At 45.8% G+C, this 72,089-nt stretch overlaps 1 protein-coding gene and 1 long non-coding RNA gene across 7 annotated transcripts; one reads left to right on the plus strand and one right to left on the minus strand.

Annotated features, from left to right (window-relative positions):
• Positions 1-33,028: 33,028 nt before the first annotated feature.
• Positions 33,029-34,610, minus strand: LOC141089012 (uncharacterized). Of its 2 annotated transcripts, none has more exons than XR_012232133.1 (7): positions 34,426-34,610; positions 34,242-34,344; positions 34,087-34,151; positions 33,903-34,001; positions 33,754-33,824; positions 33,469-33,631; positions 33,029-33,378 (listed from the first exon to the last, which is right to left on the minus strand). It is a non-coding gene; the product is annotated as an uncharacterized lncRNA (long non-coding RNA). The 2 variants fall into 2 exon arrangements; XR_012232132.1 differs by having other exon boundaries at positions 33,469-33,566; positions 34,426-34,607.
• Positions 34,611-34,690: 80 nt separating this feature from the next.
• Positions 34,691-36,254, plus strand: LOC141088956 (uncharacterized). 5 transcript variants are annotated; one of them, XR_012232107.1, is made up of 7 exons: positions 34,691-34,857; positions 34,939-35,041; positions 35,132-35,196; positions 35,282-35,380; positions 35,459-35,529; positions 35,652-35,814; positions 35,905-36,254. XR_012232107.1 is itself a non-coding variant. In XM_073575218.1 (7 exons), the coding sequence occupies exons 1-6, from the start codon at positions 34,696-34,698 to the stop codon at positions 35,686-35,688; spliced, it is 537 nt and encodes a 178-aa protein (XP_073431319.1). In that variant the 5' UTR covers positions 34,691-34,695; the 3' UTR covers positions 35,689-35,726; positions 35,866-36,254. The 5 variants fall into 5 exon arrangements, 4 of the variants coding, with proteins under 4 accessions (XP_073431319.1, XP_073431317.1, XP_073431318.1 ...); XM_073575218.1 differs by having other exon boundaries at positions 35,652-35,726; positions 35,866-36,254; XM_073575216.1 differs by having other exon boundaries at positions 35,717-35,814.
• The last annotated feature ends 35,835 nt before the right edge of the window (positions 36,255-72,089 follow it).

Here is a 72,089-nt window from a genome sequence, read left to right on the forward strand (position 1 = left end):
TCTTTTGCTCTGATTTTTAGTCTTATGCTTAATGTTCTTCTGCTTTTTGTTCTTCTGCTTCTTGGTCTTCTGCTTCTTGGTCTTCTGCTTCTTGGTGGTTGTCTTCATGTTCTTTGTCCTCTTGGTCATCTTCTTCAGGGTCATCTTTTTGGTCTTCTTCGGGGTGGTCTTCCAGGTCGTCGTCTTCAGGGTCATCGTTTTCATGGTCGTCGTCTTCTTTGGGGTGGTCTTCAGGGTCGTCGTCTTCAGGGTCGTCGTCAGGGAGATCCAGAGTGATAACCAAAAACCATTTCCAAAAGCTTGAACTTGGAAATGCAGCAGAAGGTACAAGAAGGCTGAGGAACTGCCGAGAACCAGCTGACAGTACTGGAACCCGGATGGGTAGCAGAAGGAACAAGAGCCAATGGCACTACTGAGGACCAGCTGACGGTGCTGGAACCCGGAGGGGCAGCAGAAGGAACAAGACCCAATGGCACTACTGAGGACCAGCTGATGGTGCTGGAACCTGGTTACCAAGCAAGAGGTACCTGTGCTAGAAAGCAATACTGTAATGATTGAATCACCGAAGGAGGAAAAAACAAAAATACAAGCTAAGTCCAGAAAACCGGAGAGGTTGGTAGCTATCGGATTGCAGACCCCTGATCCTATTCACAACAACTAACAGTAGCCATGGGGGGTTCCTACGATGCCCTAGACCCCTCGAACACAGCCGGAGAACTAAATAGGCCTAAAGAAAGAAAGGGGAAATCTAAACTGCCCCAGAGCAGACCCCAAAGCAATAGGCAGCCCCCAACATATAATGACGGTGAAGCAAGATGAAAACACTAACACAGATAGAAAGATAGGTTGAGCAAATGATGGGGCCCAAGCTAACTAAAAAGGACAGGATAGAAAAGCTGCTGTCTGCAATCCGTAAAAAACCCTACCAAAAAATGTCCCAACTGTCTGATAGGAAAAACAGGCCCTGAAGTCGCTAGGACTTCAAAAAGTAAGGTAAATTACTCAGGTAAATTCTGAAGACAGAGCAAAGAGACAAACTGATCAGAGACAAAAATGGAACTCAGCACACCCACAACCGGGGATGGCTGAACTCCAAAAGACAAGGTAAACAAAACTAATCTAATAAGTTCAATAGCAGAGCAAAAACTTATCTTTGGGAAGCAGGAATCAGACTGGTCTCCAAGAATCCAGCAGAGAAATCACCAGCGACTCAGAAGGGCATCGGCTGCCTTATATCCAGTCAGAATTTCCTGTTACCCAGTCATCATCTACCAGATCAGGTGTTTGGTAATCAGCCTCACTACCTTCCTTCACCAGAAGAGGGAGTTCATCAGACATCGACGGTGAAGGGGAAAATGAACTCACAACACACTACCAAGGACCAGCAGACGTTGCTGGAACTCGGATACCGAGAAGGAGACACCTAAGCCAAAGTCACTGCCGAGAACCAGCTGACGGTGCTGGAACCCGGATGGGTGGCAGAAGCTGCAAGAGCCAATGGAACTAGCGAGGACCAGCTGATGGTGCTGGAACCCGGAGGGGCAGCAGAAGGAACAAGAGCCAATGGCACTACCGAGGACCAGCTGACGATGCTGGAACCTGGTTACTAAGCAGGAGGTATCTGTGCTAGAAAGCACTACCAAGGACCAGCAGACGTTGCTGGAACTCGGATACCGAGAAGAAGGCACCTAAGCCAAAGGCACTGCCGAGAACCAGCTGACAGTACTGGAACCCGGATGGGTAGCAGAAGGTACCCATGAAAAATAAAGTTGCAAGGCAGAGAGCCGGCCGCAGTTACCAAAACCCACAGTCCTACAGGGGGTGCTTGTCTTATTGGCACTACGGAACCAGCCTTTATTGCCAGATCCCGCAGCCCACATAGGAAGCCCATAAACTGCAGGCACCATAGACTCGGCTAACCCGACCGCAACACGACAGGACATCGTATTGGTGGCAAAGTGAGATTGACACTATCCGGAAACAGCAGGCGTGCTGGAACCAGGCTGGGCAGGAGGGAGTACCTGTGCCAAAGACAATGCCGGGAAACAGCTGGCGGTGCTGGAACCCAGGGAAAATACTACAAACAGAGTGGAGACAGAGGCCTAATTGGAGCAAGTTTAAAATCTGTAGTTGTGTGAGTGTGGACAGAGCAGGAGAAATTGCCGGACACACAGCTGGGGATCAGATGACATTTTTGAACACCAATAACACTGGAGCTTATGTTGACTGTGCAGATGTCACTTCTGAGCAGCAACTGGCGATGTTGGCGCCCAGGGTCAATCAGGGTGTAGGCTGAGGTCTAATTTCATCAAGTTTAATATCTGTTGTAGACTACTACTGATTTTAAACGTGCTCCAATTAGGCCTCTGTCTCCACTCTGTCTCTAGTATTTACCCTGGCCTCCAACACCGCCAGTTGCTGCTCAGAAATGCCGTCTGCACAATCAACACTCGTTCCTGTGTTCCTGGGGTTCAGTAACGTCAGCTGATCCCCTGATGTGTGTCCGGCAATGTCTCCTGCTCTGTCCACATTCCCACTACTAGTTTGAAATCAGTAGTAGTGTGAATGTGGAGGCAGCAGTAGACATTGCCGGACACACAGCAGGGGAGCAGCTGGCGTTACTGAACCCCACTAACACTGGAGCATGTGTTTTTCTCTGTGCAGATGGCACGTCTGAGCAGCATCTGGTGGTGTTGGAGCCCAGGTTCAATCAGGGTTTAGGCTGAGGCCTAATTGAAGCAAGATTTATATCTGATGTAGTTTGAATGTGGAGGCAGTAGGAGACTTTGCCGGACACACAGCAGGGGAGCAGCTGGCGTTACTGAACCCCACTAACACTGGAGCATGTGTTTTTCTCTGTGCAGATGGCACGTCTGAGCAGCATCTGGCGGTGTTGGAGCCCAGGTTCAATCAGGGTTTAGGCTGAGGCCTAATTGGAGCAAGATTTATATCTGATGTAGTGTGAATGTGGAGGCAGCAGTAGACATTGCCGGACACACAGCAGGGGAGCAGTTGGCGTTATTGAACCCCACTAACACTGGAGCATGTGTTTTTCTCTGTGCAGACGGCACTTCTGAGCAGCAACTGGCAGTGTTGGAGCCCAGGGTCAATCATGGAGTAGGCTGAGGTCTACTTGGAGCAAGTGTAAAATCTGATGTAGTTTGAATGTGGAGGGAGCAGGAGATATTGCCGGACACACAGCAGGGGAGCAGCTGGCGCTACTGAACCCCACTAACACTGGAGCATGTGTTTTTCTCTGTGCAAACGGCACTTCTGAGCAGCAACTGGCAGTGTTGGAGCCCAGGGTCAATCATGGAGTAGGCTGAGGTCTACTTGGAGCAAGTGTAAAATCTGATGTAGTTTGAATGTGGAGGGAGCAGGAGATATTGCCGGACACACAGCAGGGGAGCAGCTGGCGTTAATGAACCCCACTAACACAGGAGCATGTGTTTTTCTCTGTGCAGACAGCACTTCTGAGCAACAACTGGCGGTGTTGGAGCCCAGGGATTACAGTTCAGGTGGTAGAAACATGACCACAACAGGAGACCTGGATACTGTTGCCAACCAATTATTTATTCTGGAAGAGGACTGGCAAATTCCAGCGAGATCCAGGCCTTGTTCATTTTCAGAAAAGTAAGCCAGTCAATGTTATCGGAGGATAGTCGTGTGCGACGGTCTGTTAGTACACCACCTGCGGCACTAAAGACGTGTTCCGATAATACACTAGCAGCAGGGCAAGCCAGCACCTCCAATCCATACTGGTTAAGCTCTGGCCATGTATCCAGCTTAGAGACCCAAAACTTGAAGGGGGAAGAGCCGTCTGGGAGTATACTGACAGGGCAAGACATGTAGTCTGTCCCCATCTGACGGAAACGTTGCCTCCTGCTGACTGGAGCCATCTGTGATGGTGTAGACATTTGTGGCCGGCACACAAAACTTTGCCACATTTGGGCCATAATGGTCTTGCCTTGTGCTGAGGCGCTGCCTCTGCTCCCTCTTAGTGCAGAGCTTCCTCCACTGCCTCGACGCACAGAGCTGCTTTGTAAAGCACTAGCAGCACTGCTCTCTGGTGGAATGGAGAACATGATGGAATGCACCAGTGTGTCTTCGTACTCCCGCATTTCACGCTCCTGGTTCAACGGTGTTATGAGGCTTTGTAAGTTGTCCCGGTAGCGAGTATCTAGGAGGGTGTACACCCAATAATCAGCCATGTTGAGAATGTGGGCGATGCGGCAGTCGTTTCTCAGGCACTGCAGCATGAAATCAACCATGTGCTGCAGACTCCCAACTGCCCAAGAAACGCTGTCCCCTGCTTGAGGCATCATCTCTGCCTGCTCTGCATCACCTCACCCTCGCTCTACATACTGACTACTAGAGCATTGTGTACCTCCCTCCTCTGGAGAGATGTATTCCTCCTCCATTGACTCCTCCTCATCCTCCTCACAAAGTATCCCCTGCCTATGCCTTTGTGAGGAACCACATTGCGCAGACTATCCAGAAGCAGATGGCATTTGTGACTCCTCATCCTCCACCTCTTCCAAAACCTCCTCCCTTAGTGCTTGCAGTGTTTTTTGAAGCAGGCAGATAAGGGGGACAGTCATGCTGCACTCGCCATCCACGAGGAATCATCAAAGGCACGCAAAACATGGCAGATGTCCTTCATAGAGGCCTACTCAGTGGTGCTGAAGTGTGACCGGCGAACAGTGCGACTTGTTTGTGCCTGATGCAGCTGGTACTACATTACTGCTGCCTGCTGCTCACACAACCGCTCCAACATATGTAACGTTGAATTCCACCTGGTGGGTAGGTCACATATGATGCGATGTTCCGGAAGGCGGAATCGGCGCTGCAGAGCTGCAATGCAGAGCTGCAACGCGCGATCTTGCCATGCTGGAACGCCGCAAGTCAGCGCACTCTATGCGGACCTTGTGCAGCAGTGCATCAAGATCCGGATAGTCCCTCAGAAAGCTCTGCACGACCAAGTTGAGCACATGTGCCAGACATGGGATGTGAGTGAGGTTGCCTAGGCCCAGAGCTGCCACCAGATTTCGGCCATTGTCACTCACTACCAAGCCTGGCTGGAGATTCGCTGGCACAAACCACATGTCGCTCTCCTGCTTGATGGCATTCCAGAGCTCCTGCGCTGTGTGGCTTCGATTCCCCAAAGAAATTAATTTCAGTTTGGCCTGTTGACGTTTGGCCACGGCTGTGCTCATATCGGTCGTAACAAGCTCCTGCAGCGCTGATTCAGAGGAACTGCAGTATGAGGAGGAGTCAATGTGTACAGACTGGATTCATGCAATCCTTGGAGTTGGCAGAACACGTACAGCGCCACTCTCAAGATCTGTACCCGGCTCCACAACATTGACCCAATGGGCAGTGAAGGAAAGTTATCGTCCTTGTCCATGGTTACTGGTCCACGCATCGGTGGTCAGGTGGACCTTGCTACTGACGGCGTTTAGTAGTGCATGTTTAATTTTTTCCTCCACATGCTTTTGCAGGGCAGGGACGGCTTGCCTGCTGAAATAAAAGCGGCTGGGCACGGTGTATTGTGGGACTGCCAATACCATGAAGTTACAGAAGGTGTCAGGCTCCACCAGCCTGAATGAGAGCATTTCAAGGGCCAGTAGTTTTGCAATGCCAGCATTCAGAGCCTGTGCTCGGGGATGGTTTGCCGAGTATGGCCACCTTTTATCCCATGCCTGTGCTACCGATGGCTGTAGAGTGGCCTGGGAGTGTGAGGATGACAGGGAACGTGGTGCTGTGGGTGGAATGTCACTGGGTCTCTGGACAACAGTGCCAGAGGTTCTTCCATGGCGATCCTGTGAGGAAGCCAAACCAGCTGTGTGTGAGCTGGAGGAAGAGGCTACAACACGAGCTGAAGAGGTGGTAGGTGGTGCTGTAGTTTGGCCTACGTCTTCAGTGTGTCTTTGTAACTCCACCACGTGCTTGGTCCGCACATGTTTCCACATATTTGTGGTATTGAGGTTGCTGACACTTTTCCCTCTTTTGACTTTATGATTACGCAGCTTGCATTTGACAAAGCAAATGTCCTCTGCAACTGTGTCAAAATAGGACCACGCACTGCAAGTCCTGGCAGCGCCCGTTTTGGGTTTTGGAAGAGGAATGCTCCTAATGGGTGCCGAAGTGGAGGCTACAGGCAACCAAGTCTGCCCCCTCCCTCTCCCTCCTGTTTTGGCCATTCGGGGAATCTCTTCCTCAGAGCTGCTCCCACCACCTTCCTGTTCCTCACGCCATGATGGGTCAAGGACCTCATTATCTACACTCCCCTCTTCAAACACCTGCTTCTCCTGGCTAGTCTCGCCAGCACAGTACGCACCAGAAAGTGGCACCTGAGTCTCATAATCTGATGCGTACTGAGGTGTGCTGACCATAGGCACTGGCCCACCCGCCTCTTCAGATTCAGAGTGACAAAGCAGTTGCACATCACTGCATACTCCCTCTTCTTCACATTCTAGAATGCTGCTTGGCTGGCCCCCTGTTTCCAAGCCAAGAGATTCAGAGAACAGAAGTAGAGATGGCTCCTGTCCAGGGCTCTCTGACTGCCTGGGCAATTTGGCAGGTGGTGAAGAGACAGATGGTTGCTCTTCAGTGCTCTGGCCCTGAGAGGATGTGGAAGTAATTGAAGTCGATGCGTTAGCTGCCATTCATCCGACAGCAGTGGGGTACGGCGAGATCCTACAAAGCTGCGCATAAAGGACTGTTGCCTGGTAAAACTGGGGGATGCTGAGTCACAAGTGCCCGCAGCAGGCACAGAATCCCCACATCCTCTCCCTGCTGAAACTCCACAACCACATGCCTTACTCCCTGCCTTCTTCATCTTGGTAGGCTGATAAAGATAGGCAGAAAAGTACAAAGGGGGGGCTTAGTGTGCTTATTCCTGAACAGCTGCTAACAGGTATAAGAAACACTAATTTTATAAAGTGTGTGGACTACACTTTAATATGAGCTAATGGTTTGTTTGGTGAACTTTATTTACGTGTTTTTTTTTCAAAGAAACAAAAAGGATGTGACCAAAGATGTGAAAGCGATAGTATCACAAACTTTTTGGAGCTATTACAATGCAGGAAGGTAACCTACAATGCAATAGATGAGGCTCCAAAAAATAGGCTAATACTAATCTGGCTGCGGCTGCAGGGCACAAGCCAGCACAAAGGCTCCTCTATCTACTCCTATATAGTGTTTGCAACCAAACAATGTAGATGGATATGGATGGAAGTACACTAATAGGAGAAAAAAAATCAGGAAAAATGAGCTGCAATAAAACAAAAAAAGGACTATGTATGAGGCAGTGACGCACGCTGAGCGGACTACAACCAGAAGTGGCTGCAGAACACACTATAACGTGAGCTGCACTCACACACAGAGACCTCACAGACAGCCGTGAACAATGCAGAGAACTGGGCACTAGCACTGAAAGGCTGCAGAAAGGCTCTGCTGTCTACTCCTATAGTGTTTGCAACCAATGTAGATGGATACGGATGGATGCACACTAACAGGAGAATTAATGAAAAATGAGCAGCAATAAAACAAAAATATGTACGAGGCAGTGACGCATGCTGAGTGGCCTACAACCAGACGTGGCTGCAGGACACACTACTCAGCATGAGCTGCACTCACACAGACCTTGCAGACAGCTGTGAACAGCGCTGCAAGGCAAAAGAAAGGTACAGTGATTGATAATGTAGCCTGGGTAAAGCACAATATTATATAGCAAATCGTTATCTCTAACTGTCCCTCAGAGACTTGAACAGCAGCCTGGCCCTAACTGAATTCACAGCAGAGTGAACCCTAAATGGCGGCGGTGGCTTTTATATTGCATCATGACATCATTTCAGCAGCCAATCACAGCCATGCCATTAGTTAACATGCCTACATGCCTAACAGGATGTGCCCACACTTCTGAGGATTCCTCATTGGCTGAATCAAATCAAACTGGCTCATAGCATTATGGGAACTTCCGATTCCGGTATTCGATATGCAAAAAGTAAAAATTAAAACAGGTATTAAAAAACTAAAATCTCACTTTTCCTAATAAAAAAGATTTAAAAAAAAGATTGCAAAAACAAATTACCACCACATGCTTTTTATAAAATATAATGGGACAATAAAAGCTAGGTAGCTTTACGTCCCAACAGCAAGCACCTGCAGCAGGCAGCTGTTTTCAGGTGGATATAATATACAACAATAAAGAATGCAAAAAAAGGAATTTTGTAAAACACTCACACTTTGTGTGATAGATCGTTGGGTCTACATTTCTGGATTATGGATAGCTTTATGATTTAAAAAAAATGACTTTCCCGTCTAACAGTGCAAGAACCCCTTTTTCTGTGACACAAGACTTGGAACCAGGGCTCTGTTTTAGTTGCAAATATAACACTGAGGGGTTTAACACTGCCCTCCTTGTTTGCAGTGTGTAAAGAATAAAAAAGGCTGTTATACAGGTGCCGCTACTGCAGAATATCTTAAATCAATCACTTCAGTCACTTTGAAAGATTATATACTTACATCAGTTTCTTCCTTTTTTTACTTTATTTTTTTTCATTTGTATTCGCAGACTGAGGGTAGCACCACTAGTTTCAATGTGCTTGAGTACTGAAAGTAGTACAACATAATTATATTGGTCCTTTTTTATATCAAGGTGGAATCAGCTGTACACTCTGACCTCCTGTCCCTACAATGTACAAGCATAAAATGGTGCCATCTTTTATACTGGCTGTGATACATTTCTAATTGGCTGCACTAGACCATGTGATGTGATAGCTGTAGGGCATTGTATGGAATCCTGCGCAGCTGTGCCTCACTGCATTATCCCGCTGCCTGAATCTTAAGCAGAATTTGGTGTCAGTTGTCGGTTTGGCATTGAATCTTAAGGCTCCTTTACATTTAGCGATGCACCAGCGATCCCGACCACGATACGACCCAGTCAGGATCGCTGGTGCATCGCTAAATGGTCGCTAGTGAGCTGCCAAACAGGCCGATCTCACCAGCGATGCAGCAGCGGTCAGCGGTCGTACTCACCTTTCAGACGCAGCCATGATGTCTTCTTCCGCCTGCGCCCATGGCTCGCTCGTCGGCGCCAGCAGGAAGCCGACGATGAGAAATGGACCAGGCCGATCTCGCGCTATCAGTGATAGCCAGCGGGGGAGCCGGTCGGAGGTAAGTATCACATGTAGCGATATCGCTAGCAATATCGCTGCTACGTCACAAAATCGGTGACGCTTTTGCGATATCGCTATGTGTAAAGCCCCCTTTAGTGTTTGAATCTTGTGAGGACCTGCAAATTTCAGGAAGTTTGACTGTAAAGTGATCCTCTACGGATCGGTATGCTCAGTTTAGTTAAGTTTAGTTTGGATGAACTGTTAATATTTTAACATGGAAACTGAAAGGGAAAAGATACAGATTAGATATTAGAAAAAAAACCTTTTTGCTTTTTGACAGTGAGGATGATCAATGAGAGGAACAGGCTGCCACGAGAGGTGGTGAGTTCTCCTTCAATGGAAGTCTTCAAACAGAGGCTGGAGAGACATCTGTCTGAGATGTTTTAGTGAATTCTGCATTGAGCAGGGGGTCTGACATGATGACCCCGGAGGTCCCTTCCAACTCTAACATTCATTCCACAATTCTATGAACTTCAGAACTTTGCTTTCACTTAGAGCAAGATAACAAAAATGGAAACATCCACAAGGAATATATCAATCTGTCACTTAATGGAAAAATGCCTCACTTGATGCTAATTGGTGAATTAATTACAGTTACATAATCAATTACATTCATTTGCTCTTAATATGCCTTTTTAGGCTATCATATATAAAAAATACATTGAATTATTAGTTTATTACTTCTTCTAATGGATTATATCCATCACAATTAAATTTCACAATGCTTTAAACATTCTGATTACACATGAAAAGTATGGTTCAAGCTATTGCACATTTCATTGTTCATTAATGTTATGTAGAGACTATAAAGGAAAATGGTGGTCACTGCAAATGAAATTTTATATTAATTATCTTTAAATGTTATCTGATATATAAAACATTGTATATTTCTTACTTGAAGTAAATGTCCACCTTTATTTATTAAAGACCATGTGTCTCAAGGACTCTTTTGAAACTACCATCATCTCTTTACTATCGTCTTTCCCTGCATTGCTACCACATTGGTGTTGCATTAATTAGTTAAAGCTTTGTGTCAAAAGTAATCTTGAATGTAGTCATAGCCATATTCTATTTAGCTGGTTCCAGTGAAGGGGTCAACCTATCATCCAGTAACAGTAAGGCTACACACACTGTAATAAATCTTAGATAAGTTTGATTGATGTCCTCTTTTCTGCCTCATGTCTTGGGTCATGTGCGCAAGATGCTTTAATTGGGCTTATTCATTGTAAACTGCATATACCCGGTCGTTTGTTGCATCTTTCCCTGGTTAAACTCCATTACCGACTGACTCTGTAGTCAAACGCCACTGCAAATGGTGCTAGCAATGGAGGAGGTCCTGGAAATGCTGGGCAGCTCAGGTGCTATCCTAGCAAGAGTTAGGGTACTGTCACACTTAGCGATGTACCAGCGATCCCGACCAGCGATATGACGCGGTCAGGATCGCTGGTACATCGCTAAGTGGTCGCTAGTGAGCTGCTACACAGGCAGATCTCACCAGCGACATCGCTGGGGTCGGGGGTCGCTACTTACCTGTCACACCAGGCGATCCTGCGTCCTCGTCATCACAGCAGGAAGCGCCGCAGGAAGCTGACGATGAGAAACAGTCCTGGACGTTCTTGCGCGATCAGCGATAACCAGCGGGGGAGCGGTCGTAGGTAAGTATCAGACATAGCGATATCGCTAGCAATATCGCTATAACGTCACAAGTTATAGCGATATTGCTAGCGATATCTCTTAGTGTGACAGGCCCTTTAGTGCACTTTTCTATGTGAGATTACACATTTGCCATCCAGCTTTGTGTGCATTTGATGCTGAGATTTGTGGGGCCACCAAGATTAGTTCTATGTGTGCTGCCAGATTAATTTCCTAATGAGACCTATAGCACAACATCCTACCCTATTTAATCTAACAGCAGTCTACAAGGAGTTGTCAGCTATTGTATTTGGTTTCCCTATACTGCTAATGTGTTTTTTTTTTTCTTTTGCAGTATTCTAGTAATTTTTCTTAGTCTCCTTTTCTTCCTGATCCAGACCTCAGCTATTTTGACCCTGCTTTGATGATTGACTGTCTGACTGATACATGACCCCGGCCATTTATCTGACTGTTGTTTTGTCTGTTGATTTCTTTGTTGTTTTGTCTCTCCTGATACTGATCATGCTAGTTTATATTTAGCCACTCTTGCCTCAGGCTTACTCCTCCGGCCTGCAACTACTCCATGGAAGTAACACATGGGTAACTGTTGTAAGTCTGGATTCCTATGTATGGGTCAAAGTGTGAGAGACTGGATTTCTATTAGGGTTTCACCTGGTGAGGGTGAGCAGCATAGATCGGATGTGACGGTGCAGAAAGGTAGGTCCTAATGGACGGCTCTTGGGCCAATGAGGGCACATGCACCAATGAGTAGGGTACACCAGTGAGGACCAGGACAGCAGAGAATGCAGGGCAACAAACAGTCAAGCTGAATACTAAGTACCAGTTGAAGCAGAACAAAATGAATAGTAGGTGTATAGATAATCCAAAACTTGTCTCAGTCACAAGGTAAATTTCAGAGAATGCTATCAGGAACTTGTGGCAGGCATGGGGTTAATTTCAGAGACTTATGAAATCAGGAACTTATATCAAGGATATATGCAATTAGGTACTTTGCAGCAGGCAAACAGCTAATATCAGAGAAGTATGCAATCAAGAACTTGCATAATGCAAATGGAGAAATTGCATAAGGCATATTAACATTAGATGCGTGATGGAAACTTGAAGGTGGATAATAATAGAGAAGTATATATAGACAGAATCTTGCAGCAAAGATGAGGTTCCTTGTAAGTGTGAACAACACGTGCAGTTGCTGGACTGAGTTTGAAAGTAAATTTTGAACATTTTATGGAACTTAGGAGTAGCGAGGAGATATTTATTCACCTGGCTAAAACATAGTCAAGAGGAAAAGGAAGTTAATGCCTACCAAACATGTAGGGGGGTGAGACAGAATTACATCCTTGCTTCCCTTTCTCTAATTGTCTTTGATCTGTTAATGTTTACATATTGATAATGTTGATAATGTCTATGATGAATGCTTGCGGTACTGCTACATAGGAACATGTATTACCGTGCACATTTTTGGTACTGTCACATTTATGTGTGTGTTACCATAATTTGGAGACTGCGTTTCTTAGTGTTATACTGTATATAATGTAATGTGATGTATAGTGTTGAGCATTCCGATAATGCAAATATCGGGTATCGGCCGATATTCGCTGTATCAGAATTCCGATACCGAGTACCGATATTTTTACAATATCGGATACCGGAATCGGAAGTTCCCATAATGCAATGAGCCACTGTTGTGGCTGTGATTGGCTGCTGAAATGATGCCATCATGATGAGCGGTCTGTGCGCATCATGATGCACGGTCTATACGGGCCTGCTGGGGGTCTGTGCAAGCTTCCGGGGGTCTGTGCAGACTGCCGGGTGTTTGTACGGGCCTGCCGAGGGGTCTGTGCTGGCTGCCGGGGGTCTGTGCGGACTGCCGGGGGTCTGTGCGGGCCTGCCGGGGGTCTGTGCTGGCTGCCGGGGGTCTGTGCGGACTGCCGGGGGTCTGTACGGGCCTGCCAGGGGTTGTGTGTGTGTGCAGGCATCGTCTGATGGGACTACAAGTCCCATCGGGCTATGCCTGCTACAATGACAGTGATTGACACATTAGCCAATGATGGGACAGTAGTAGTCCCATCATCCGGCTAATGTGTTGAATGTAAAAAAAAAAAATATATATATATATACATACTACATACATACTACATATATACTACATTCATACAACATACATACATACTACATACATACTTCATATATACTACATTCATACAACATACGTATGAATATACTAATAATACTAATACTAATAATACATACTAATGAATACTACATACTACATACATAGTAACATAGTTATTAAGGTTGAAGGGAGACTTTAAGTCCATCTAGTTCAACCCATATCCTATCCTAACTTGCTCTAACATGTTGATCCAGAGGAAGGCAAAAAAAACCCATGTGGCAACAGTAAGCTTCACATTGGGGAAAAAAATTCCTTCCCAACTCCACATACGGCAATCAGACTAGCTCCCTGGATCAACGCAATATTAAGGAAACTAGTGTATATACCCTGTAATATTATACTTTTCAAGAAAGGCATCCAGTACCTTCTTAAATTTTAGTAGGGAATCACTCATTACAACATCATATGGCAGAGAGTTCCATAGTCTCACTGCTCTTACAGTAAAGAATCCGCGTCTGTGATAATGCTTAAACCTTCTTTCCTCCAGACGTAGAGGATGCCCCCTTGTCCCCGTCACAGGTCTAAGAGTAAATAGATCATTAGAAAGGTCTTGGTATTGTCCCCGCATATATTTATACATTGTAATAAGATCACCCCTAAGCCTTCGATTCTCCAAACTAAATAACCCCAAGTGTAATAACCTGTCTTGGTATTGCAGACCCCCTAGTTCCCTAATAACCTTGGTCGCTCTTCTCTGCACCGGCTCCAGTTCAGCTATGTCTTTCTTATACACCGGAGACCAGAACTGTACACAATATTCTAAGTGTGGTCGCACTAGTGACTTATATAGAGGTAAAATTATGTTCTCCTCATGAGCATCTATGCCTCTTTTAATGCATCCCATTATTTTATTTGCCTTTGCAGCAGCTGCCTGACACTGGCCGCTAAATGTGAGTTTGTCGTCCACCCATACACCCAGGTCTTTTTCAGTGACAGTTTTGCCCAGTGTTTTACAATTAAGCACATAATTATACATCTTGTTCGTTCTACCCAAGTGCATGACCTTACATTTATCCCCATTAAAGATCATTTGCCATTTATCAGCCCAAGCTTCTAGTTTACATAAATCCTCCTGTAATATAAAATTGTCCTCCTCTGTATTGATTACCCTGCAGAGTTTAGTGTCATCTGCAAATATTGAAATTCTACTCTCTATGCCCCCTACAAGGTCATTAATAAATTTGTTAAAAAGAAGCGGGCCCAAAACTGACCCCTGTGGTACCCCACTGCTAACTGTGACCCAGTCCGAGTGTGCTCCATTAATAACCACCCTTTGCTTCCTATCCCTGAGCCAGCTCTTAACCCACCTACACATATTTTCCCCTATCCCCATTGTTCTCATTTTATGTATCAACCTTTTGTGTGGCACCGTATCAAAAGCTTTTGAAAAGTCCATGTACACCACGTCCACTGCATTCCCTTGATCTAGTCCCGAACTTACCCCTTCATAAAAGCTTATCAGATTTATCTGACAGGAACGGTCCCTTGTAAACCCATGTTGATATTGGGTCATAAGGTTATTCTTCTCCAGATACTCCAGTATAGTATCTCTTAGAAAACCCTCCAGGATTTTACCCACAGTTGAGGTTAAACTTACTGGCCTATAATTTCCAAGTTCAGTTTTTGTCCCCTTTTTAAATAATGGCACCACATTTGCTATACGCCAGTCCTGTGGTACAGACCCTGTTATTATGGAATCTTTAAAGATTAAAAATAATGGTCTATCTATGACTGTGCTTAATTCCTGCAGTACTCGGGGGTGTATCCCATCCGGGCCCGGGGATTTGTCAATTTTAGTGATTTTTAGACGCCGCCGTACTTCCTGCTGGGTTAAGCAGATGACATTTAACGGAGAATATTTATCCCTGATCACGTTATCCGTCATGGGATTTTCTTGTGTAAATACTGTTGAAAAAAAGTCATTTAGCATATTGGCTTTTTCCTCAGCCTCATCCACCATTTCACCCAGACTATTTTTAAGGGGACCAACACTATCATTTTTTAGCTTCTTACTATTTATGTAGTTAAAGAATATTTTGGGATTATTTTTACTTTCTCTGGCAATGAGTCTCTCTGTCTCAATCTTTGCCATCTTGATTTGCTTTTTACAGAATTTATTTAATTTTCTGTATTTATTTAATGCCTCATCACTACCTACTTGCTTTAATTCTCTAAATGCTTTATTTTTATTTCTTATTGCGCCCCTTACAGCTCTATTTAGCCATAGTGGTTTCCGCCTATTTCTAGCATGTTTATTCCCATACGGTATATACTATGCACAGGTCCTATTCAGAATGCTAATAAACGTCTCCCATTTTCTTTGTGTATTTTTATGTCTCAGGATATCGTCCCAGTTAATTCCACCAAGATCATCTTTCATCCGTTGGAAATTTGCTTTCCTGAAGTTTAGTGTCCTTGTAACCCCTCTACTACACATCTTATTAAAGGATACATGAAAACTTATTAATTTGTAATCACTAGAGTTGAGCGAAACGGGTCGAACAATTTCAAAAGCCGCTGACTTTTGGCAAAGTCGGGTTTCATGAAACGAAACCCGACCCTAGGATGAGGTCGGCCACGAGGTCGGCGACTTACGCGCCAAAATCACGTTTCAAAAGTTTGTTTAGCGCTCTTTTTCAGCCAATCAGGATCCACGGACACTGTGGGCAACGTGATGACATAGGCAGGGGTCACCACCATCTTTCAGAAGGGCATGCAAGTGATTGGCTTGCTTTGGTGGGCGTCACAGGGGTTATAAAAGGGCGTGCACGCCGACCTCCATCTTACTTCTGCCGATCTTAGCATAGGGAGAGGTTGCTGATTCTGTAGGGAGAGCGTTAGGCAGGGAAGAAGACAAAAAAACTGCTTCTGCTGCTAGCGATTTTGCCTGTGCAACACACCAGTCACTGTGTGTGCAGTGAAAGGGGAGGCTATATTGTGGTGGATCAGCGGTGTTGGTTGTTAGGCTGCCTTCTAAGGCTTCCTGACAGCTGCATTGCTGTTTCCCCACTGCTCTGCAAACTGCTTTTTTAAAAGCAATCCCAATTTTTTTTTTGTCCTGCTAAGGTACTGAGCGTGCATTTATTCACACCATACAGCGGTGTACGCTCCTCACACAGTACCGTGTAACGGCTGTTATCACAGCCACAGTGAAGCTATCTGTGTGTCACTGTGGAAGGATAAGTGGAGGACTTGTTCCGTTCTTACAGACCTACACTCTAGGGAGATTCCTATTCTGCCCAATTCTACAATTCACTTTTTTCACACCTGTGCCATCGAGCCTGTGACATAGCGCTCTGATATTCAGTGGGCCTCACACAATCCAAAAGTGTCCAGTGTCCACAAGTGTCTGCAGAAATTCAAAATCTCCCTTTTCCTGTAGTCACTTTTTTCACACCTGCTGCATCGAGCCTGTGACATAGCGCTCTGATATTCATTGGGCCTCACACAATCCAAAAGTGTCCAGTGTGTGCAGAAATTCAAAATCTCCCTTATCCTGTAGTCACTTTTTTCACACCTGCTGCATCGAGCCTGTGACATAGCGCTCTGATATTCATTGGGCCTCACACAATCCAAAAGTGTCCAGTGTCCACAAGTGTCTGCAGAAATTCAAAATCTCCCTTATCCTGTAGTCACTTTTTTCACACCTGTGCCATCGAGCCTGTGACATAGCGCTGTGATATTCAGTGGGCCTCACACAATCCAAGTGTCCAGTGTCCACAAGTGTCTGCAGAAATTTAAAATCTCCCTTATCCTGTAGTCACTTTTTTCACACCTGTGCCATCGAGCCTGTGACATAGCGCTGTGATATTCAGTGGGCCTCACACAATCCAAGTGTCCAGTGTCCACAAGTGTCTGTAGAAATTCAAAATCTCCCAGAAATTCAAAATCTCCCTTATCCTGTAGTCACTTTTTTCACACCTGTGCCATCGAGCCTGTGACATAGCACTGTGATATTCAGTGGGCCTCACACAATCCAAGTGTCCAGTGTCCACAAGTGTCTGCAGAAATTCAAAATCTCCCTTATCCTGTAGTCACTTTTTTCACACCTGTGCCATCGAGCCTGTGACATAGCGCTGTGATATTCAGTGGGCCTCACACAATCCAAGTGTCCAGTGTCCACAAGTGTCTGCAGAAATTCAAAATCTCCCAGAAATTTAAAATCTCCCTTATCCTGTAGTCACTTTTTTCACACCTGTGCCATCGAGCCTGTGACATAGCACTGTGATATTAAGTGGGCCTCACACAATCCAAGTGTCCAGTGTCCACAAGTGTCTGCAGAAATTCAAAATCTCCCTTATCCTGTAGTCACTTTTTTCACACCTGTGCCATCGAGCCTGTGACATAGCACTGTGATATTCAGTGGGCCTCACACAATCCAAGTGTCCAGTGTCCACAAGTGTCTGCAGAAATTCAAAATCTCCCAGAAATTTAAAATCTCCCTTATCCTGTAGTCACTTTTTTCACACCTGTGCCATCGAGCCTGTGACATAGCGCTGTGATATTCAGTGGGCCTCACACAATCCAAGTGTCCAGTGTCCACAAGTGTCTGTAGAAATTCAAAATCTCCCAGAAATTCAAAATCTCCCTTATCCTGTAGTCACTTTTTTCACACCTGTGCCATCGAGCCTGTGACATAGCACTGTGATATTCAGTGGGCCTCACACAATCCAAGTGTCCAGTGTCCACAAGTGTCTGCAGAAATTCAAAATCTCCCTTATCCTGTAGTCACTTTTTTCACACCTGTGCCATCGAGCCTGTGACATAGCGCTGTGATATTCAGTGGGCCTCACACAATCCAAGTGTCCAGTGTCCACAAGTGTCTGCAGAAATTCAAAATCTCCCAGAAATTTAAAATCTCCCTTATCCTGTAGTCACTTTTTTCACACCTGTGCCATCGAGCCTGTGACATAGCACTGTGATATTAAGTGGGCCTCACACAATCCAAGTGTCCAGTGTCCACAAGTGTCTGCAGAAATTCAAAATCTCCCTTATCCTGTAGTCACTTTTTTCACACCTGTGCCATCGAGCCTGTGACATAGCACTGTGATATTCAGTGGGCCTCACACAATCCAAGTGTCCAGTGTCCACAAGTGTCTGCAGAAATTCAAAATCTCCCAGAAATTCAAAATCTCCCTTATCCTGTAGTCACTTTTTTCACACCTGTGCCATCGAGCCTGTGACATAGCACTGTGATATTCAGTGGGCCTCACACAATCCAAGTGTCCAGTGTCCACAAGTGTCTGCAGAAATTCAAAATCTCCCTTATCCTGTAGTCACTTTTTTCACACCTGTGCCATCGAGCCTGTGACATAGCACTGTGATATTCAGTGGGCCTCACACAATCCAAGTGTCCAGTGTCCACAAGTGTCTGCAGAAATTCAAAATCTCCCAGAAATTCAAAATCTCCCTTATCCTGTAGTCACTTTTTTCACACCTGTGCCATCGAGCCTGTGACATAGCGCTGTGATATTCAGTGGGCCTCACACAATCCAAGTGTCCAGTGTCCACAAGTGTCTGCAGAAATTCAAAATCTCCCAGAAATTCAAAATCTCCCTTATCCTGTAGTCACTTTTTTCACACCTGTGCCATCGAGCCTGTGACATAGCACTGTGATATTCAGTGGGCCTCACACAATCCAAGTGTCCAGTGTCCACAAGTGTCTGCAGAAAATCTAAATCTCCCCTGTCCTATAGACACCTTGTACCTTGTTTTACATTACTATATAGTTTGTAGGATTTTGTCTACATTTCTACCAAAAATGAGGAAGGCTGGTGGAAGAGGCCGTGGAATTGGGCGGGGGTTGGCAGCTGGTAATGATGGTGTTGGTGGTGGATCTGATGGTAGTGGCAAAAGCAAAATAGGACCGAATGCAGGAGGTGTTGAGCCTGCGTCATCGTCTGGCTCCATAAGGCTTCGAAGGCTTAGTTTTCTAGGAGTTGGCAAACCGCTTTTAACGCCAGAGCATCAGGAAAAAGTTTTGTCTTACATTGCTGACTCAGCCTCCAGCTCTATCGCCTCCTCTTCTGAAGTTGTAAAAAGTAAAAGCACTGAGTCGTCATTGGAGGCTCATGTTCATGAACCACACCTTTCCTTGTGTCCTTCACCACAACCAAGATTGAAGGATGATGCAGGCCATACTACTGATTACTCCATGGAGCTGTTTTCACATACCATGCCTGGATTATCAAGTGAAATGGTGAATTACCCAGGCCAAGATGAATCTGACATGGAGTGCACTGATGCATAGCCGCTGATAGCTGCTGATTCAGCATAACGCACCCCTCATAGTCCTCCATATTATAGACTGCACCCCTCATAGTCCTCCATATAGTATAATATGCCCCATAGTCCTCCATTTACAATAATTCCTCCCATAGTCCTCCATGTAGTATAAGGCTGGTTTCACATTGGCGTTTCACGATGCGCCAAACGCAACCTGTTGCATTTTGGTGCGTTTGGCGCATCGTCAAAAGGACGCATGCGCCGCCAAATGCATACCAGCGCACCAATGCTAAAGATAGGGGACGCATGCAGCATCCTGCGCCCATAGGCAGAGCTAATCGGAGGAGGCACGGCAGGGGCGGAGCTTAGCGTCGGCCGCGCGCAGACAGACGCAGGTCTGTGAAACGCCTATGTGAAACCAGCCTAATGCACCCCATAGTCCTCCATACAGCATAATACGCCCCATAGTCCTCCAAATAAAATAATGCACCCTCCAGAGTCTTCCATATATTATGCACAACCTTTAGTCCTCCATATAATATAATTCAACTCCCACAATCCTCCATAAAAGTTTAATACACAGCCGATAGTCCTACATATAGTATACTGCACAGCCCAAAGTCCTCCATACAGTATAATACACAGCCCATATCCTTCATATAATATAATACACAGCCCATAATACTCCATACAGTATAATGCACAACCCATTGTCCTCCAGATAGTATAATGCACGGTCCATATGTGAGCAGGTTGCAGGATACAGTGACAGACAAGAGACAGATCAAGGGTTAACGTGTTTACTTTAACAGGGATATACTCCACGCAGGGAGTTAAGCAGTTATGCAGGAATATTAAAGTAATGGAGGTAACACAGGGAAATAGAGAGGGTGGAAATAAGTTTTTAAGGTATAACTTATCCAGTCAGACGACTTCCAGGTGGCGGATACAACGATGCGGAGCGGTGGTGCCGACAGCGGTAAGCGAAGGCTTGATCCGGTGAAGTCCTGATGTAAGAGAGAATCTGGTGAAATCCTGATATAAGTGAGGATCTGGTGAAGTCCTGATGTAATTGAAGATCCGGCGAAGTCTTGATGGCAACAGTTAGTCTCTGATACCCTAGGCAGGGTCCTTGGTCAGGGGGTAGTGGCCGTGTGCAATGTATGGGCCACATCTCAGTCTGAGTCCAATGTGGCTCGGCAGATATGGACCAGGGAGTCAGGGCACAGTTCACAGTCACATACCCGGTCTCTCTTAAGCGGTACAAGTGCAACTGAAGCAGAGCCGGGACATTTGGCACCCTGATTTGTGAGAGCCAATGGGCACACTACACATCTCTGTCCACAGTCTCTGCGGGTGGCTGTGGGGATTCTCAGGCGTGGGCCTCTGCTGCTATGGTGCTCGAGGGACGGAGCACTCATTTGTCCCTGTCACTTGTCTTCCCACCAATTCTGATTGCTTTTGCGCATGCTCAGCTCTCTCTGAGTTAGTCACGCCCTCCGCTGCTAAGTGCTAAGATGGGTCTGGTTCCTTAAGCTTTCCCCCAGTCAACAGAAGAGACAGTCAAACAGTTCTGGACCCGGCACAAGAAAGGTACCCTCAGCCCGGTCTTTCTGCTTACACATAGTCCTCCATATAATATAATACACAGCCGATTGTCATCCATATGATAAATGCAAAGCTCATTGTCCTCCATAACTTATAATACACAGCCCATATCTAATATATAAAGCTCAATGTTGGTGTGTGTGTATGTATGTATGTCCGGGATTGGCATCCGCACCATCGCCTGCACCATCACAGCTACAGCCACAAAATTTGGCACAGTCACACGTCTGGACCCCGAGAGCGTCATAGGCTATGTTGTGAGGTGAAATTTTAACCCTGCGTGTTCCAACTCACCAAACAATTTTACACACACACAAAATGCGCCACACACTACCACATGCTTCAACACATATACCACCCTCGGCACACATTTGACCACACATACACCAACCTCGCCACATAAAAGTCGAAACACAAAAGTCGCCACTCAAAACTCGCCACGCTGTCCCAGAGCTGTTTGAAAGATGAAAAATGAGCTGTAATTGGTTGCTATCAGCAACAGTTTTCTTTGTAGACAGTTGTGGTAACTGAGGTCTATTATTCTTATCATTTCTATGGTGTTATCGTGCTTCTGTAAAGCTGGAAATAACACAATTTATTACCGTGCCAACACAGACCACCCTCTGACACAGACTGCAGGGGGAGCCCAGTATCACACAGGATAGGATTAGATACACGGCTCAGCAGTCAGTATCACACAGGATAGGATTAGATACACAGCTCAGCAGTCAGTATCACACAGGAGAGGATTAGACACATGGTTCAGCAGGCAGTATCACACAGGATAGAGTTAGATACACAGCTCAGCAGCAGTATCACAAAGGATAGGATTAGATACACAGCTCAGCAGTCAGTATCACACAGGATAGGAATAGATACACAGCTCAGCAGACAGTATCACACAGGAGAGGATTAGACACATGGTTCAGCAGGCAGTATCACACAGAATAGAGTTAGATACACAGCTCAGCAGCAGTATTACAAAGGATAGGATTAGATACACAGCTCAGCAGACAGTATCCACAGGATAGGATTAGATATGCAGCTCAGCACACAGTATCACACAGAATAGTATTAGATACACAGCTCAGCAGTCAGTATCACACAGTATAGGATTAGATACGCAGCTCAGCACACAGTATCACACAGAATAGTATTAGATACACGGCTCAGCAGACAGTATCACAAGAATAGGATTAGATACACGGCTCAGTAGTCATTATCACACAGGATAGGATTAGATGCACGGTTTTTATGTGCAATATAATCATTATAATTTGTTATAACTAACCACAGTTGGTTACTTTGCCCAGGCAACGCCGGGCTCTTCAGCTAGTTCTTCATATAATAGAATGTACAGCCCATAGTCCTCCATACAGTAAAATACTCAGCCCATATTCTTTGTGTAGTATAATGCATAGCCTACAATCATCCATGTAGTAGTATGGCCATTGTGTACTCATTTTAAAAGAAAAGTCACTTTCCCTCTACTCCCCACTGCACGATGTCTTCTTCTGAAGCTGCCAGCTGACTTAAGTATGCAAATGACAGGATTGCATGACATCACTGCCAATGCGCCCCCTGTTAAATGCATGCCAATGTCAGCTAATGGCCTCTGATTGTCTGGCAGCTTGCATTGCCGCACACAGACCAGAATGGTCTGTGCAACTCAATACACTTACACTGGATGTACACCTGAGGATGCACATCCAGTGGAAATTTCTGCTGACATCAGCAGGCCCCCACCAGCATGGGCCCGGTCACAGTCGTGACCTCTGCGACAGCAGTCATTATGCCTCTAGTGCCAGGTAATAGTTAACAGCAATAGATACTGAATTTTAAAGAGGATTTAGTATAAACAGGGTACCTACAAAGTAGTTACATATAGGAAACCTACTAAGGGACAAGAGTATGTAGAAAGGGAAAAATGAAGTAGGAGAGGGCAGTGATATATAGGAAGAGCCTAATTAGCAATGTGTCCTACCTACATACAAGTATATGCAAGTATAGCCCATACTGTAGCCATCCCTGCAACACCTCCGCATAAAAATATCATCCAGTCAGGTCACTGTCTGTGAGTTCTCCAGGAACCTAACCATTACTGTTGATTTGACCCTCTCTTGAAAATGGTGCTTTTAGCTCCAAAATGGATTAAATATTCAAGGCTCATTTACAAACACGGTCACAGTGATCATTATCTGAGGTCATTTTTTTTTTTTGCGAATGGCATCCTTGCACTTAGGAAAGGTATTTATGACAATGATTTGAGGCTAGGTATCCATTTCAAGTACAGGTGTGCCCTCTAATAAAACCATTAAGATTGACATACATTATCATTAGAACAATGGATGAATATGCAAAGCACCACAGGGGTTGTTTATATCGGTAATTGTAACCAACAAGCTAATCCTGTTAAGCTTCAGCATGCCTCATGTCATGACCCCTATTGTAGTCCTTCACTTTGATGTTCTTGTCTCTATGAAAGCAATTGGAGTAATCCAGAGGTCAATTATCAAATTATTTGTCCAGTGCCCAATAGTACCGATATTGCCCATGTTGGCTCCCAACATCACATATAAAGTAATCATTATTATTTAGCAATTTCTAATAACTGAATATCTACGGTATACAAAACTGTCAACCAGCAATATCTAGCTGTTTTACCATTCCCTTTGGCCATGTCAGATGGCGAAAGTAATCTTTAATTATACAGAGGATAATCTTCCAAAATTGGTTCTAGATAAGCTTGTCAAATAAATAAAAAATAACTAAAATTCTATTTTTATTGTAATCGGTCAAAACAAAAGAGCAACAAAATAAAATCTGTTTTTTTAATACAAAAACATAGTGCAGAGAATCTCTATAAAGGAAGACATTATATAGATATAATTTAGTTGCATTTGTACTTGGAGAGCAACATAAAAAATTCCATGGGTTCACTTAAAGGGGTTACTCTTAGAGATTAGCTAATGTATTTAAGTGGAATTGAATTTTCCTTGAATTTCATAAAAATACATATCCTCCGGAAAGTGGATTTTTTGCAAACCACTCCACATGTATTTTGCAAGATAGCAGTCAGGCACCACAATTTTGCTTAACCACAGAATGTTAAAAAAAAAATAAAATCACCTTATCACTCACCTGTCCTGCCACTCATGGAGCCCTTTGACTGATCCTTATCTCCACTTTTTTTTTACCTTGCCCCTTCACAAGCATCTTCTTTGGTCTGCTTTACTGTGTGGTTCTAATTCACGAGGCCTTTGAGACCCTGTAATGTGTCTTTGCGGCTCATATTTTGACATCGGGACATGCAACCCGTAAGGCGCCATGTCATGGAATGGGCTGTGACAGAATATTTATTTATTTTACACATTTATATAGCACCATTAATTCCACAGTGCTTTACAGACATTATGGGCACTATCCCTATTGGGGCTCACAATCTAAATTCCCTATCAGTATGTCTTTGGAATGTGGGAGGAAACTGGAGTACCTGGAGGAAACCCACGCAAACACGGGGAGAACAGAACATACATATTCCTTGTAGCTGTTGTTCTTGGTGGGATTTGAACCCAGGACTCCAGTGCTGCAAGGCTGCAGTGCTATCCACTGAGCCACCATGCCACCCATCACACACACTGTCATCTTTTACATCCAATACTTTTTGTACAACTGGGTTTCCTTCTACAGTTGGTAATAGACATTTTCAAAATCTCTCTCTAATCCTTAGTAAGCCAGCAATTCCATCCCTTCATAAACAGTAACAATAGATTTGTCATTTATAAGTCCAAGAAGGATGTTCTTGACATATCCCCCTTCAAGCCTGATGGAGGGTACATTACCCGAAAAGTTGCTATACTGCACCTTGCGGTGTAATCATTTTTTGGGAAAGGAAGAAAGAAAAAGCATTAAAATGGAACATTTCTTTTTGTGCCTATTCTTGAGGTGCTATTCCTTTACACACTATTCATTTTCTGATGGATGACTAAGGCCTCTTTCACACTTCAGTTTTTTGTGTCAGTTACAATCCGCCAAAAAGGCTGAGAAGCGGATCCGTTATTAACTGATGTGAACGGATGCCACAGGATCCGTTTTTTGACGGATCCGCAAAATGAGGAAATTTAAAGGAACCGCTGGCGAGAGAGAGATAGAGAGAGAGAGAGAATTTTTTTTGCAAGCTCCATTTGGAAATCTTTGAGGATGTTAACGGACAGCAACATTATGGCGGATCCTCACAAAAACGGATGCAACGGACGACAATCCGTCAAAATCCGCCAATAATGGAAGTCAATGGGGAAAAAAACATCCGCAAAAAAAAATTGCGGATCCGTTTTTTTCAAAACCTGGCAGATTTTGACTGATTGTAAAAAACGGAAGTGTGAAAGAGGCCTAAGAGAGCAATGTGGTCTTGTCTATTGTAATAAGCATCCAATCTCTTCTTTGCCATTTAAATTGGAGGTTGATCGACCCACCTTTTAAATATTTGGTAAGCACAAAAGGATCTTCAGAAATCTAGTCAACCTGAAGCAATGTCCCAAAATGTAGTAGGCAAAAAAAAAAATACATACTGTACAAAGGAGGTTTTGAAATGAAGATGAGTGGAGGACCAGACGGTGGGCTGCGGAGGTGGTGAGAAAGGTGGTGAGTAATGCGGTATTGTGCTTTTTTTTTGTTTTACGTTTTTATATCCTATTTTTATTATGCTATGAGATCTGAAGATACCCCAAATCTTAATAAGGATTATTTAGTTTGCATTTAATGTAAATCAAATATCCCTGAACAGTTTGCACAATTTGTGCTATTTGCTTAATTCCATTCTCCACAGATCTACTCATCTCTAGTTGTTACATCAAGACTTTTTACATTGAAGCCTATTCCACGCTTTGTAATCTGCTGCTACTTCTGGTAGGTTATCTGGTATATTCACCTGTCGTGGAATGAAGTACAAGAGACCAGTCAATAAAACGAATAGCAGAAAGTGTTATTTATGGTCCGCATACACAAGAGCTCCTATTTGTGATCTGCTCTCTCCTTTGACACATAAAATAAAAAACTCATATGTCAATACTGTGTGTCCAAGAAGGTTATATGGAAAGGGTCAACTTTATGAAAAAACACATTTAAACAAATTGATGCAGTTCAACAATCAGCTTATTTGATCAAAGTTTACAGAAAATAAGAATTGTAACTTTAAATATTTTTATAGTTAGTAATTCAATCCCTTTATTTCATTTTGAACTGGTTGCTCAATGTCATATCTATATCATATCTAATTGGAGAGCTCAACTTATGTTCTTTGTGTGATCCCTTTTTTACATTTTTGCATCACCAAGTCTACCTACATTGAAAGCTACAAAGATCACGGTGTTAATTGCGGTAATTTTCCTCTGACAGATGGAAAGGGAGGAAGTAGAACAGGAGTTTGGATCAACATCATTGTCCGGACAATCTGGAAAACGTGCAATCTGTCTCGCCAAAGGAGTGATCATCCAGAAATCGGAAGCAACCACAGCGTAAGCTCCACGTTTGTCCAGCAGCTTTGTTCATGCAGAACGTGTGGGAGACCTGCCAGGCTTAAATAAACAGATAGTTGGATCTACATCACCAGGCGGATAAAACTCCATCCTTCTGTAAACATGGACCAATTCCAGGTACATTGGGAGAAGTGCAGGATGACTCATGTATTACACGGAGAGGTAAGGTGAAGAGTACAGGATGCAAGACAAAGAATGCTGTACATTCTTAATATCTGAATCCCAAGTCTTATTTTGAGATAATAGCATTCATTGCAAATGGCTGGAGTTCAGAGAATTTAGCTGTGCAACCTTGTACAGGATTATAGAGACCTCAAAGAGCTAGTTACACAGAGAGGAGTGTACGAAAATTCCTCAGCAGTAATGTGTAATAAAGGAATCATATTATATGTGTAAAGGGGTTTCCCATGTCATAAAGTTACTGCAAATCAATTAAAGTGATAAAAAACGATCTCTGGAACTCACTGATCCTGTCAATAATGGAGATACAAAATATCGCTCATCTCTTTTCTTATTTTTCCCTTGGTAAAAGTATGCATAGAAAAGAGGAGATAGGGACAGTTTTAATAGTAAAAAAAAGGTTTAAATATAAAAGCATTACACAAATTAGCCAATAGTAAGCAAGGTTAAACAGTGGAGATGATAATAGTGGAAATGCTTGAACAGAGTTAAAGGTATTGGGAATTTGCAAGGAAAGGTTAGTGTGTCTTTTGATGATGTAGCAAAGCTACAAAAGTGAGCAAAATAACCTCAAGTGCTTAAGTTAGTCTGGGATACCATCTGCTGACATGGTGATGTTTATGGGAGGAAAGACAACTGACCTCTGCTATCTACCATTAGTTAACCCCTTTATGACTGATGACATATATTTACGTCACTCTATGACAGAGGCAATTAATGTGTGCTGGCAGGGGGGACTTCATTTTATGTTATGTTTTATGTATCAGCACACCCATGACGTTGTAGGGAAGGTGGACTGACGGACGGACCTGTCTGCAGAAGAAAAGTAAAGGGTGAAGGGAATTGTAGATGGAAAACAGCTGGAGATAGGAAGGAGGGCTGTAGTATTGGATTTTGACCATTAGAGGGCAATGGAGAGCTGTGAGGTTAGGACTGAACAACAGCCATTGGCTAAGAAAACCGTTGAGTCATGTTGGGCGGGGTTACCAGAACAGAAGTGCATAAAAGAGGGAGAGAAGGTTCTGGAAAAGTCAGTCAGCGAAGGGAGCACAGGAAACAAGAAGCACGGCGGAGGAGAAAGGAAGTTGTGCCAGTTACGGGGGGTGGCCCTGACAGGATTAGCCGCAGACAGAGACAGCAGAGGCCACAGACAGAGACAGCCTGGGGTACCACTAAACCGAACGGACTCGGACTGGGGAAACGCTGTGGTGGTAGGCCTAGGGCAGCCACAGTGACAGAGCCACGAGGGACGTCCATTTGTCAATGAAAGAAAGTGAAGGTACTCGGGCCTGTGTACAAAGTCAAGCAGCTACTGTGTGTAGCTGAGGGAATCGTCGAGCGGCTGCTGTGTGCGGCTGTGGAGAGTGACGAGCAGCTGCTGTGTGCGGCTGTGGAGATTGTCAAGTAGCTACTGCGTGTGGCTGAGGGGATTGTCGAGCAGCTGCTGTGTGCGGTTGTGAAGATTGTCGAGCAGCTGCTGTGTGCGGCTGTGAAGATTGACAAGCAGCTGCTGTCTGCGGCTATAGGGATTGTTGAGTAGCTGCCGTGTAAGGCTGCGGAAATTAACGTGCCGTTGCTGTGAGGTGCTGTGGGTCGTGAAAGGACGATCAATAAAGAAGACCTGTTGAACACGATCCTGTCTCTGTCTCAAGTCTGTCTGCGGCAAGTAACGGACCACCCCCCCCCGGTCGGTTGCCCTCACTCCTACCTTACCTACATTTCGCGTTGTTGGCAGGATCATTGCCGCAGATACATCATCTTCTGCGGCAAGCCTGCGCCAGAAGAGCCAAAGGACCCAAGTTGCTTTTTGCCCTTGTGGATTATAAAAAAAAAAACTGGACTGTGGATTGCTGGCTGTTAACAAGCGGATCCGGAGCGGAAAAGTGCTTTGTTAAAAATGGCTGTGGCGATTTGGCATCAAAAAGAAGCACAGGAGTTTGCAGCCACCTTGGACTACCAGGAACAGCTGCAAGAGGAGCTGCTGCCGACCGTCCATGCTGAGTCACCGGGCCTGGAGGCTAGCCCTGCCGGACGGCGGGGTGAAGAACATCGGCTGCTGGAGGAGCTGTGGGATGGACTGTCGGGAGCTGCGGTGCCGGGAAAGGTGAGCGTTACTCCGGCTCAGCCGGCGGCACAGCAGGCAAACCCCGCCCCCATACCCCATGTACAAGACAGGCCCCGGAGCTCTGACACTGGCCCCCGGCCTCCCCGCCTGACCTCCCGTTCTTCAGCTACCCTGGCCCTGGATTACTTTGCGGCTCCTGACAGCGCTCCTGAGCCGCCTTGCACAGCAGCACCTTGTTCCATGTCGCCGGCGCGGAACCGACCTGTGCCGCCCCTGCCATGCTCCATCTTCCGGCGATGGCCTATCCATCGGGGCCTGCCGCCATTTCGGCACCTGCTGCGGCCTGCTCCGCTGCCTACCCGCCGATGCCTGTGGCCGCCTCTGTCCTGTCCGTGACTCTGGTTGTGGCCTGCTCCCCAATGACCGCGGCCACCTCTGCCTCGTTCTTGACCCTGACTGCGGCTCACCCACTGGACTCTGCGGCCTACACCGGACCCTCTGCCTGGGGATGCGGAGATTAGTGAACAGAAGGAGGCCAATGAGTGGGAGGTGTGGACACCGTTACACGAGAAGGAAGAGGCAGCCATGACTATGCCTCAATCATATGGGCGGCTTGTGTATACTAACACTGCAAAAGGCTATGGATTTATCCAGGACCTCGCCACTGGCCACAAAGTCTAAGTCACTGTGACCCCTGTCAGACATGGACGGGCTCTGCGAGAGGGAGACCCGGTCTCCTATTACAACGAATACTGCCCCTGCGGCTGCTATGCGGTAGCAGTCATCACCTACCCTGAGGGGTATGAACCTCCATAAAATGAGACACGGACTCCTGGGTCTCGGGCATCAGGGACACTTGAGGCCCAGAACATTTCAAGCATCCTGGGGACTTCACGGCTGTGGAGTTCCCTGCTAATTGGCAAAATATCGGCCGCCAGGAGGTGGCCCAGAGTATCTTTCTAAATGGACTGCCGGGACTGTTTGTGCGCTGTTGCATTACTTAGGGACAGTTTAAAGTCCTCAATTGGGTAATAAGTGCCCACTCTTGATGTAGCGGGGATGCATACAGGGGAGTACTCTCTTCAAAGGAAGGGGAGCACCAATGTTCATAATAGGCCCCCTCCTCTTCTCCTTGTACACTGCCCCTATTGGTCAAACAATCAGTAGATTTGGTTTCCAGTACCATCTCTATGCTGATGACACCCAATTATACGCTTCTTCTCCTGACATCACGCCAGCCTTTCTAGAAAACACCGGCGATTGTCTAAACGCTGTGTCTAATATCATGTCCTCACTATATCTGAAACTGAACCTGTCAAAGACTGAACTCCTGGTGTTTTCTCCCTCTACTAATGTACCTATACCCGACATTGCCATTTCTGTGTGTGGTTCCACTATTACTCCCCAGCAACAGGCCCGCTGTCTTGGGGTCATACTTGATTCTGAGCTTTCCTTTGCCCCCCACATTCGATCACTGGCTCGCTCTTGTCATCTGCACCTCAAAAACATTTCTAGAATTCGACCTTTTCTTACCTTTGACTCTGCAAAAACTCTTACTGTTTCTCTTATTCATTCTCGTCTCGACTATTGTAACTCTCTTCTTATCGGTATCCCTCTTACCAAACTCTCCCCTCTCCAATCTGTCTTGAATGCTGCAGCCAGGATCATATTCCTCACCAACCGTTACACCGATGCCTCTACCTTGTGCCAGTCATTACACTGGCTACCCATCCACTCCAGAATTCAGTATAAACTTATTACCCTCACTCACAAAGCCCTCCATGGCTCAGCACCACCCTACATCTCCTCCCTTGTTTCAGTATACCACCCTACCCGCGCCCTCCGTTCTGCTGATGACCTGAGGTTAGCATCCTCAATAGTCAGAACCTCCCACTCCCGTCTCCAAGACTTTACATGTGCCGCGCCAATTCTTTGGATTGCACTTCCCAGGTCAATCCGATTAGTCCCCAATCCCCACAATTTTAAGCGTGTCCTGAAAACGCATTTATTCAGACTGGCCTACTGCCTCAACACATTAGCCTAATCTATCCCTGTGTGGCAGAGCCAAAAGTTTTACCATAACCAGGTTCCCCGCATCATTCTCCCACATGCTTTATGCATCCATTAGCCCTCTGTGTCCGTACTGTCACACACCTAACATTATGGCTGGTCCATACAATCAGGGCAACTGTTACCACCCACCTTTTGCGTCTACCTCTTTCCTCATAGACTGTAAGCTTGCGAGCACGGCCCTCTTTCCTCTTGGTATTTGTTATAATCTACTGTATGTGATTATTGTTATGCTGTAATGTCTATTGTCTGTACAAATCCCCTCTGAAATGTAAAGTGCTGCGGAATATGTCGGCGCTATAAAAATAAAATTTATTATTATTATTATTTATGTTTTGGTTAAAAGAAAAGGTGTTATGCCTTTAAAAAAAAATTTTTTTGATAGAATTAAGCATGGCATAGTTAACGCTATAGTTGGTTTTGAAGATGTTATGCTTTGAAAAGTGCTAAATGGAAAATTTACAGAGTGATAGCCTAGTACGGTTAGAAGTAAGCATAAGATGTATAGTTTAAAAAAACAAAAAAACCTGTGTTTAGTATATATAGCCAAGTTTGAAATGTTGAAGTGTTCTCTAAAAGAAAAAATGTTCAACAGGTCCCGGGTACTGCGAGTAAAGAGGAAAACGCCGACCATGACTGAAATTGACGGGATAGAAGAGACAGATGGAATCAGAGCAGACAACAGTCCCTAAGTCAGACCCCGAGTACCAGACGTACACCCCAGAAGGTTAGGAGGACGTTGACAATGACCTGGTAGATCAGGGCCTCGGTGATGACATTAAGAGGGTGACAGAAGGGGAGAGCAGTGGAAGGTACACATCCGTAGAGTAGTCCGGATGGACCTAACCCAACATGAAGGAATTGTCATGGTGGCGTACGCACTGGCGAGTAAGCCGTGAACTACTCGGAGCATGATTGCTCCCGGTTTGGTCCAGCCCCCGTGTATCGCGGGCCTGGCTCAACAACCGGTCCGACAAAAGAAGGTGGGAAAGTTTCAGTACAGAAAAGTGGGAGACCAGATTGTTGAGGATGACAATGGATAAAGGAAGGGAGAGTGTAGGGAAGGTGGACTGACAGACGGACCTGTCTGCAGAAGGAAGGTAAAGGGTGAAGGGCATTGTAGATGGAAAACAGCTGGAGATAGGAAGGAGGGCTGTAGTATTGGATTTTGACCATTAGAGGGCAATGGAGAGCTGTGAGGTTAGGACTGAACAACAGCCATTGGCTAAGAAAACCGTTGAGTCATGTTGGGCAGGGTTACCAGAACAGAAGTGCACAAAAGAGGGAGAGAAGGCTCTGGAAAAGTCAGTCAGCGAAGGGAGCACAGGAAACAAGAAGCACGGCTGAGGAGAAAGGAAGTTCCTGAGAGGACAGACAGTTGTGCCAGTTATAGGGGGTGGCCCTAACAGGACTAGCCGCAGACAGAGACAGCAGAGGCCACAGACAGAGACAGCCCGGGGTACCATTAAACCAAACAGACTCGAACTGGTGAAACGCTGTGGTGGTAGGCCTAGGGCAGCCACAGTGACAGAGCCGCGAGGGATGTCCATTTGTCAACGAAAGAAAGTGAAGGTACCCGGGCCTGTGTACGAAGTCAAGCAGCTACTGTGTGTAGCTGAGGGAATCGTCGAGCGGCTGCTGTGTGCGGCTGTGGAGAGTGACGAGCAGCTGCTGTGTGTGGCTGTGGAGATTGTCAAGTAGCTACTGCGTGTGGCTGAGGGGATTGTCGAGCAGCTGCTGTGTGCGGCTGTGAAGATTGACAAGCAGCTGCTGTGTATAGGGATTGTTGAGTAGCTGCCGTGTAAGTCTGCAGAAATTAACATGCCGTTGCTGTGAGGTGCTGTGGGTCATGGAAGGACGATCAATAAAGAAGACCTGTTGAACACGATCCTGTCTCTGCCTCAAGTCTGTCTGCGGCAAGTAACGGACCACCCCCTGGTCAGTTGCCCTCACTCCTACCTTAAATACAACGTGATAGCGGGACAGCGGGACACTGATGGATTGCCATGACAGCTGGGGGGTCTGCTGTTGACCCACATGTCTGTTATTATGATACTCCTGTGAAAGCCAGCCTGTAGCTGGAATTCATAGCAGACCGTGATTTTTGCACAGGAGATCGGACGAGCACAGTTTCAAGTCTCTTCCTAAGGGGACTATTAGACACTACACCAGCGCATCCTCAATAGGGTTCAAATTCCTTAAAGAAAAAAATAAACTATTGGATTGGATAAGACTGCAGATTAGAAAAAACACGGCACTCAGTGTGGAGAGAGGTGCACAAGTCGGGTATCCAGCTAACTAACAATGTAGTACAAAAACTTGGCACTCAAAAGAAAAATTGATTTGACAGTTCCTTTATTGTAAAAGGCATCCAGTTAAATATACTTCTATTACTTCTTTAAACGTTTTCGGTCATACAATTGACCTTCATCAGAAACAGAATTTTTTCACAGTTGGTTTTAACTAGAATGAGTTTACAAGAAGACAAGACAGTATGGTTAGTGAACAAATAAGTATATAACAAATATCTGAGCAACAGGATGCTGATAATGACCGTATGAACATCATGTAAAGTTTAGACGAAAGGTCGATGACTAGATAAATACTGAAATAGCAAATCCTGAGGCAAGGTTCAAGTGAGCTTAGTGAAACTCCACAGGTTCCATGGGCGGTGATAGAGAGTCCGTGCTGTGATGGTATGTAAGGAACATATGTAAAAGACGTGCCCTAGGAGGTTGAAAACAAACAACAAGTGAGACACTGGTAAATAAAGGATACAGTGGGATTCGTGGTCGGCTGGTGCTACTGGATGTGCAATACCACATGAAAAGTAATTGCCGACTGGAATGAGTGCCAAGACAGGTACCTGAGAGGAACTGTAATGGAAAATTCCATATATTATTATTAAAGAACCGCTGTCATAAGTAGGCACTGTTCAGTACTGAAAAAAAAAAGAGAAAGAAAGAACAAGACGGTGAGTGACTATGGCACATAAACATAAACATATTGGGCGATGTTATGTGAATGAGGAAGGAGAAAAAATCCAAAACAGTCAATTAATACCTGGGCATATTCATTAATAATGTAGAGAAACAGACGTCTGGGAAGCAGCAGCTACTGAGGATGAAAGGACACTGAGGATGATAAAAAAAGAGTATAAATGTGTGTACTGAGATAGGCTGAGGATATGCACGTAATGTGAACTGAATTACCCATTCATGTAGGAAATCACCAGACCCACGGGTTTGACACCTTGGGTTATACAGGGACCGGTAGATCCAATAATTGGTGTGGGCGTCCAGAAATTTGTACTGCAATTGAAACATGTAGAAGGTATGAGTAGCCCTGAGGACAAAGAATGTGAGGTGAACACTGTATTAAGAAGTGTAAAATCACCTGTAATATATTCAGGAAACTCTCCTGTATTGTTTGTGACAGGCATGAATGTCCACAACTGGGTGCTAAAATTGAAAGAGAAGAAAGCATAAGCAAAAAGGCACTAGTTGGTACAATAGTGGTGCCCTAATGTTGTCTGGGACAGCTAGAGTCACCTGTGATTCTCCAAATGGTCTGTCCTGCCCAGGGAGGCAAGTGTGTCACAGGGAGAGTGAAGGCGCTGTTCAGGAGAAGCACTGGGTGTGCAGAGGGATAGCGCTGCGAAAAATGAGAAAATGCTGTCAATGTGATAAAGTAGAGAACCAGCAAGACATGAGCTGGATCTCTTAAAAATATTACCTTAGTCTGTGGCTGGACGCATGTGCTGCTGGTATGAGAGACGCTGTATTGCAGGGAAGTATATCCGGGTATAAGTGGAGAATGATAGCCTATCACGGCCCCAGGAGGGCGGTCACATGATCAGGATGTTAATTATGGGGCGGCGCCTGCGTGATAGACAGCTATGTAAGAGGAGAAAGCAGGAGGGGGGAGCCCATGATGTAACAGGGGGCGGGTAGAGGGCGGCGCTTATGCCCTAAATGTCATCCCTCTGTGGAAGGAGTGAGAGGAATGTCTCCATGGGAAGGCTATGTAAACCAGCGGTCATGTGACCGGGGGTTGAAGGGAGGTGAAGCCGTGATAGGCTATCATTCTCCACTTATACCTGGATATACTTCCCTGCAATACAGCGTCTCTCATACCAGCAGCACATGCGTCCAGCCACAGACTAAGGTAATATTTTTAAGAGATCCAGCTCATGTCTTGCTGGTTCTCTACTTTATCACATTGACAGCATTTTCTCATTTTTCGCAGCGCTATCCCTCTGCACACCCAGTGCTTCTCCTGAACAGCGCCTTCACTCTCCCTGTGACACACTTGCCTCCCTGGGCAGGACAGACCATTTGGAGAATCACAGGTGACTCTAGCTCTCCCAGACAACATTAGGGCACCACTATTGTACCAACTAGTGCCTTTTTGCTTATGCTTTCTTCTCTTTCAATTTTAGCACCCAGTTGTGGACATTCATGCCTGTCACAAACAATACAGGAGAGTTTCCTGAATATATTACAGGTGATTTCACACTTCTTAATACAGTGTTCACCTCACATTCTTTGTCCTCAGGGCTACTCATACCTTCTACATGTTTCAATTGCAGTACAAATTTCTGGACACCCACACCAATTATTGGATCTACCGGTCCCTGTATAACCCAAGGTGTCAAACCCGTGGGTCTGGTGATTTCCTACATGAATGGGTAATTCAGTTCACATTACGTGCATATCCTCAGCCTATCTCAGTACACACATTTATACTCTTTTTTTATCATCCTCAGTGTCCTTTCATCCTCAGTAGCTGCTGCTTCCCAGACGTCTGTTTCTCTACATTATTAATGAATATGCCCAGGTATTAATTGACTGTTTTGGATTTTTTCTCCTTCCTCATTCACATAACATCGCCCAATATGTTTATGTTTATGTGCCATAGTCACTCACCGTCTTGTTCTTTCTTTCTCTTTTTTTTTTCAGTACTGAACAGTGCCTACTTATGACAGCGGTTCTTTAATAATAATATATGGAATTTTCCATTACAGTTCCTCTCAGGTACCTGTCTTGGCACTCATTCCAGTCGGCAATTACTTTTCATGTGGTATTGCACATCCAGTAGCACCAGCCGACCACGAATCCCACTGTATCCTTTATTTACCAGTGTCTCACTTGTTGTTTGTTTTCAACCTCCTAGGGCACGTCTTTTACATATGTTCCTTACATACCATCACAGCACGGACTCTCTATCACCGCCCATGGAACCTGTGGAGTTTCACTAAGCTCACTTGAACCTTGTCTCAGGATTCGCTATTACAGTATTTATCTAGTCATCGACCTTTCGTCTAAACTTTACATGATGTTCATACGGTCATTATCAGCATCCTGTTGCTCAGATATTTGTTAGATACTTATTTGTTCACTAACCATACTGTCTTGTCTTCTTGTAAACTCATTCTAGTTAAAACCAACTGTGAAAAAATTCTGTTTCTGATGAAGGTCAATTGTATGACCGAAAACGTTTAAAGAAGTAATAGAAGTATATTTAACTGGATGCCTTTTACAATAAAGGAACTGTCAAATCAATTTTTCTTTTGAGTGCCAAGTTTTTGTACTACATTGTTAGAAGACTGCAGATTAGTTCGGTGGAATATTATATAAGGTTCATAATAAAAGTTATGTTTTAAATATTGTTTTGGGTCAATCTAGGCAGTGAATTCTTTTGAATCTAGTGTACTCCTTTGTATTTGAGTCTTACGGTCCTCATTCAGTAATCTGTCAGATAACAAAGCTGAAAGTGGAGAAAAACACCCGTGTTCAAATTGCACTTATTAGTGGATACCAGGGGAACACTTATCAAGTGCTTGAACATTTTTCCTTGCATCTAACAGTCCTGTGTTGGCTGGTATCATGTCAAACAAAACGCTGATCACAATTTACTAATTTACCACCACTTTTCTATAATCCTCTTTATGGTAAGTTGCTCGTACCCCGGTATCCACTAGCGTAGCTTAGTAGTGATGAGCAAGCATGCTTGGTAATGCTTGGTACTCACCCAAGCATCGCAGTGCTCGCGATTCTCTCAGCGCCGAGCATTTCCGGGTTAGCTTGGTGGGTCCTCGGGTCCCCGCCCTGCATGTTTGGCACTCTTTAGAGCGCCAGTCAACATGCAGGGATTGTCTGCCATGGACTGTAATGCCGCAGCCATGTTGGTTATGGCATTAGTGATTGGCTGGCCACTGTGACGTTCTGGAGTGGATAACGCCCGAGAGTGAACCCTCTGGGTCGCGGAACCGGAGCCCCTGGGTCGAGCGCACCAGGTGATGACCGAACCCTATACGTGGAGGCCCCAGCGGGAGATATAAGGACAGACTGGTAAGGGACAGGAGAGCCAGGAGGCAGGAAACGGAACAGGTAGTCAGAATGCCAGAAGACCGGCTATGAGAGCGAGGAGAGGAATAAGAGGCAGGACAAGGCGGAGGCAGACTGGAGAGAACGGGAAGGTAGTCAAACCAGAGGAACTATAGAGTAGCTATAGCGGCCTGCATAACGAGTGAGTATCACACAATCATCAGGCGCCCTCTATACAGAGAGGACGCTTGAAATACCTTAGGGCCAGGAAGTGATTAGCCGGCACCACCCCTAGTGACGCCCACCGCCAGCAGAAGAGGAAGAACAGGCGCGCGCCTGCGGCCTAAGGACGGCGCGCAGGGAAGCAGCAGAGCGGGAGACTGGGTGAGAGGACGCGCAGATAGAGGAGCGCGGGCGGGAGGAGGCAGCGGTGGGTGCTGCCGCAGGCGAGGTAACGGCGGGCACCGCTGCCGATGTTACAGTACCCCCCTCTTTACATCCCCCCCTTCTGAGATTGGCCAGAAATTTTTTCAGTATAAGAGGGGCATTCACATTCTCTCAAGGCTCCCAGGACCTCTCTTCAGGACCAAATCCCCTCCAATCAATAAGAAAAAGAGTCCTCCCCTTAACTCTTTTCATGGCCAAGATGTCCGTTACTTCAAAGAAGTCATCCGCCCCAATAGGTGAAGGAGGAGCAATGGTGGCCGGTTGGAACCGATTCAGCACCACAGGTTTCAGGAGCGAGACTTGAAAGGCGTTAGGGACTCGGAGCGAAGCCGGCAACCTCAATTTATAAGCCACCTCGTTGATGCGTCTAAGCACTTCGAAGGGACCGATATATCGGGGACTTAACTTGTAGGAAGGAACTTTCAGGTGGATATGCTTGGTCGAAAGCCAGACCTTGTCACCAGGATGGTACGGAGGAATGTCCTTCCGTCTCTTGCCTGCATGTCTCTTAATTCGGGCACTGGCATCCACGAGCGCCTCACTGGTCTCCCTCCAAATTTGTGAAAATTCCATGGCGATGGCATCTGCTGCGGGAACTCCAGATGATGTGGAATAGGGCAGCAGGACACCTGGATTCTGACCGGAGACCACAAAGAACGGTGATTTGGTGGTTGATTCGCTGGGATGATTATTGTGTGCGAATTCTGCCCAAGGTAGGAGTGAGACCCAGTTGTTCTGATGGGCGTTAGAAAAGTGATGTAGGTAGGTTGTCAGAACCTGATTAATCCGTTCCACTTGCCCGTTGGTCTGTGGATGATACGCAGAGGAGAAGTCGAGAGATGTGCCCATCAGACGACAGAGAGCCCTCCAAAATCGAGAGGTAAATTGGACCCCACGATCAGACACAATCCGTAGAGGAAGACCATGTAGCCTGAAGATCTGGTGGATGAAGATCTCAGCCAACTTCGGAGCAGACGGCAGTCCAGGCAAGGGGATGAAATGAGCCATCTTGGAGAAGCGATCTGTTACGACCAAGATGGTAGTGCAACCCGCCGAGCGGGGTAAGTCGGTTACGAAATCCATTGTGATCTGCTGCCAAGGAGCCTCCGGAACAGGTAACGGGCGGAGAAAACCGGGGGGCCGGGTCCTTGGAACCTTGTTCTGAGCACAGGTCGTGCAAGAGGCGACATAGTCCATCACGTCTTGGCGAAGGGAGGGCCACCAGTAGTAATAGGAGAGAAGCAAGAGAGTCTTCTTGGTCCCAACATGCCCCGCAACCTTGGAGGAATGCCCCCAGCGCAACACCTCCGGACGTTTATTCTGAGGAATGAAGGTTTTGCCTGGTGGAGGAGTAGAAAAATTCACAGGAGCCACGGTGATCACTTTGGCAGGCTCGATAATATATGATGGACCGTCATCCTCTTCGGGCGACTGCAACGACCTGGAGAGTGCATCTGCTTTGATTTCTTATTGCCGGGACGGAAGTAAAGCTTGAAGTCAAAATGAGAGAAATACAAAGCCCATCTGGCCTGTCTGGAATTGAGTCTCTGAGCGGACTGTAGATAGGCCAAATTCTTGTGATCCGTGAAGATAGTAAAGGGATGCACTGCGCCTTCGAGCAAGTACCGCCATTCCCCTAGAGCCATCTTAATGGCCAGCAACTCCCGGTCTCCAATGAAATAATTGCACTCTGCAGGTGAAAAGGATTTGGAAAAGAACCCGCAGGGAACCAGCCGTCCAGATGGAACCTGCTGGGAAAGAACTGCCCCAGCTCCTGTGGAGGAGGCATCCACTTCTAGAACAAAAGGCCTACTGACCACCGGACGGTGTAAAATTAGTGCTGAGGCAAAAGAGCGTTTCAGGGCAAGGAAGGCATCCTCCGCTTCGGGGGACCAGCTGTTAGACTTTGCTCCTTTTCGGGTCAGGGCCGTGATGGGCTTGGTCACTGTGGAAAAGTGTGACACAAACTGTCGGTAATAATTCACGAATCCGAGGAAACGCTGGATGGCTTTTATACCGACAGGACGGGGCCACTTGAGCACCGCAGAAAGCTTCTCTGGATCCATCTTTAGACCGGAATCCGTGATTGTATAACCCAAGAAGGGTAACGAGGTTTGCTCAAAGAGGCACTTTTCGATTTTGGCGTAGAGGTGATTTTCCCAAAGACGATGCAGGACCATGCGCACGCTTCTCCGATGAGAGGATAGGTCAGGAGAAAAGATGAGAATATCATCTAAGTACACCACCACGCTAGAGTACAGTAGATCCCAAAACACCTCGTTAACGAATTCCTGGAACCACCGGAGCATTGCAGAGACCGAATGGCATGACTAAATACTCATAATGACCATCACGGGTATTAAAGGCGGTCTTCCACTCGTCCCCTGCGCGGATCCGGATCAAATTATAAGCTCCCCGCAGATCCAATTTCGTGAAGATCCGAGCCTCCCTTAGCCGGTCGAAGAGTTCAGGGATAAGCGGAAGCGGATATCGATTCTTAACCGTGATGTTGTTCAGGCCCCGGTAGTCAATACATGGTCGAAGAGATCCATCTTTCTTCCGAACAAAGAAAAAGCCTGCGCCTGCCAGGGACAAGGATTTCCGGATGAAACCTTTGGCCAAGTTCTCCTGTATGTATTCAGTCATAACCTTGGTCTCTGCTGGGGATAAGGGATACGTTCTCCCTCTGGGAGGGGTGGCTCCGGGGATCAGGTCGATGGGGCAGTCATAGGCCCGGTTCGGAGGCAAAGAATCCACTTCCTTTTTGCTAAATACATAGGCGTACGCTTAGTACGGTGCGGGAAGGCCCGGAAGATTGACTGGCTTAGGCAGAGAACGAGGATGAACGATGGGCCGCAGACAATGTTCGTGGCAGGAATGGCCCCAATGCAGAATCTCCCCTGAGCGCCAGTCGACAACTGGCTCGTGCAGCCTGAGCCAGGGTAATCCAAGGAGGACAGCGTGGGACAATTTGGGCAGGACGTAGAAGGCTATTTTCTCGAGATGAAGCACTCCAATCTGTAGGTTTACTTCAGCCATAACCATGGTGACGAGCTCCGGGAGAGGTTTACCATCAACGGAGGTGATTGCGCGTGGGTCCTTTAAGATTATCTTTAGCTTATCGACCTCTTCTTGCCAAATGAAATTACCAGCTGCACCTGAGTCCACATACGCCTCCACAGATCTACGCTCCCGACCTGCAATAATTAAAGCTGAAAGGGTAAGGGGCAGAGAGGAATTATAATCACCTAGGGAGACCTCCCTTACCTGACCTAGGTGGAGGCGTTTCCCAGCCTCTTAGGACAGGTGCGCACAAAGTGATTGGCTCCACCACAGTATAGACAGAGACCGTTGGTCATCCTCTCCCTACGCCGCTGCTCAGACAGACGGATACGATCAACCTGCATGGGCTCGGGTGCGACACTAGTAGAGGGAGCAGAGGAGCGTGGAATGGGAGCTTGATACAGCCTAAAGGGCTTTTTCTCCCTAGCCGACTCTCGAGCGCATTCAAGAACCGCAGGTCGATGCGAGTAGCCAGGGATATGAGATTTTCCAAGGTGGTTGGGGTATCTCGCCCGGCAAGCTCGTCCTTGATTTTACCTGAGAGACCTCTCCAGAAGGCACCCACAAGTGCCTCATTATTCCATCCGAGTTCAGACGACAATGTCCGAAAGCAGATGGCGTACTGTCCCACCATAAGGGAACCCTGGCGGAGGTTAAAGAGGGCCTCTGTGGTGGACGCTAAGCGTCCGGGTTCATCAAACACTTTGCGGAACATCTCCAGAAAGTTTTGAATACTAGAAACTACGGGATCCTCCCTCTCCCATAAAGGATTCACCCAGGCCAGAGCCTCTCCCTCGAGATGGGACACTATAAACGCCACCTTGGCACGATCTGTGGGGTATTGTTGGGGCAAAAGCTCAAAGTGCAGTCTGCACTGGTTTAAGAATCCCCGACATAATTTAGGATCTCCGCTATACCGGGGAGGCTTTCCCAGATGAGGAGGCGGAGACGAAACTGCGTCCCGGGGTGAGGTTGAGGCGGCCGCAGAGGACTGCAAGGCAAGCAGTCGATCGTCAACGGATGCCATATAACCCAAGATGTGAGACTGGGCGCCGCGCTGCTGTGCGAGCTCCTGATGGAGACTGGCTAAGAGGGGAGCATGCCCAGGGTCAGAGGTTTGCAGGGCGAACAGCCGAGTGTCCATGGATTTCATGAAGGACATTATCCGGGTCTGATTTTCACGTAGGAAAAGCAGTTCCTTCTGTGTAGCGGCCGCTTCACCATCAGGATCCATGGCCTGATAATACTGTGACGTTCTGGAGTGGATAACGCCCGAGAGTGGACCCTCTCGGTCGCGGAACCGGAGCCCCTGGGTCGAGCGCGCCAGGTGATGACCGACCCCTATACAGGGACCGTTAGGGGCAGGACCGCAGAGGACAGAACCGCGACAGCCGGTTCCGAGAGGGACGGCTCAAAGGACTAAGTAGGCCCTAGGACGAACAGGGTGACCGGAAAGAAAATATAGAGTACCTGAGCGGGGTAGCGGGTGAGGAGGAAGCAAGGCAGCAACTACTAGTAGGGACAGCAGGAGTGGCCTCCGGAGGAATAGTAGTGCAAACGTGGAGGCCCCAGTGGGAGATATAAGGACAGACTGGTAAGGGACAGGAGAGCCAGGAGGCAGGAAACAGAACAGGTAGTCAGAGTGCCAGAAGACCGGCTATGGGAGCGAGGAGAGGAATAAGAGGCAGGACAAGGCGGAGGCAGACTGGAGAGAACAGGAAGATAGTCAAACCAGAGGAACTATAGAGTAGCTATAGCAGCCTGCATAACGAGTGAGTATCACACAATCATCAGGCGTCCTCTCTACAGAGAGGATGCTTGAAATACCTTAGGGCCAGGAAGTGATTAGCCGGCACCGCCCCTAGTGACGCCCACCGCCAGCAGAAGAGGAAGAACAGGCGCGCGCCCGCGGCCTAAGGACGGCGCGCAGGGAAGCAGCAGAGCGGGAGACCGGGTGAGAGGACGCGCAGATAGAGGAGCGCAGGCGGGAGGAGGCAGCGGCGGGTGCCGCCGCAGGTGAGGTAACGGCGGGCACCGCCGCCAATGTTACAGCCACGCAAACATCATCAGGTCTATATCAGACCTGGCGCTGCCCTGCTTGTCCCAGTCAGTTCTAGAATCACCAGTGTAGGGAGAGTTGCTGCAGCAATAGGGACAGAATAGGTGGGGCATCAGTTACTGTGGGTATACCATTGTTGAATCCACAAATCCACCTAAACCAACAGTTCTAAGGACTAATTACGGTGGGGTATATAGATATCAGTGATAGTTAGGCAGGCAGTGTATGTGGCTATATATATATATATATATATATATATATATATATATATATCAGTGCAAGGCATGCAGTCACTATATGTAGGTCTATAGGTATCAGTGCTAGGCAGGCAGCCAGTGTATGTGGCATACTTTATTTCACACAGCAAGAGGGTCCATTCCAATACTGTCTGCTGCTGCCTATTACAGATATTGACCGTATATACATAGCCCCAGGTATCATTGGCCACAAATAATTTTTTTTGCTTCTTAATCCTGATTACTTTATTTAAAAGCCATCCAGAGCACTTTTTTTTCTGCATTTGCTTGTTGGCACTGCAGAATACAGCCAGATTCTTTCCATAGTACAGCATTAAAATACATCTATTTTAAACAGGGGTTTGGCCGTCACAGCGATCACATCTGAGTGCGCATACATTTTTACCATTTTTGTGGTACTGTAATGTTTTTTTGCAGTGTCTTATACAAGTTCTTGACACCAGTTTGCATAAAAAAATCTTTACCTACAGGGCACATAGTTTACACTTGGTTTTGTCCACCACACGGATTGCCTATCATTGTGCTCAAGATTGTGCCATTTCAGGGCTCCATTGAATATTTTTTGCTGTGTCTATGCATACTTATTGACACAATTTTGCTGTAAGAAAAAAATTCAAGCCAGATAATTTAAAGTCTGATATCTCCGTCACACGCCTCACCTATCTGTGTGATAAAAATTGGGGCATTTTTTGTGCTTCATTGAACTTTTTTCTCTGTGTCTTAGCCTATTTATTGACACTCTTTTGCTGTTTTAAAAAAAATACAGGCCAGATAATTAAAAGTGGGGGATCTCCGTCACAGGCCTCACCTATCTGTGGTATAAAAATTGGGGCATTTTTTGGGCTCAATTGAACTGTTGTTGCTGTGCCTTAGCCTGTTTATTCACACTCTTTTTCTGTTTAAAAAAAATACTGGCCAGAAAATTAAAAGTGGGAGATCTCCGTCACCGGTCTCTTTGGGCCTTAAAATTGGGGCATTTTTTGGGCTCAATTGAACTGTTTTTGCTGTGTCTTAGTCTAGTTATTGACACCAGTTTGCATACAAGAAAAAGGTGTTGCCTACAGGCCAGATATTTTATACTTTGGTTTTCCCACACACGGATCACATATAAGTTTGCTCCAAAGTCAGTCAGTTTTAGAGAACGTGCAAAATATTGTAGTCCATTTAAAATGGGTAAGGCGCGTGGCAAGGGATGGGGAAGTGGACGTGATGGTGATGGTGCATGCAGAGGGTGAGGCCGAGGACGTGGGCAAGCTGAAATTGTCCCATAACAAATACCCACATCTTCTCACTCGACCGTCCTGTCACAATTACTAGGGGACCACAGCAGCACACCACTATTGAACCAAGAGCAGTGTCAAAAGGTTGTTGGTTGGATAGCGGATAATGCTTTCAGTCACTTTTCCTCCACCATCACCATCTTCCACATGGTCAAGTCTCAGTAGCCGTGAGTCTGGACCGCATATTCCTCACCCTGATCCGATCCTCCTTCCTGCCACCATGCAGAGCGCCCAGAGACAACTAATCCAATACTTGGACACTCCGAAGAGCTCCCAGTGTACTTGAAGCAGGGCAAGAGGAGCTCGCATGAAGTGATGCCCAAATATTTGAGCAGGCACGTTCACATGAAGGCGACGGTGGGAACGTGTCACAAGAGGTGAACAATGATGAGACACAATTGCCAGAAAGTCAAGAGGAGGACCGAGATGTGGAAGTGGAAGAGGAGGTGGTGGATGATATAGTAACTGACCCAATCTGGCAGGAGGACATGCAGAACGAGGACAGCATCACACAGAGGAAGGAAGGCGCAGCACCCCAACAGGCAGGAAGAAACAGTGTGATGTCCGCAGACAGAAGATGGGCAACCTTTCCCCATAACACCAACACGACAGAAGTTGCCAGTACAAGTGTTAGGTCTTCCTGAGTCTGGTTGTTTTTCAAAGACTCTGCCGATAGCCCTAAACAGGCCATTTGCACCACCTGCAATGCCAGCATCAGCAGGGGTAGCAAAACTACCAGCCTAACTACCACCAGCATGATCAGGCACATGGCAGCAAAGCACCCGACTATGTGGGCCAAACCCCAGGGTCCAGGCACATTGTCTGCAGGTGACACCACTGCTTCTTCCGCTGTTGTGCGTGGAAGCCAATCCCCTGTCCATTTTGCCTGAGAAGATGTCTTCTGCCCTGCAGCTGTCGTTTACACACACTCAACTAGCACCATCATCAAGCATGTCCGTGTCCTTTTCCCAGCACAGCATTCAGTTGAACATACCCCAGTCCTTGGAACGCCAGTGGCAATACGCTGCCACGCCCCACAGGCCACCCTACTAAATTCACATATTTCTTGTCTGCTTGCACTCAAGATGTTGCCTTTTAGGCTTGTGGAAATGGAAGCTTTCCGCAACCTGATGACGGCCGCTGTCCCAAGGTACTCGGTCTCCAGCCACCACTATTTCTCCCGGTGTGCCATCCCCACATTACACAAGCACGTGTCCCACATTAGCCGTGCCCTCAACAATGCTGTTACTGGGAAAGTCCACCTAACCACGGACATGTGGACAAGTGCTTGTGTGCAGGGACGGTACATCTCGCTGACGGCACACTGGGTTAACATAGTGGATGCCGGGACCCAGTCAGACCTTGGGATGGAACATGTCCTCCTAACGCCGAGGAATGCGGGCCCTGCGTCAATCAGGGTTGCCCCTCACAATCTACAGCTCCTGCACCTCCTATTCCTCCTCCTTTTCAGCCTCCATCTCTGAAATGAAACATCAGTCACAAGATGGAAGCACTGCAGCACTGCCTCAGCTAAGCGGCAGCTTAGGTGACAAAACGCGTGTTGAAGAGTTGTGGACAGCTCTGAAAGAGCAGGAAGATCTGTGGCTGACACCGCTAAACCTACAGCCAGGCATGGTCATGTGTCAAAATGGCCCGTACCTGGTGGCGGCTTTGAGGCGAGACGAGCTCACACATGCCTGGCCCATGTGCTTTACCTTGCGCTTCAGTAGTTTTTCCAAACCTACCCGGAGCTGCCAGATCTGCTTGTCAAAGTACGCCATCTGTGTGCCCATTATAGAAAGTCAGCTACCTCTTCCGCCGTCCTTGCCATGCTTCAGCATTTTCTCCAAATTTTGGGAGACAGTCATTACTGGCTTGTGACTCACGCTACAAGGAGAACTTTCAATCTCTTCTTCCAGAGGCAGACAGGTGTACTAAAGAAGGCCATTGTTGCAGAATTATTAAAAGAATTCTTATCTGAAAATGCTGGCGGTAGAGGTCACAGTTAGTGCTGAGCGATACCTTCCAATATCGGGAAATATCGGATCGGATTGGATCGGACTGATACCCCAAAAATATCGGGTATCGCCGATTCCGATACCGGAAACCAATGCAAGTCAATGGGACACAAATATCGGAATGAAAATAAACCCTTTCTTTCCTTGCACATCCAGTTCGAGAGGGGGGAAGAGTGTGGGCGGTGCGTGGGTGGAGACTGTGCTTGTCTGTGTGTGCGGGCGGGATCTGTACGAGCCTCTCGGGGGTCTGTGTGCGGGCCTGCCGGGGGTCTGTGCGGGCCTCTCGGGGGTCTTTGTGTCTATGTGCAGGCATCTTCCGATGGGACTACAAGTCCCATCAGGCAATGCCTGCTACAATGAGAGTGATTGACACATTAGCCAATGATGGGACAGTAGTAGTCCCATCATCTGGCTAATGTGTTGAATGTAAAAAAAAGCAAAACACAAGCATACATACTACATACATACAACATACATACAACATACTACATACATACTACATACATACTACATAGAATACATTCATACAATACATACATATAGACATACAGTACATATAACATAGAGTACATACTCACCAGCACTTGTCACTTTGATCCCAGAAGCCAGTGTCATCTGTAAAAAAAATATTAAAATAACAAACAAACAATATACTCCCTGATCCGCAGAAATCCACGAGTGTCCCACGACGATCTCCTGCGGAGAACAGCAGCATCAGCTGATGCGACCGCTCTCTAGGGGCTCCAGGAATACAATGACGGGAGGAAGGTATCCTTCCGCACTGTATTCCTCCACCACTATAAAAAAATAGTCCCTAGTCTCACTTTTGGCATTGCTGTGTGAGAAAGTTCCCACACAGCTTTTGCCATAAAGTGAGACCAGTGAATTATAGTAACCTCTCAGTGATGCACTGCAGGAGCCATTGTCTCCTGTCAGTGTGTCACTGAAGGGCCTATAGATGTCACTGTTCTATAGGGGAGATTGTTGTGGGACACTCGTGGATTTCTGTGGATCAGGGAGTATATTGGTTGTTTGTTATTTTAATATTTTTTTACAGATAACACTGGCTTTGGGGATCAAAGTGACAAGTGATGGTGAGTATGTACTCTATGTTATATGTACTGTATGTCTATATGTATGTATTGTATGAATGTATTGTATGTAGTATGTATGTTGTATGTAGTATGTTGTATGTATGTAGTATGTATGTTTGTGGATTTTTTTTTACATTCAACACATTAGCCGGATGATGGGACTACTACTGTCCCATCATTGGCTAATGTGTCAATCACTGTCATTGTAGCAGGCATAGCCCGATGGGACTTGTAGTCCCATCGGACGATGCCTGCACACACACGCACAACCCCCGACAGACCCCCGGTAGCCCGCACAGACCCCCGACATGCCCGCACAGACCCCCGGCAGGCCCGCACAGACCCCCGGCAGGCCCGCACAGACCCCCCATGGTCACGCACAGTCTCCGCCCACGCACCGCCAACACTCCATTATAACGCATCATGATGACATAATTTCAGTATGCCTAACAGGATGTGCCCACACTTCTTAGGATCCTCAACTGGCTCATTGCATTATGGGAACGTCCGATTCCGGTATTCGATATTGTAAAAATATCGGAACTCAGTATCGGAACTACGATACCGCGAATATCGGCCGATACCCGATATTTACAGTATCGGAATGCTCAACACTAGTCACAGTTCGTTGGACAACCAAGTAGTACAGGCAAGAGAGATACAACTCCAATCTAGCAGAGGAAGGGGAACACTGGCAAAGTTCTGAGTGAGTTTTCTCAGACCTCCCATCGCAGTGGCCCTGAGGTGCGGGGTAGTGTCACAAGGAGTGCCAAGTTTTGGAAGGTGCTGAGGGAGTACCCTGTACCAATGTCCACCGTGATTCCTCTGTGCCTTATAATTATTGGGTATCCAAGCTGGACACATGGCATGAACTTGCTCTCTGCTCTGCCCTGACGCTACCGTGTTGTCAGAGCATGTTTTTAGTGCTGCTGGTGAAATTATATCTGCTAAGCGAATCCGCCTGTCAACTGAAAATGCTGACAGGTTGACTCTTATAAAAATGAACAAGGGCTGGATTGGGCCAGACTTCTGTACACCTCCAAATGAAAACACTGAAATATAACCTTAAATGCACTGTCTTTTTTTGGGAGGTATATTTCCATGCACCACCTCACACTCACACATGGGTATACACTTCCTGATTTTATTTGCTGTTATCCTCCTCTTTTTCCTCATCCTCATCAGCCACCACCACTAGATCACCATGGTGACCATGGCCCGTGATGCAACAGCCACGTTATTGTGTTAAATGGTGTTTATGATGCCCGTAAAAAAAACAGTTTACACAGTATGTCTATGTGTACCCCCCCAGGGGGAAATGTTTGTCAGCCCATACACTTACTGTATGGGTATTACAAGTATAGGAGACCTGCTCCTTTGTAATGGGAACAGATTTTTAGGAGGTCCTCCTACACGTCTTTTCCAAGGGGTAATGTGGTGCGTCCAAATTTGCGGCAGGCCTTGCATTCACTACATAGGCAAACAGTATGGGAGACCCTCTTCCTAATAATGTGAACTTTGTTGTTTGGTCAGCTTCAACAATGCAATTCTCCACTGCCAGTTCTTGAGCCTCAACACTGAAATTCTCCACTGCTGGTTCTTCATGCTCAACACTGCAATGATCTACTGCCGGGTCTTCAGCCTCAACACCTAAATGTTCCACTGTCGGGTGTTCATCCTCACCACTTAAATGCTCCATTGCTGGGTCTTCAGCCTCAACTATGCAATACTCCAATGCCAGGTCTTCAGCCTCAACACTGCAATGCTCCACTGCTGTGTGTTCAGCCTCAACACTGCAATGCTCCACTGCTGGGGGTTCAGCCTCAACACTGCAATGCTCCACTACTGGTTGTGCAGCCTCAACACTTCAATTCTCCACTGCATTTTCTTCAGCTTCAAAACACTGCAATTTTCCACTGCTGGTTCTTCAGCCTCAACACTGCACACTGCAATTCTCCACTGCAGTTTCTTCAGCCTCAACTTTGGGGCAGGGCAGGCCTTGCATTCAATCCATAGGCTAACATTATGGCAGTACCAAATAAATAAGAATGGGAGCTTTGGTTTCATGTGGCCATCCAGGACATCTTTTCAATGGGTTATTGGGATGCGTCCAAATTTGGGTCAGGTCTTGCATTCAATGCATAGGCAATAAAAGTATAGGAGACCCACTGTTTAATAATGGGAACAACAAAGCATAGCCAGCTGATGGCTCTCTAAGAATACTAAGGACAAACTGCTGTCCCTTTAAGAAGATTAAAGTCTGCCTGATGGCCCTCCTCCTTTAACAGTCCCTTCTTCATAAATGAAACAGGATGTGTCTGATAATGTGTCACACACCACATGGCCAGCTAAGATTGTAATATGTTAAAATGACATTTCCAAGTGAATGCATTTGTCTTGGTTGAAAGCAATGCTAAAGTTGAAAAACGCATCAAAAATGCTACGTTTGAACATAGCCCAAGTGGTGGAGGAACATTTTTGCTTTGGGTTATTTATTACCCTGGAAAGGATGTTCCTTAACATAATTCCCAGGAAAATCAATTTTGGTTTAGTTTTTGTATGTTTTATTGTGTGCCAGGAAAAGTGGCATAAGACTCTGACAACATTGTTCACAGCAATGACCTGGGAGTCAGAAATGCTTCCAGGCATCTTCCCCATAAGGTTCCCATGTTATTTCAGCACTCTTCCCATCGATTTCAAACGTTTTGAGACCCTAAACAGACCCCTGGGTGGGGTCGTGGCAAAACCCGGGTTTCCCATAGACTAACACTGTGCTCGTTGCTCGTGTCGAGCACCCGAGCATTCCAATTTGCTCAACCCGAGCAAAGAGCACCCAAGCATTTTAGCACTCGCCCATCACTATAGCTTAGGAGAGTGTCATTCATATATGATTATCATTCTAGCACAGTGTAGTTACTTCATGACTATTAAATGCAGTAAAAAGTTAAAAAAAAAAGTTTAAAAAGGATGAAAGAAAGAAAAAACACAAAAGTTCAAATCACCCCTTTTAGCCCCGTTAAAAATAAAATTGAGAAAAATACATATTTGGTATGTAATGCTGAGTTCAGAAGGGACCAATCTATTAAAATATAAAATGAATTAATCCAAATGGTAAATGGCATAACGAGAAAAAAAAATAAAAAACACCAGAATTATGTTTCTTTGGTGGCTGCAACATTGCAATAAAATGTAATAAAATGCAATAAAACCAAAACATCATAATCAAAACATTATATCTACACCAAAATGGTATCAGTAAAAGTATCAGCTCAGAGTGCAAAAAATAAGCTCTCAAACTGCCCCAGATCCCTGAAAATGAGAATGTTACAGGTTTCTGAAGATAGCAAAAAAAGCAATTTTTTTTATAAACTTCAGATTTTTATTTCACCACTTAAATAAAAAAACAAACTATACATGTTTGGCATCTGCATACTTTTACCTTGGTAATCATATAGAATCATAGAATCGTAGAGTTGGAAGGGACCTCCTGGGCCATCTGGTCCAACCCCCTGCTCAAAGCAGGATTCGCTAAATCATCCCAGTCAGATGTCTGTCCAGCCTTTGTGTGAAGACTTCCATTGAAGGAGAACTCACCACTTCTCGTGGCAGCCTGTTTCACTCATTGATCACTCTAACTGTCAAAAAGTTTTTTCTAATATCTAATCTGTGTCTCCTCCCATTCAGTTTCATCCCATTGCTTCTAGTCTTTCCTTGTGCAAATGAGAATAAAGATGATCCTTCTACAATGTGACAGCCCTTTAGATATTTGTAGACAGCTATTAAGTCTCCTCTCAGTCTTCTCTTTTGCAAACTAAACATTCACAAATCCTGCAACCTTTCCTCATAAGACAGGGTTTGCAGACCGGTCACCATTCTGGTCGCTCTTTTCTGAACTTGCTCCAGTTTGTTGATGTCTTTTTTAAAATGTGGTGCCCAAAACTGGACAATATTCCAGATGAGGTCTGACCAAAGAGGAGTAGAGGGCAATAATGACTTCACGTGATCTAGACTGTATGCTTCTGTTAATACATCCTAGAATTGCATTTGCCTTTTTTGCTGCTGCATCACACTGTTGACTCATATTCAGTCTGTGATCTATTAGTATACCCAAGTCTTTTCACATGTGCTGTTGCTTAGCCCTATTCCTCCCATTCTGTATATGCTTTTTTCATTTTTATTGCCCAGATGTAGTACTTTACATTTTTCCTTGTTAAAAACCATTCTGTTAGTTGCTGCCCACTGCTCCAGTTTATTTATATCTTTTTGAATCCTCTCTCTCTTCTCTAGTATTAGCTATCCCTCCTAGCTTTGTGTCATCAGCAAATTTAATCAGTTTACCCTCAATTCCGTCATCTAAATCGTTGATAAAGAATTTGAACAATACAGGGCCCAGGACAGAGCCCTGTGGTACCCCACTTGAGACATTCTTCCAACTGGATGTGCAGCCATTTACAACCACTCTTTGGGTCCGATCACTAAGCCAGTTATGAATCCACCTAACAGTTGCCTTGTCCATTCCATACTTAGGTCAGTTTTACCACATATTGAGTGTCAGAGACACCGCACTGAACTTGCTCACTGAGCCAGTGCGCGTGTCCTGAGTAAAGCGAACAGTGCTCAAAACTACCTGTGGAGCAGGCAGCAACCGAATAGATGTGTACTTCAGAGCCGCAGGACCTGAAGCACGTGACTGCTAGAGGCGTGGCTTAAACTCCACAGAGCTAGGAGCTGCAAGACAATTCCTAGCAGAGTAACTGCGAGACAAAGTTACCAAGGGGCATAGACAGGGAGAATAGTCAGGACGTAGCCAATGAGTCACACACAAAGATAGCTGCAAGGTACCAGAGGGGTGAGCAGAGAGTAGTCAGGTCACAGGCAATGAGTCATACACAGATAGTTGCAAGGTACAAGAGGGGCGAGCAGAGAGTAGTCAGGTCACAGGCAATGAGTCATACACAGATAATAACGCAGTACAAAATCAACAGGCAAACTCACAACGGGAAACAGAGGCGGGTCAGAACCATATAAACAAGCTATAGCAACAAACAGGCACACGGGGGTCAGCACACTAGGCCAAAGGCAAAAGTATAACTGGCAGGGATTGAAGCTACCCAGGGGTTTATGGAGCTCTCCCAGAACCAGAAAGAGGCCACAATCATTAACCCCAAGTGTGCAGGTCAAAACCTGCACAGAGCTCCAGACATTAACCCCCCGGTGTGCAGCTCAAAAACCTGCACTGGGATCATGACATTGAGCATGATAAATAAAAAAAAGGAAAAGCAATTCTGGAATTGCACTTTGTTTTTTGCAATTTTACCACACTTAGAATTTTTTGCCTATTTTCCAGTGCACCATGTGGCAGAATGAATGGTGTCATTCAAAAGTACAACTCATTCTGCAAAAAACAAGCCCTCGTACATCTAGATGGCTGGAAAAATAAAAAAGTTATTGCTCTTGGAAAAGATGAAAAACCGCCCGGTGGGGAGGGAGTTAAAGAACTCCTCTCATTAAAGTTTTAATCCTTTTAATACTAATACAGTCATCATTTATTATAGCACTGGATACTTACAATTGCTCATTTTGCCTTTCTACCAAGTTAATTCTTCTCTTTTCCTTTAGGTCTACGACATCACATGGTCATAAGTTGAATCTTTCTAAGCTCTATGTAGAAACAGGGAGTCTCTTTACTCTGCAAGATTCATCTTTAGAAATAAAATTCTACATTAGTGCAAAGTGCCTGGCAGGGTGGAGGAGCCTGGTGTTACGGGCTGGCGGAACGCACCAAATAATAAAGATGGTATTTAGGTGCATTCGCAGCCTGGGGTCCACCGTGCAGAGGTGTTATCTGCTGCTCGGTAATGACGGATGCGATATGGCGGTATAATAACGGAACACACGGGGTTAACCTCACACAATGTGTACAGAGGCGGACTCTGTTATCTCACAGAGCTGCACAACCGTCAAATAATAAATGCCGTAGCCTGTTATTGCTCACAGAGCTCAGCAGTGTGAGCACTGGCATATAGTCACAGAACTCAGCCCTTAGACAGCAGGACTAAGTCCCTCTAGACCGCTAGCGCTCGGCACCGTGACTGCGGTGCCAGCAAGGGTTAAATTAATTACGCGTGCAAGTGTGAAAAATATTCAGAATTGAGAGTCCTCAGTGGTTGATTAGAAAAATATTCAGAATTGAGAGTCCTCAGTGGTTGATACCTTTTAGGCTGTGTGCACACGCTGCGGATTTTGCTGCGGTTCCGCAGCGGTTTTGGCCACTGCGGACCCGCAGCAGTTTTTGCTGCGGTGTACAGTACCATGATTCCCTATGGGAATCAAAAACCGCAATGCAGATGGTGCGGAATTTTCCGCGCGGATTATCTGCGGTTTTCAATCCGCAGAAAGAATTGACATGGCAATTCTTTCTGCGGATTCCCCTGCGGTTTGCCATCTCCTCCATTGAGGAGATGAAAAACCGCAGGGCAAAACCGCAGAGCAATCCGCAGGTAAAACCGCAGGTATTTTGACCTGCGGTTTCACCTGCGGATTTTACAGAATCAGCGCGGATGAATCCGCACCTAATCCGCAGCATGTACACACAGCCTTAATGGCTAACTGAAAAGATGGTAACACATTACAAGTTTTCGAGACTACTCAGGTCTCTTCTTCAGGCTACACTAATACAAAATCTGAAGAGTCACATATTTATGCACAATATAACACAGAAAAAATGCAAGTGTGCACAGTGCCACTCAGGTGGACGCCACTAATCGCCCTGGGTTGGGCCAGATAAGGCACAGTTTGCGCAAGGCGTTATACCGGCGTGGCTGTCACTTGCCACAGTTTGATAGTGCCCTGCAGTGGGCGACACCATCAGACGCTAGTGTGCAGACGGCTGGTATGCACTGTGGCGTATAGACTAGCCATTGACAGGATCTGACTCGGACTCTAAAAACTACCAACATACGTATCAAAACGGAAGGGGTTTCATAATGAGTCAGTCACCAGATACATGCATCCATCATCATACACTCCAAACTATTTGAGTCTATGCTAGCAAATGGCCGAGCGGCCATGTGACCCTTTTATAGCATCATCCTTCCCGGACCTTCCTGACCTTCCTGATGGTCCAATCCGAGCTGGAGAAGGACCTGAGCATGTGACCTCCGATCTCCAATGAGAGATCGTCCCACGGGCATGCTCAGTGGACCGAAAGGAGGACTTAGTCCCGGGAGTAGCTCACTGCTGACCAGCATGCGTTGCTATAGCTGGACCAGAGGTGGCAGCAGCAACCAAAACCACGGAGCTAGTCTGGGCAGAACGCCGGGACCGACGAGTCTGCTGAGCAGCCTCCTGTGTGGCTGGAGAGGAATGGGAGACCGCTGAACGCAAGGCTCGGGATTCCTGCTGTGCAGCGACTGGAACCCGACGCCTAACACGTGGCATGGGTCCATGATTATTGGACCCTTCTCAGCCTTAAAATACCAGCCTGCAGCAGCCCCAGAGGTGGTGCATCACATAGATGCTATAACTTTGGTGCTTTGCCTGCTGTGAAGATGAGCTGTAACATTTGCTCTTCCCGGAGACTGTGAAGAGCAGTAACGTTACTGACGTCACCACTCTTCACAGTCACCAGGTCTCACTTAGCTCAACATGAGCCAGTGACTATGATGATCGGTGACATCAGTACACAGTGATTGATGAACAGAGATGTCACTAATGTTACTGCTCATCGCCATTCTTCACAGTCTCTGGGTCTTGCGGAGCCCAGTGTGAGCCAGATTCCAGGAACGTCGTAGTAATCTCTGGACTACCTTGTACCTGTGTTGGAACCTTTTTTGTAATAAATAGGTGAACAACGGACAGTGTCTTGTTTTTATCTCTCTCTTTTCATTTTTTTCAGGTTTCCATTTGCTGGACTATGTCGAATTTCCTGTACTACGTTGGACCTAAATTGGTGAATCAGAGAAAGTGTGGAGGAGTGTTTATTAAAGTAAAGTATTTGAAGTGTGTGCATTTTTTTTTATTACTGGGTTAGTAACGGGGATGTCGGATGGACACCTTTCCATGACTAACACCAGAGCTTGATACCAGCTGTGTTTTTGGACAATTCACAGCTGACATCAACCCCCAGACCTATTACCCGATTTCCACCACACATGGGCAATCAGGAAGATCAAAGGCGAAGCGCAAGAATTGGAGTATCTAGTGTTATGCACTATTTCTGGAGCAGCTGCGGGCTTGTATTTTTAGGTTGTAAAGGGCCTGATAACCTCTGCATCTCCCACTCCTGTCTACAAGACTTTTCACGTGTTGCAGCAATTTTTTTGGAATTAATTACCCACTTCAATTATTCCACAATACCCCAGTTTTAAACGTGCCCTAAAAATGCATTTCCTCAGACTGGTGTATCGCCTCAACATATTTATCTAGCTATCTCTGTTTTGCCCACACAAAATTTTCTTCAAAACCAGTACTCTTGTATCATCTGTTTTCACTCCCTTAATGCAATTATTAGCCCTCTGTTTCTGTACTTTTACACATACTGTTTGGTTACTGGTTTACGCAGCATTACATGAACACCTAATTTATTATATTGATGGCTGGACCATACAATGAAAGCAACTGTTACCATGCACCTTTTCGTGTCTCCCCTTTTCCTCATAGATTGTAAGCTTCCAAGCGGGGCCCTGATTCCTCTTGGTATCTGTTGATTTATGTGATTATCGTTATTCTGTAACCTTCACATGCAAGGCACTAATTATATATCTCACAGATATATACAGTATCTAGCTATCTATTTATCCCATATCTATTTATCTATCTATATCTGTGCACACCTTTAAGAGTCCCGTTTCACTTAGTGACGCACCAGCGAACCCGACAGCTATACGACCTGGTAAGGATCGCTGGTGCGTCGCTAAATGGTCGCTAGTAAGCTGCCAAACAGGCAGATCTCTTCAGCGACGCAGCAATGATCTGGCAATCCCTGTAATGACCTCGCCGGTCGTTGGTACCTTGTCACACAGCAGCCTTTCAGACGATTCCCGCCTGCATCCCTGAGTTCAGCATCGCCATCGACGAAAAAATGGCCCAGGACATTCGAGCATGATCAGCGATATCCAGCGGGGGGACGGTCGCCGCTGCGTGTCACATACAGCGAGATTGCTGGCGAGGTCGCTGTTGCGTCACAAAATCGGTGACACTTCAGCGATCTCGTTAGCGATCTCGCTATGTGAGAATGGGGCTTAGGACCTAAACATCTGTAATTTTTATTCTGCATTCTATTCCGGTACATGTCACATAGATATCACACCGATGACGTCCACATACACACAGATGGCACACGTGCACACGGACACATGGACACGGATATCACCGATCCTGGTTCTTTCAGTGCCAGTAAAATCAGGACGTGTTAAGGGGGGCTTGTACATGTACCAAATCAATGTCAAAACTTTCTCAGATTTTTTAGTTTTGTGTTCTCAATATTTTGGGATATTTTAGTTATATATCACCAAGTTCTAAGGAATAAATATTTGTATTTAATAATTCAACTTTTAATGGATTCGGGATAGCTCTTTGTACAGTAAGATTAGTGAGCTATAAATTTAGGCAAACAAAATGTACAAAAGATAAGAAATAACAAAGGAATAATAGAGATAAAATATATACCAAAGACATATGATAAAATATATATAAAAGTGCATTTAAAATAAATTATAATGGTAAGACTAAAACTGAATGGTATAAAAACACAAATGGTTTACTATTGTTAAGGCGTATGGTTTATTACAGCTGTAGCACAATTGATATGTATAGGATATATGATTATCCATGTTTATTAAATCACATAAGTAATGCATCGTTATAAAAAGGCTAAAGCAGATTTTTTAAATAGTATTCTTTTGTACAGAATAAAGTATAACATTTGCTACAATCACAGAACACAATGGTACTATAGAACGTACAAACGCTTTGAAGACATAATGATAAAGATATAGGTAGAGATGGGCGGATACTGTTTGGGCACGGACACCGAAACTGACTTCACCAGGAAGTCCGTGTTGCTGTTCAGGTTTGGTTGCCTGAACACCGGATGTTTGTCGCGCTGTGATGTGCTTGGCAGCTTGGCAAACACCGCTTCTGGTCGGTGGTAAAACCATCCCCGCCGGTCAGAGAGCCGCGGTTCACACGCTGTCAAAAGACAGTGAGAGCCCTCAGCTTTAATCGGAGGTATAAAGCTTACTTGGGGTCACTGATGTCAGCTGATGGGACTACTGATCCCATCATCCGACACCTGCTGCCGCTATTTACAGTGAGAACAGGAGCGGAGGATGGGAGTATTCATCAGACGCTCCTGTTCTGTAAATAAATAATTTAAAAAAAACGGCATGGGTTTCCCTGTATTTTTGCTAACCAGCCAGACAAAACACAGAGCTGAGGGCTGCAACTCTCAGCTGTCAGCTTCAGCAAGGATAGTTATTTAGAATAGTGGGGTCCCTATTCTTTTTTTTTATTATTTAAATAAAAATTTAAAAAATGGTCTGGGTTTGGACACCAGTGACCGAAGGTAAACTTTATACCCCCAATCACAGCTGAGCTCTCACGCTATCTTTTGACAGCGTGGGAACTGCGGCTCTTTGACCGTGGGGATGATTTCCCCGCCAATCAGAGATGGTGTTTGCAACGCTGTCATGCATATTACAGCACAGCAAACACTGGATGTTCGGGTCCCCCATTCAAGTGAATGGGGTCCGGGTTCGGGTCCAAGTTCAGGTTCAGGTCTGGGTACTGTTCTGGCACCCGAACCCGAACTTTCTGTAGCTGTTCGGCCGAACCTGCCAGACCCAAATATCCAGGTGTCCGCCCATCTCTAGATATAAGATTCACTGGCTCAGTGTGCATTCTGTGCATATAAAGGTGTGACCGCCCTGTTTCTGAGTTGGAAAATCCATCCTGTCTGGCCTATACTATTAATGGTGGTTCAGTCCCTCGGTCCTTGTTCACATTTCCATCACTTGACAAGTGGAAAGGTTTTAAATACAAGAGTTAGGACTGTCCCACAAGGGTTACCTTGACGTGGCGGGGTGGCTTGTACATTCTTTTGATCAAAATTATGTTTACTAAATGCCCTTATTATTATTACTACCTTCATGCAATTTTTGCAATTAACTTTTTACTTTTTTATTTTAGGATATTTGTTTTTTGTTTCTGTTTTTCTCTGTGTAAAGGTCATGTGTTTATATGCATTTACATTCTTGCATACACATTAATTTACTTTTTCAGCTCAGACCTAGTTTCTCATAAGATATAACTTTATATGGTATATTTGCACCTGAACCCCTTTCTGACATCAGATGTTCTATCCCGTCCACGGTACCCAGGCCCGTATGACTGGGGACGGGATAGTACGTCTAAGCGATCAGCGGCGCTCCGGGGGGGGGCGCCGCTGATCGCAGCCGGGTGTCAGCTGATTATCACAGCTGACACCCGGTACTATGTGTCAGGGGCGGTCACGGACCTCCCCGGCACGTTAACCCCTGGCACACTGCGATCAAACATGATCGCAGTGTACCGGGGGATTAGGAAAGAATCGGCAGAGAGGGCGCTCCTTCCGTGCTTCCCCAAGTCCCCCGCTGCAGCGCGATGTGCTGCGCTGTCCAAGGGTCTCCTTCCCTGCAGGTCCCCGGATCCAAGATGAAGCACTAGGGGGTTCAAAGTGTTCACCACACATCTAGATAAGTTCCTTGGGGGGTCTAGTTTCCAAAATAGGGTCACTTGTGGGGGGGTTTCAACAGTTTAGGCACATCAGAGGCTCTCCAAATGTGACATGACACCCGCAGATCATTCCATCAAAGTCTGCATGACAAAACGTCACTACTTCCCTTCCAAGCCCCGACGTATGCCCATACAGTAGTTTTCTCCTACATATGGGGTATCAGCGTACTCAGGACAAATTGGACAACAACTTTTGTGGTCCAATTTCTCCTGTTACCCTTGGGAAAATAAAAAAATTGGGGACTAAAAGATCATGTTTGTGGAAAAAATATGATTTTTTTATTTTCATGCCGGGGCATTATAAACTTCTGTAAAGCCCTTGGGGGTTCGAAGTGCTCACCACACATCTAGATAAGTTCCTTGGGGGGGGTCTAGTTTCCAAAATGGTGTCATTTGTGGGGGGTTTCCACTGTTTAGGCACATCAGGGGCTTTCCAAACGTGACATGCTGTCCGATCTCAATTCCAGCCAAAAAAGTCAAATGGCGCTGCTTCCCTTCCAAACTCTACCATGTGCCCAAACTATTTTTACAATAAAAAGTGTCTTTTGGCGTATGACAGCTACCAAACATAAAAACCCGCTAAAAATAGTACATAAAACACCCCTTTATCACCCCCTTAGGGAAAAATAATAGAATTAAAAAACAAGTATTTATTTTAATTTTCCCATTAGGGTTAGGGTTAGGGCTAGGACTAGAGTTAGGGCTGGAGTTAGGGCTAGGGTTATGGCCAGGGTTAGGGTTAGGGCTAGGGTTAAGGCTGAGATTAGGGTTAGTGGTGTGTTGGGGTTAGGGTTGGAGTTAGAATTGGGGGGTTTCCACTGTTTAGGCACATCAGGTGCTCTCCAAATGCAACATGATGTCTGATCTCAATTCCAGCCAATTCTGCATTGAAAAAGTCAAACGGTGCTCCTTCCCTTCCAAGCTCTGTCATGCACTCAAACAGTGGTCTACCCCCACATATGGGGTATCAGCCTACTCAGGACAAATTGCACAACAACTTTTGGGGTCCAATTTCTCCTGTTGCCCTTGGGAAAATAAAAAATTGGGGGCAAAAATATCATTTTTGTGGAAAAAAATATGATTTTTTTTATTTTTATGGCTCTACGTTATAAACTTCTGTGAAGCACTTGGGGATTCAAAGTAATCACCACACTTTTAGATAAGTTCCTTGGGGGGGTCTAGTTTCCAAAATGGTGTCATTTGTGGGAGGTTTCCACTGTTTAGGCACATCAAGGGCTTTCCAAACGTGGCATGGCGTCCGATCTCAATTCCAGCCAAAAAAGTCATCTGGCCGCTGCTTCCCTTCCAAACTCTGTCATGCGCCCAAATAGTGGTTTACTCCCACATGTGGGGTATCAGCCTACTCAGGACTAATTGCACAATAAGTTTTGGGGTCCTGTTACCCTTGGGAAAATAAAAATTGTGGTGAAAAGATCATTTTTGTGGAAAAAAATATGATTTTTTTAATTGTACGGCTGCACGTTATAAACTTCTGTGAAGCCCTTGGGGGTTCAAAGTCCTCACCACACATCTAGATAAGTTCCTTGGGGGGTCTAGTTTCCAAAATAGTGTCATTTGTGGGGGATTTACACTGTTTTGGCACATCAGGGGCTTTCCAAACGCAACATGGCGTCCGATCTCAATTCCAGCTTAAAATGTCAAATGGCGCTGCTTCCCTTCCAAGCTCTACCATGCGCCCAAATAGTCGTTTACCCCCACATATGGGGTATCAGCGTACTCAGGACAAATTGCACAATTACTTTTGGGGTACTTTTACCCTTGGGAAAATAAAAATTGGGGGTGAAAAGATCATTTTTGTGAAAAAAATGATTGTTTAATTGTACGGCTGTACGTTATATACTTCTGTGAAGCCCTTGGGGGTTCAAAGTTCTCACCACATATCTAAATAAGGTCCTTGGGGGTATAGTTTCCAAAATGGGGTCACTTTTGGGGGGTTTCCACTGTTTAGGCACATCAGGGGCTCTCCAAACATGCCATGGCATCCGATCTTAATTCCAGCCAATTTTGCGTTGAAAAAGTCAAACGGTGCTCCTTCCCTTCTGAGCTCTGCCATGCGCCGAAACAGTGGTTAAATGTTCATTTTTTTAAACATTCAAAAAATTCCTGTGAAGCACCTGAAGGGTTAATAAACTTCTTCAATCTAGTTTTGAGCACCTTGAGGGGTGCAGTTTTTAGAATTGTGTCACTTTTGTGTATTTTCTATCATATAGACCCCTCAAAGTGACTTCAAATGTGATGTGGTCCCTAAAATTAAAATGGTTTTGTAAAAATGAGAAATTGCTGGTTAACTTTTAAACCCTTATAACTTCCTAACAAAAAAAAGTTTTGGTTCCCAAATTGTGCTGATGTAAAGTAAACATGTGGGAAATGTGAAAAAATCAAATAGTAAAAACAATCGGCGCTACGCTTTACATATATCACACACAAGCAGCAAGTTTTAAGGACAAAACCACTCGATTTGTCCAATATAATAAACCATAAAAAGCAAAGCTATAAAAACTCGCGCTGTAGTGTATAACTAAGGGTTACGTCCCACCAAACCAGTTTTTATATGCCAAGACTAATGTCTCAAACTAGACTGAGATAAAGGATGTGTTACCTTTCAGGCAGGCACTGGCATAATGGCGCTGGAATTCCAAGAATGGTGTTTAGCAGACAGGGAGTCATAAGGTCCTTCTCATGAAAACTCCACAGTGAGATAAAATTAACAATCTTGGATCAAAGGTGAGCAAGGTGTTGAAAGAAGAGTAGTCCCGGCCGGTGACTATCGTCTATCTGGTTTGGTGGGATTTAACCCTTAGTTATACACTACAGTGCAAGTTTTTATAGCTTTGCTTTTTATGTGGGAAATGTGATTTATTAATTTTTTTTGTGTGCCATAGCTCTGTGATTTAATGGCATAAAAATTCAAAATTGGAAAATTGCGAAATTTTCAAAATTTTCGCCAAATTTCCATTTTTTTCAAAAATAAACACTAGTTATTTCAATTAAATTTTACCACTAACATGAAGTACAATATGTCATGAGAAAACATTGTCAGAATCACCGGGATCAATGGAAGCGTTCCAGAGTTATTACCTAATAAAGGGACAGTGGTCAGAATTGTAAAAATTGGCCCCGTCATGAACGTGCAAACCACCCTTGGAGGTAAAGGGGTTAAAAGGCAATCCCCTAATACAAGGATTTTACCAGAAAAAAAAACACTAAAACATTGATTGCTTAATCAACAAAAAATTTATTTTTTTCTACACAAGCTTATTGACTTATCAATACCGCCAGCTGATGCATATTCGTGAAACACATTGCTTTTTCTAAGCTTACACTATCAATGTTTTTTCAGGTAAACAACCTTATAGGAAATGAATCATCAGAAAATTATATATTATTCAGATTTGGTTTCCAATATAAAAATATTTGTAAAATATTTTTAGTATTTTATGCTACCATTGGTATTAAAAAATGTTTTGTTTTTTTTAAATTTTCACTATCTGATACAGCACTTACAATATGCTAACATTTCCTGATTTTCACAGCACACTTGTCAGCTATTCTGTATGAATGAAAAGAGTAGGGTAAAGTAGACTTTGAATAGAGTTATATCATTAGGGATGATGAATGTACAGCCCTATTGTATAGCTGAAGTTCTGAGTAACTCAAATTAGCAGCACTATAAGCATAAAACAGCTCTGTAAGCACTACAGGAAAGAGATTTGAATCTCTAATGCTGCTGGGATAAATACCTTCAACAACTGAACAAAAAAATTTATTTTTCTTCTACAGACTTATATCTATATAAAACTGAAATGTAAAACCTAAAAGGGTTGCCTAGTTGTTAAACAATATGAGTTGTTCACTTGTAAAGAAGTAAGATTACTGATACAGAGTGGCCTACTGCTAATAGTGGTAGAACAACACAGCTGTTATGGGGCCCGTTGAGACCTGTGTGGGCCCATCATACTGTTTAGAGGGCCATGTGTGCCATTATATTGTTTGTATAATTATATGGACCATTATATTGTTTGTATAATTATATGGAGGCCATTATACTATGTGAAGGCCATTGAACTGTGTCAGAGCCATTATATAGTTTAAAGAGCTGTGTGTAGGGTTTCCAAGCAATAAATTCTGTTGCGGAACTGTGGGGCCCATCATATTATTTAACTGAACTTTTTGCAACTGGAGCCTTCATAATATGTGTGGGGACAACACTGTGTTGGGGGCACAATGGGAGCATCATACAGTTTTTGGGGTACTGTGGTGCATCACAGTGTGCATGTGGATGGTACTATGGAGAATTTACTGTGGGGGTATCAAACTGTGTTTGGGGGCATTTTTGTTGGCATCATACTTTGTGATGGCAATGAAATGTGTATCATAGTAGGTGAGATTAATAAGGAGCTTCAGTACCTCCAAAGTTTTTTTGTAAGTGCCACAATACATGCGTCGCTATGTGAAACAGGACCCTAATACATTTACATCTTATGTGGATTATCGCTGTAACATTCAATTAGCAGATAGGGTTTTTGTAGGTTTCAGGATTTATCTCATGATGCTTAAGGGTACCGTCACACTTGGCGACGCACCAGTGATCCCGACAATGATGCGACCTAGTAGGGATAGCTGGTGCATCGCTACGAGGTCACTGGTGAGATGTCAAACAGTCAGATCTCAACAGCGATGCAGTAACGATACAGAATGATACGACGGTCGTTGGGACTCTGTCTCTCAGACCTGTAGTATTGAGGTTGTTCGTTGTCGTCCCTGTCAAACACAGTGATGCATGCTGGCCAGCAGGACACCAGCGATCAAAAAATGGCCCAGGACATTCAAGCACGATCAGCGACATCGCAGCAGGGGACAGATCGCTGCTATGTGTCACAAAATCGGTGACGCAACAGCAATCTCGCTAGCAATCTAGCTACAGTCATATGCTAAAGTTTGGGAACCCCTATTAATGTTAACCTTTTTTCTTTATAACAATTTTGTTTTTTGCAACAGCTATTTCAGTTTCATATATCTAATAACTGATGGACTCAGTTATATTTCTGGATTCAAAACAGGTTTATTGTACTAACAGAAAAATGTGCAATCTGCATTTAAACAAAATTTGACCGGTGCAAAAGTATGGGCACCTCAACATAAAAGTGACATTAATATTTCGTAGATCCTCCTTCTGCAAAAATAACAGCCTCTAGTCGCTTCCTGTAGCTATTAATGAGTTCCTGGATCCTGGATGAAGGTATTTGTGACCATTCCTGTTTACAAAACAATTCTAGTTCAGTTAAGTTTGATGGTCGCCGAGCATGGACAGTCCGCTTCAAATCATCCCACAGATGTTCAATGATATTCAGGTCTGGGGACTGGGATGGCCATTCCAGAACATTGTAATTGTTCCTCTGCATGAATGCCTGAGTAGATTTGGAGCGGTGTTTTGGATCATTGTCTTGCTGAAATATCCATCCCCTGCATAATTTCAACTTCGTCACTGATTCTTGCACATTATTGTCAAGAATCTGCTGATACTGAGTTGAATCCATGTGACCCTCAACTGTAACAAGATTCCCGGTGCCGGCATTGGCCACACAGCGCCCAAGCATGATGGAACCTCCACCAAATTTTACTGTGGGTAGCAAGTGTTTTTCTTGGAATGCTGTGTTTTTTAGCCTCCATGCATCCATGCATAACGCCTTTTTGTATGACCAAACAACTCAATCTTTGTTTCATCAGTCCACAGGACCTTCTTCCAAAATGTAACTGGCTTGTCCAAATGTGCTTTTGCATACCTCAGGCGACTCTGTTTGTGGCGTGCTTGCAGAAGCGGCTTCTTTTGCATCACTCTCCCATACAGCTTCTCCTTGTGCAAAGTGCGCTGTATTGTTGACCGATGCACAGTGACACCATCTGCAGCAAGATGATGCTGCAGGTCTTTGGAGGTGGTCTGTGGATTGTCCTTGGCTGTTCTCACCATTCTTCTTCTCTGCCTTTCTGATATTTTTCTTGGCCTGCCACTTCTGGGCTTAACAAGAACTGTACCTGTGCTCTTCCATTTCCTTACTATGTTCCTCACAGTGGAAACTGACAGGTTAAATCTCTGAGACAACTTTTTGTATCCTTCCCCTGAAAAGCTATGCTGAATAATCTTTGTTTTCAGATCATTTGAGAGTTGTTTTGAGGGGCCCATGATGCCACTCTTCATAGGAGAATCAAATAGGAGAACTACTTGCTAGTGGCCACCTTAAATACCTTTTCTCATTATTTGATACACCTGGCTATGAAGTTCAAAGCTCAATGAGGTTACAAAACCAATTTAGTGCTTCAGGAAGTCAGTAAAAAGTAGTTAGGAGTGTTCAAATCAAGAAAATGATAAGGGTGCCCATACTTTTGCACCGGTCAAATTTTGTTTAAATGCAGATTGCACATTTTCTGTTAGTACAATAAACCTCATTTGAATCCAGAAATATAACTGAGGCCATCAGTTATAGATATATGAAACTGAAATAGCTGTTGCAAAAACCAAAATTGTTATAAAGAAAAAAGGTTAACATTAATAGGGGTGCCCAAACTTCAACATATGACTATGTGTGACGGGGGCTTAAGGTAAATAGTGCCTAATCTTGTTTACCTTTTAGACCCCTTCTGTTTACCCTTGATGTTAATATTTATTGCGCACTTAGGTCTTTTTGTTGATTCCATTGTGCCTGGCGCTCCATTTATTCATTTTGATATTTATTGTGGGCACGTTCTATCTTGTCCCCCCAGGTATTTTTCGTATATTAATGATCTGTGTCTTTTACCATTTCAATATTATTAATAAAGTTGATTTTTTAATCTTTACATTGGTTCTCTTCATTTGGTCAGCTGGCTAATTTCAGTTGTGACCTTTTGGTATAATATACTAACCCAAATTTCTATAACTGACATCCCCTGAAAATATTGCTCTAATGATTTTGATACTGTGAGAGGCTATACAAATTTGTTCTGATGTATTTTTCTGTATAGAAATGCTGAACACTGTTTTTTGGGGTCCTCTTATGTGGGGTTAAGGAAGAATAGACAGCTGGCACAGAAGGGGATGCAGCTGGACAGCCAAGATAATGAGAAAAGTTTTCTGTGTTTAGAAGAGAGTTACTTCCTATTAGAGCTCATACCCATTTGCGAGAAATACGGACGAGTGCAATCCGTTAAAAAACAGATTGCACTCGGACCAATGTTATTCAATAGGTGACATCTCATTTGCAAGTTTTTTTCTCAGTCGAAATCGGACTGAGAAAAAAAATCACAGCATGCTGTGTATTGCTGCTTATCTTGGACGAGACTCACCAATGAAAGTCAATGGATGCGAGAAAAAAAATCGGACAGCACTCACACCATGCGAGTGCTGTCCGATTTTTACGCACCGGTGTCCTTTGAAAAGCCAGCAATTCATAAGCGGCTACAATAAAATCACACTGACAGGTTAAACTACAAAAAGATAGAATACATGTATACACATAGAATAGGTTGTGAAGGACGTAATACAATTCTCTCCACTCCTGAAATGTGCCCCCACCCTTGCCTCCCCCAAGGCCATAAAAAGCCATGCAGTATTTATTTTTAATTAAAAACCAAGAACAAATCCTTTGAAGCTCATAACACAAAGGTGCAAAATCCCCTGCAAGTGCTCCATTCTGCTGGAGTTACTGGCTGCGTGATTCCCTACGGAACGGGCCAAGGTGGGGTTTATGGTTTCCCTGCTGTCGGGCAAAGCGTTGGAGTGGGCTACGCCACTATGGGAGCGTGGTGACCCAGAGGTCCAGACCACTGCTCACTTTCTAACAGCTATTAAGCAGGTCTTCCTTGGTCCACGGGTCACGCACGATACCTCTCCAGCTTCTAGCTTTGACTCAGGGTGCTCTCTCGGTTAGTCAGTATGCCGTCCGTTTTCGGACACTGGCTTCCGAGTTGGAGTGGTCCGATAAAGCCCTCATCCCTGTGTTTTGGAGAGGTTTGGCAGAGCACATAAAAGGTGCTCTCTCCACTAGAGAGGTTCCTGCCAGTTTGGAAGAGCTGATTGCCATTTCCACCCGCATTGACCTCCATTTTTCGGAGCGCGGTATGGAGCATGCTCAATCCAAGCGGAAGGTTACTCCGGCTCCCAATTTTTTTGAGCCTCTGGAACTACCTGAGCCAGAGGTTCCACCTCCAGAGCCCATGGACGTGTTTCGCGCCGTTCTTCAGGCGTGTCCGGCACAAGACTCCAGTCGCGGCCTTATTTGTCAACACGCGGGGTCTCAGAACAACTGTGCCCCGCAACAGCCAGATTCTGTACAGCCGGGTAAGGCTGGTTTCACACTTGCGTTTTTTTGCGCTGTATTTTAGCGCTAAAAAACGCATGCGTTTTTTCCCCTATATTTTGCATGGGATGCGCTTATGTGCGCATACACATGCGTGTTTCCGCGCATGCGTTTTTTTGTGGTGTGCGCTCGGGCTCACAAAATGCATCCTGTTGCATTTTTTGGGTGTCCGACTTGCGTAAAAAAAACGCATGCGCGCGCAATGCGTTTTTTTACAGCAAGACACCCATTATAAGGCCGGTTTCACATTAGCGCTTTTTAAGTGCACGCACGGCCGGGGGTAGCTCCGCCCCCGAGCCGGCTCTCTGCCCGGCGTGCCCGCCCCTTGCTTGTAGCGCCGCCTACTAGCGGACAGCGGCGCCTGCGATCGGCGCACCCTATCTTTAGCATAGGGTGCGCAGATCGTGCGCAGGCCGTGCGCTAGTTGCGCTTTGACCTGCGCTGCACACTTTTGACGGTGCGCCGTGCGCGCCAAAATCCGTTTGATTTTGGCGCGCACGGCGCACCGTCAAAAGTGCGCAGCGCAGGTCAAAGCGCAACTAGCGCACGGCCTGCGCACAATCTGCGCACCCTATGCTAAAGATAGGGTGCGCCGATCGCAGGCGCCGCTGTCCGCTAGGAGGCGGCGCTACAAGCAAAGGGCGGGCACGACGGGCAGAGAGCCGGCTTGGGGGCGGAGCTACCCCCGGCCGTGCGTGCGCTTAAAAAGCGCTAATGTGAAACCAGCCTAAGTCTATGGGTGCGCATATGTGCGCATTGGCATGCTCATGTATGCTTTTTTTGCGCATGCGTTTTTTTGTTGACCATTAGACAATGGAATTTAGGAGTTTGGGTTAGAGTTAGGGTTAGTTAAGGGGGTTTAGGGTTAGGGTTAGGGTTTGGGTTAGGGTTAGTATGGTTTGGTTAAGGGTTAGGGTTTAGGGTTAGTTAGGGTTTAGTGTTAGGGTTTGGGTAGGGTTTGGTTAAGGGTTAGGGTTAGGGTTAGTATGGTTTGGTTAAGGGTTAGGGTCAGGGTTAGGGTATGGTTTGGTTAAGGGTCAGGGTTAGGGTTAGTAAAGTCATGGTTTGGGTTAGTGTGAGGGGCCAACTAATGTTGGAAAAAACGCAAACGCAGTAAAAACGCACTAAAAACGCATACAAACGCATAAAAACGCTGCATTTTTTTCATGCATGCTCATAAAAATGTTTGAAAAAAATGCAGCATTTGTATGCGTTTGTATGCGTTTTTGCTATGCTTTTTTTGCGGGAAAAACGCGCTGCAAAACAAAGCAAGTGTGAAAGTAGCCTAAGACCCTTGTTCCTCCCCACCTTCGGCCGAAGGTTCTTGCCTGGGCACACACGTCCAGGAGGGGTGATCACTGCGGCTATATGCAGACCACAAAATTTCTGGCAGGGTCCTACTGGTGGCCGCACAGGGCTCGGGATGTTTAAAAATATATTCGGGCCTGTGCCTTTTGTGCTCGGAATAGCCTCCTTAAGCGAAGAGCGGAGACGCCCACCGACACATGGTGGCGTTCCACTTTAACTTCTGCTCCTGCTGTCTCCCATGGTTCCCTTATCAGACCTGGCGATCTTGCCACCCCTGAGGCCTTCCACGTGTCCCGGGTCTCTCTGTCATCTACCGGGACCTCAAACTTGCCTGCGGACGAGTCTGAGGCCTATACCTCTTACGGGCACAAGTTGGTGGATCATAAGGCTCAGGGAGGGGGGCCCAGGAGGGGGGGTAATGTTAGGAGTCGGATTCCTGCGTTTACTCAGCAGGGATCCAGATCCTCACATTCTGCACTCTCCTCCTATTTTTCCACTGCAGAGGAGATTGCAGAGGAGACTGCCTTGCAGCAAATCTCTCCTGAGGCTAAGTCCTTCTGTCCTCTTACTGGGAATGCTCACGGGACAATCTCCCATTGGAGATCAGGAGTATGTGCTCAGGTCCCGCTCCAGTTCTCATTGGTCCATCTCAGAGATCTGGAAGCGTGCAGTAGGTCCCGGCTGCTATAAAAGGCGCGCATGGCTGTTCCGCCATGCGCTAGTATAGTCATACTTGCTGCTGTGTGTATGAGTATGGATGCATGATTCTGGTGATTGACTCATTTGAAACCCCTTCCCTCTGATATTACGCATGTGAATAGGGACTGAGTTAGTTTCAGCGCCAGCGCTCCTCTACTTCAACTTGCACAGCTGCCTGCGTACGACATTACGCTTGCGCCTTGCCTTTGTCATTTGGCGGCAGCGTCCATGCCGCGCTGCAGTAGCAGCCTCCTTTGCGTTCACAGTTGCAACGCCGCGCACACGGTATGTCTAAACGGACATACTGCCACTGTCTTGGGCTACTCCTGTGACCATATACCGTGTGTGCGTTTTTTACTGAGTACTGTGACTACAACAGGCTCAGTTATTTGTGTTTGTACTTTTGGCATCTCTGTGAGTTTAACTGAGATTGCTCTGCGCACCTGGGTGGAGTTTAACCCTGCGTGCAATTCCGCCATATTGCTCCTGCCACCACTTAGCAGCGGTTAATTCACCTACTGCACGGTGGACCCCGAGCGGCGAACACACTTTATTTATATTTTTATTTAGTGCGTTCCGCCATTCCTAGCAGCCGTATCCTCAACCCAGGAGAAAGGTCGAGCCATCCTGGAGAGAATGCGGGACGAACTTTCCGGCCTAGCGCCAGCCCAACTTCTCCAGGTAGAGACACTTCTTGGAAAATTTTACAGTGTCTTCGCCAGCCATGAGGATGACTTCGGATGTACCACGGCCATCACGCATGTGATCCCCATGGCAGGAGCGGCCCCCATCTGGGAGCGATATCGGCAAATACCACCGCAGCTATACCAGGAAGTGAAGACTATTAGCCCAAATGCTCCAGAAGGGGGTCGTACGAGAAAGCCAGAGCCCTTGGGCGGCCCCTATTGTCCTGGTTTGGAAAAAAGATGGCACTCTGCGGTTTTGCGTGGACTATCGGAAGTTGAACGTCTGCACCATCAAGGATTCGTATCCATTGCCCTGCATAGAAGAGTCTCTGTCCGCCCTGGGGAACACGACGTACTTCTCAACCCTAGACCTGGCCTGTGGGTACTGGCAGGTGCCGATGTCGGAGGAAGACAGAGCCAAGACGGCATTCATCCTTCCCATGGGACTGTTCGAGTTCAATCGGATGCCGTTTGGGCTGGCCAACGCACCAGGAACTTTTCAGAGGTTGATGGAGCGGTGTCTAGGAGACCTCAACTTTGAAGCCACGTTGATGTACCTGGACGATATTATCATCTATTCCACCACGTTCGATGACAAACTGAAGCAGTTGGGGCAGGTGCTCAGCCAGCTGCAGAAGTACGGGTTAAAGGTAAAGCCCCAGAAATGCCACCTGTTCCGCACCCAGACCGAATTCCTGGGGCACACTGTCTCGGCAGAGGGCGTCCGACCATCCCTGGAAAAAGGACGCTGCCATCCGGGGGTGACCTACCCCCGAAACGGTAAAGGACGTGCAGGCCTTCTTGGGGTTGGCCGGCTACTACCGTCGGTTTGTGAAGAATTTTGCACGCCGAGCTCGAGCCCTGCAAGACCTACCAAAGGGGGCTCCTGCCGGGGCGAATGGACGGAAGATCCAGTGGCAGCAACTGCAAGAGGATGCATTTCAAGATCTCAAAGCTGCTCTCTCGGACGCCCCGGTATTGGCATATGCGGATTTCTCACAACCGTTCATCCTGCATACCGACGGGAGCCTCTAGGGACTAGGAGCTGTGTTGTCACAGGTGCAGGATGGCCGGGAGAAAGTGATCGCCTACGGTAGCCGGTCGCTGCATGACTCAGAACGTATCCCGGACAATTACAGCTCCTTTAAGCTCGAGCTCCTCGCGGTAGTATGGGCAATGACGGAGCGATTCGCAGAGTACCTGGCGGGCTCCGAAGTAGTAGTCCGGACCGATAACAACCCATTAGCCCATTTGGAGAATGCCAAACTGGGGGCCCTAGAGCAGCGGTGGGTGGCTCGGATGGCCAAATTCAAGTATAAGATCATCTACAAATGGGGTGCTGAAAACGTACACGCCGACGCGCTCTCCAGAATCCGACACACAACCCCAGGAAGAAGTCGAGACGATGAATTAGAAGCACACGAGACGCCATTCGCCCTCACCACCGCCGCGCCTACAGTCAACACGCAGGAAGTGCCTCATCCTGGGCTCCTAGGAGGGATGCTGGAACAGCCCTGTGACAAATGGATTCAGCAGCAACAGGAAGATACAGAAGTTGGACTCCTGCGCCGATGGGTGGCCACCGGAAAATTGCACACGGGCTCACAGAGACAGGCTTTGACCCAAGTTATGTTACTAATGTTGCGCCAATGGGAAAAACTAATCATCAAAAAGGGACTTTTATATCGAAAAGCCATGTCACGAACCACGTCAGCTACGATAAGGCAGGTGATCGTGCCGGGAGCCCATCTCAACCAACTGGCCTGGGAAGCCCATGAGAAGGGGGCTCATTTTGGGGCTCAAAAGACTTTACAATGGTTGCAGCAGGTAGCATACCACCCACGCTTGCACGCTGCTGTAGAAGAAGTTTGCCTAATTTGCCGCTCGTGCGAGCTCGCTAAACCCCCCGCGCAACGAGCCCCGGTGCAAACTATCGTAATATCAGCCCCTCTGGAGCTTCTTACGGTGGACTACCTGACCATAGGTCCTGCCTATCAGGGATATGAACATTGTCTCGTTATGGTGGACCA

This window comes from Dendrobates tinctorius, unplaced genomic scaffold (assembly GCF_039654945.1).
Source record: "Dendrobates tinctorius isolate UK_male_01 unplaced genomic scaffold, ASM3965494v1 ptg000043l, whole genome shotgun sequence".
Taxonomy (NCBI): Eukaryota; Metazoa; Chordata; class Amphibia; order Anura; family Dendrobatidae; genus Dendrobates; species Dendrobates tinctorius.

Coding starts and splice junctions, on each gene's coding strand:
- LOC141088956 (XM_073575215.1), top strand. CDS start 34,696: ATGTCTCCATGGGAAGGCTATGTAAACCAGCGGTCATGTGACCGGGGG. Junction 35,197..35,281: donor GTTTCCTGAATATATTACAG/GTGATTTCACAC, acceptor TTTCAATTGCAG/TACAAATTTCTGGACACCCA. Junction 35,381..35,458: donor GTGATTTCCTACATGAATGG/GTAATTCAGTTC, acceptor TATCATCCTCAG/TGTCCTTTCATCCTCAGTAG.